We start from the raw sequence: 61175 nt of genomic DNA, 5'->3' as shown, positions 1-61175 counted from the left end.
AGTTTTAACATTGGAAGTCTCCTTGGAGAGAAGCATCAGCTAAATGAAAACATTGCAGTTCTAGTGTTTGAAGTACCGACCACATGTTCCTGGAACTAAACATTCTATCACAAAATACAATGCAGGAAACATAATATAGAGGCAGGATTTAGTGTAGCGGTTACCAAGTTATAAGGACTCAGGAGTCACCTTAAAATGCAGGTTGGAATCCAACTGTTCCTTCTTTATTACCCTTGATTTTGAAGTTATTTACCCCTTAATTCATACATTCGAATATCTTGCTGTATAAAAAATAAAATGGGTAAGGCTGATTTGCAAAAATTTCCTATCGACGGTGTTTTGGACAAAAAGGTGTCATCTAAGTGAAAATTAAAAAAAATAGTATTTAAATAAACTAAATATGAATTATTGTAAAATGCCTTAATCTTGCTCGTGTTCTGATGAGGAAAAAAAACTGCACTCCAAGAGCGAGAGCTGAAATGGGGACACAAGTCGGGGGTCTTTGTCGTACAGTGTCTTTTCCCCGGAGCCCTGACTACTACCGACCGGAGCGCTGCGGCCCGAGTCTGACGGAGTTCCTCACGGCCGGGGCGTCCGCGTACACGGCTCTGAGCACCGGCATAAAATGTTACCTTTATCTATCAAAGATGACGAATACAAGCCTCCCAAATTTAACCTCCTCGTCAAGATCTCGGGGTGGTTTCGGTAAGCCGCGCGTACTGTTTTTCCTTACTTTATTTATTAGTCCTCTTTCTTTCGGAGCGGGCGCGCTGTCGGCGTTGCTGCGCAGCCGGGCACAGCGAGCCGGTGCGGGGCAGCGGGGGCGCGCAGGCGCCGAGGCCGTAGCGGACAGCGCGCGGACCGCAGCTGAGGCGGGCGAGCGCGCGCTCTCGGATGTGCGCTGAGGAGCCGGGGAGCAGCGGTGTGTCCGCGCGCGCGCGCGCGCCTGTGTGTGTGAGGGAAGCGGAGAACAGCGAACGCACGGACGGAGGGGAGGGAGGAGGAAGGGGCTCCGTGCCGTGCGTGGGGTCCATTTGTCAATTGAAGAGCTGCGTGGGCTTATGGATGCCTGAGCGAGCGGTGCGGGTTAAAAAAAAGTGTCACCGGTGCGCTGTTCTTGAGGGGAAAAGTGTTTGTCACTTTGTTTGTGCGCTTTGTTCGGCGGAAGAGGCCTAGTAGTTTCTGAGGCCGCGGGGAGTCAGTCACCGACCCAAAACTGACTCGGCTTTTCACTCTTGTTTTGTGTGTTTCCTTCTCAGGTCCATTCTGTCGGACAAAACGTCCCGAAACCTGTTCTTCTTCCTCTGTCTGAACCTGTCCTTCGCCTTTGTGGAGCTCCTCTACGGCCTCTGGAGTAACAGGTAGACACTCACACTCACTCACGGGGGGAAGAGGAAGTGGCAAAAGACGGACAGGATGTGCCACGTAGTGTGACTGTGTGAACATGGGCTGTGTGTAGGTACTCTCTCTCTCTCTCTCTGTGTGTGTGTGTGTGTGTGTGTGTGTGTATACACAGCACGTGTTTCCCAGGGACACGGAGCGTGTGTGTACATATGCTATTGACACTGTGTTTAAAGGAGGCCGTGTGTGACAGAGATACTGTGTGTATGGTAACCGGGGGTGTATGAGAGAGAGACTCTGAACTCTGTGTGTGTGTGTGTGTGTGTGTGTGTGTGTGTGTGTGTGTGTGTAGGAGACTGGGAGAAATACTGAGGTATTGGACTGTTTGCAGGCTCTTAGAGTACTGATCACATTCCACACGAAGTTGTGCTGTGTGTTGCCGTGTGCCCAATGAGGTGGCTCCAGGTTTAAAGAAGTAGGTTTTTAGTCCGGCTTTAAGAACCGTGACGGATGGGAGTGTTCCACGGTTTTGGGGCCTGATGGACAAGTTGTCTCCCTGCCACGGTCCTCTTGTGGGTCTCGAGGACTAAGGGCAAACTGACAGTGTGAGAACGTGAGGCACGGCTTGGCTTGTGCTCTAACGTTGCCGAGACCGTAAGAAACCAGTGTCAGTTTCTTGAAATAGGGTAAAATTTAAATTTTAAATAAATGCGGAACCGTCCCAGATGGTAGGGGAACGTTAATTGTGCCGAGTGTTGGTTCGATGACTTATGCGATTTGAAAATTTGGCTGGCTTCACCGGTATGGAGTCCAGGGGGCTGCAGGTACCTTTGGATGGCAGGATCACAGTAGCCGGTTCCTGCTCACCAACATGTTCGAATGATGTAAGACACTACTTACCTTGTGATGCTTCACGAGACTGGAATTGTCCTCTTCATTCCAAAATCATGTTTTGTCAGGTCTTATTCTATCTGAAATAATCCAGGAAGTCAGTGCTCGTGAACCCAGGGGTGGCAGCGGCAGCAGAAGAGTCATTATTAGTTAGCCTGGATGTTTGAAACAAGAAGGGAGGATCGTTACTGTTACATAAATTAGTTTTGAGGAGTATGTCCACCGAACTGCAAAAAGTGTTCCTGTAACAGATGAGTCGGGTCGGACCACGCCTGCCGATACGCATATGATTCCTTAGATCACATCTTAACGCTCTAGTCTGCAGCATTCATGTTTTAAGCAAGTAGGTTGTTTTGTTAATCTCCTGGCAGCACTTTTTAACTGAAACCACTTTGGATTGCAGAAGGTGTCATTTCATGAAGAGTTTACCTCAACAGCATTCTGGTTGTTGCCGAGAACATGGCGGCACGGTGGCACAGCGAGTAGTGCTGCTGTCTCACAGCGCCTGAGTGGTGCGAGAGGACGTGAGTTTGATCCCCGCTCAGTCTGTGTGGAGTTTGGATGTTCTCCCCATGTCTTCGTGGGTTTCTTCCGGGTATGAATGAAACCATTGCATGAGAGGCATTGTGTAGAACTGACCACTTATATAAACCAAGCTATATTTTGGCTGTTTAAAGCAGGGTCATGATGGCCTTCTTGTGGTTAGGGTTAGCAGGAGTGGCGAATAGCTCCATCATCAGTGGAGGAGCTTCCTGATTGTACTGTGTTACTGCTCATAATGGACCTTTTCACAATATATACAAATCAGAAACATTTTTGCATGTTTAAATGCTGGTGCAGCATCTGTTGGGTTGTATTTTAAAGCTCTCTGAAAGTAATGCCTTTTCACTCTCTTAATAGCTTTCTAGAAAATGGTTATTGTGGTAAGATAATCAAAAGGCTTGGTCATTTAAGTATATAGGACTGTTGGACAAGTGATAATTGTATGGTGGCAGTGTGTTAATTGACGTGTCTCTTGCTTCTACTCTCATGTCAGTGCATGTACGTGAAATAACTGTGAGCAGATAGTCTTACACGCCGGGCGTACTGTTAAGTAACCCAAACAGCATTTGGTGTTCTGAAGACACCACAAGAACACATTTCCCGTTCTCTAGTCCCAGGTGCTTCTCTGTAGAAGTATGGCATTAACGGCCAGAACAGATGGACTGTTTTTAGTTTCTGCATCTTCCTGTGGTACTGAGAAGTGTGCTAAATTTGGATCGTACTTGGCTCTTTGCATTTTATGTTGGTTTTTTTTTTTTTTTTTTTTTTTTTTTTGTCATTTACCTCCAATTGCCATTAAAGAATATTGGTGTTTTTACCTTTGATCAGACATTTTTGGGTCACCATACAAATAGAAGGGTGTTACCTTGGTACAACGTGACCTGGATGGATTGAGAGAAGCCACTGGAAGAGCTTGAACTGGGTTCGTGGATGATGATGTCACTTCTGCCTGTTCTTCTGTCTGTGTCCCAGTTTAGGCCTTATATCGGACTCCTTCCACATGTTCTTCGATTGCACAGCGCTTCTGGCAGGCCTGGCAGCCTCAGTCATTTCCCGATGGAGATCCAATGACTCCTTCTCCTACGGGTAAGAGGAGGAATGAGGAATGTTTGTGTAACCTGTCTATCTTGTGTTTTATGCACCTACCTGATCGATGAACCTCGGTGTAGCAGGTGGTAGGTAACGAACTAGGTTTGCTTGAGACTTTCATGTCTGCAGCTATGTCTTCTTCTCTTAATGTAATGCATAAATTGTACTTTTGGTGAGATGTACGTTGCTTTGGACAAAAGCGTCTGCTGAATGAATAAATGTAACGTACACCAATGTAGGGTTTTGCACTTCAGTCGTTTGCATTGGAGCAATATGTATTCAAAGCTACTTGATTGCTCTTGAGTTTTTTTTTTTCCTTTTTTTTTTTAATAGACATTTTTTCATGTAACTTTAGCGTCCTAGATAAGTGCAAAATTTCAGATGGTTATGTATACAGTGGTAAAGACCTCAGCTAGCTACAGAGTCTGTGATCTGGGTAACCTTGTGTTACTGTGCAGTTGTGTGGACTCCTTGTAAGGCTGAATTCTAGCAGATATTTCCTATGTGAGATCATGTTACTGAGCCTTTGGTGTGACCCTGCACTAAGAATGAAAGCATAGTGCTCCTGTACTTGGAGGAGCACTTTGTTTCCAGCTTTATTGCCCCTCATCCTTTCCAGTGTTTTCAATAGATTGGATTCTCAAGTTATAAATGGCTGAGATATTACTTTTACTTGAACATGCACATTTTTTTGCTGTTTATTATTTTTTAATAGATTTTTCTTCACTTATTAATTCTTTTTCTGTGTAGCATACTTAATTTGACCCACGTTGACTCTCCAAGCCAATAAATAGCCATAAATCGCATCCAAATAGAGCGGGGGTGGGGCACTTCAATTCCACTGGCTTCTACAGGGTTTACATCTTGTGTCTGGTGTTGTTTTTTTGTGATGGTGACAAATAATGAGATAACAAACCTTGTCCATGGTTATCGGATGAATTTTTTTTTTTCCCCTCAACAGTCTGCATTAAATAAGAGTTTGTGGAGGGAATGTGTAAAGTTGTTTCGAAATAGTCATAGTTTTAATATAGCTCTTCCATCCATCCATCAGTTCCTTGTCAAGAACCACTTGTCCAGTGCAGAGTTGAGATTGTCTAAAGCCTGCCCTGGAAACATAATGTGTGGGACTGGGTAATCCTTGGACAGGATCCTGGTCCATCATAGAGCAACTGTGCACATACCCTTGGGGCAATTTAGAGTCACCAGTTCACTTGAAATGCATGCCTTTACATCTATGGAGGAATACTGTGAAAATATAGGGAAGATATGTACTCTCGTAATGTAACTCAAAGTTAATAGAAAGAAGCTATTATAAAGTGGTAAGTCACTTCCTGTAACCTTCATTACCATGAAAACCATAGAAATGATTGTCATGAGTTGAATTTAACTTTAGAGGACTTACCATTTGCCCCCCCCGAATTTTATTAAGCTTTAATGATTGTCACTTGGGGTAAAACTGATTTTGAAGTTGTCTTCTCTCTGTTATGTTCAGAACTTGAGGAGCCAGTGTACGCCCACAAATATAGGAAAACAGTTTTTTCATTAGAAAATGTGATTCATGGTCTGTCTTTTCACTTACATAGAATTCTGTCCCTGGCAACTTTACAGATGAAAAAGATGATTTTCCATAATTGTTTTTATTCCTGTTGCCTTTCTCAGCCTCAGTGTAGAAGCACCTGGCAGAGCCAGTTTACAGGTTGTCATTGAAATAGAGGATCTGAAGTTGGAGGCACTTAGAAATGGCATCTGTATCTCCTCACAAACCAGGAATCACATTTTTGACATGAGGTCCTTTTTTCCTTTTTATATTAGTTTACATTTATTCGTTTAGCTGACACTTTTCTCCAAAGTGACTAACAGTGTTAAGCTATCTACCACAATTTACCTGTTTATACAGCTCAGTAACTTTAATGGAGCAATTTAGGGTAAGTACCTTGTTCAAGGGCTTTACAGCAGCAGGTGAGATTTGGACTGAAAACATCTGGATCCAAAGGCAGCTGCTGTAACTGCTATGCTAGCAGCTACACCCTGTGCATTCCTCTGCTCTGCTCTGCTGTGAACATACTGGCAAATGGACCTTTGAAGAAGTCAGTCCAACAGTCCAGTGCAGGCCCTCTGAGAGCTTAACTTGGACCTGGTCCTTTACACATTGTGAGACCCCCTCATAAATTAGGAAGAGGGGTAATGTATATTATTATAGACTGTAGAGTATTATTTAGATAATGCATTTTATAAACATAGAAAAAATTATCATTTGACTTTAGGCACTCTGCCTTGACTATACTTCAATGTACCTTTGGCTGAGGTGAGGCTCCCCTGTTGGGTAAGGCCTGGGCCTTAATAGCACTGTTGGTCCCCTATGCAAGACCTGGACCAGGCTAGATCTTGCAGGTACTGAGGTGATCAAGGTGTAAATGAATGAGGAATTCAGGGCTACCTGTGGATATTCAGAAACTCGGGTGACAAAGCTGAAGGAGGTGAGGAAATGTTGTAGTTTAGAAATGGCTCTAAACAGTTTTGCAATTGTCATGGGTTCTCCAGTTCTCCTGTCTTTTCTTGCAGGTATGTGAGAGCAGAAGTTCTGGCTGGCTTTGTCAATGGCCTCTTCCTCATCTTCACTGCCTTTTTTATCTTCTCTGAGGGAGTAGAGGTAGGTTGGTTTAGTGTGCAGTCAAGACCTTTTTCATAGTTTCTTAAAGCATGTTGATGACATATGGGCCTTTACTTCTTACATTTGTTCATTTTGCAGATTCTTTTTTCCAGAGCGATGTGCAATGGTTATTAACTATTCTTGAGGCAGCGCCTTTGTCCAAAGCAACTTATAACGCAAGATAGACTATACTAGGCTCCCTACTTCACCCTTTTACACAGCAGAGCAGGGTTGAATATGCAGACTCCATATAGACTGAGCCAGGTTCAAACCCATATCCACTTGCATAGTCCAGGTGTTTTGGCATCAGTGCTTCCTCAGCCACCATGCTGTTGGGAAGATTTCTTGATTTACAACTGATACAACATTTAGTGCTGTGAGAAAGGTGTTAACAGTTGCAAGAAATGTTGCAAGGACTGAGGGAACAGTCCTTATTCTCTGTGGAGAATTCTGTTTCTATGTTAATTACCTTTGTTGTTTCTTCACTGTGGTCTTCCATTCCCTTCCCAGAGGGCCCTGGAGCCCCCAGACGTGCACCATGAGCGTCTGCTGCCTGTCTCCATTGGTGGGTTGCTGGTCAACCTTGTAGGCATCTTTGTCTTTCAACACGGGGGTCACGGGCACTCACATGGGGGTGATGACGGTAGGTCTACAGGCCTAACTATCGACCATGGTGCCTTGTATTTGCCATTCCTTCACAGTTCACCTGACAGGCACAGGCTTGATGCTAACATCTGAACTACATAGCATTTGTAAAAGGTAACATCAATAAAACAAGTAAATTCCATAGTTTTTCTGAACAGAGGTTTTAAATAGGAAAACAGTAGGCCTCGAAATGGGGTAAGGTAATTAGACCCAGGTCATTTCTGAGACTGTTCCCTTCCCTGTGTGCTGCTATGGTTTCTCATGCCACAGTTTTGTATAGAATGCATAGCTTACAGTCAAATAAATAGAAACAGAAATACAGTTTGCAATATGCATGTACTACTTTTATTACTTGCCTATGGAGTTAATTAGAATAGTCATATTACAGACTTCGAACCTTTCAGGCGGTACGGGCTCTGCATTGGAGTGCTGTATCTTCTTCTGCCCTGATGGTGTTTAAATGCACTGTCTCTCCTTTCAGGCCACGGTCACAGTCACTCCCTGTTCAATGGTTCTGTGAGTCATGGCCACAGCCATGGCCATGGAGGTTTTGGCCACAGCCATGACTCCAAACATGGGCATGGACATGGGCACGGACATGGACACAGCCATGGAGGGCATGGGGGACACAGCCATGGAGGGCATGAGGATCACAGCCATGGAGTGCATGAGGGTCACAGCCATGGACATGGGCACACACACGAAGAGCACTGTCACGGTAAGGCTAGCTCACTTTTACTGTCTGTTCATGAGTGACTGAACATCAGATGCTTTTTTTCTTACATTTTGTACACTCACTGGCTGCTTCATTAGATATAAATCTGTCTACTTAGACGTAGACTGTGTCCCCCATAGGTACCTGACTGTGATACTGTAGAAAGCATGCAGACAGGGTCATGAGGTTAAATGACTGTTTGACTAGATGTTAGAAAAGACAAGATTGAGCTATGACTGGTTGCAAAATCTCAAATGGCCACCCTCCTCAGATGTTTGCGCACTGCAGTGTACAGAGAATGGTGTAACTGATCAGTAAAAAATCCTGTCAGTAGCAGTGCTGTGGGTGGAAAAAGTCTCAGAGATGAGAGATGCCAGAGGAAAATGGTAAGACACTTGTAAAGAAACAACACTAGTAAGCAAATAACAGCTCAATCCAAAAGTGATGTACAAGAACATGAGCATGAACAGGACTTGAATAAGAACATGAGCTTCCAGAGGAAATGCAGTCCCCAAAACTGGGTGACTGAACAGTGGAAAAATGTTTCCTGGTCTGTCCAATCCCAGTTTCTGTTGTGACATGCTGATGGCAAAGTCAGAAACCAATATGAAAACAATGAATTCAGCGTCAAAGTTGCACTCTGGAAGAGGTGGTGTAATGGTGTGGAGATTGGTTTATTAGCCCCCATTAAATTTTTTTTTTTTTTTTTTTTTTTTTTTTTAAAAAAGTACCAACTGAATTCAGCTTGAATGCCACACAGCAGCAAAATATTGTTATTGACCGGGTGCATCCCTTCATTTCCAGTCTAAATTTACATTTATTTATTTAGCAGATGCTTTTCTCTAAAGTGACTTCCAATGAACTCTATTTAGTGTTGTCAGCCCACACACCTTATTCACCCAGGTGATATAGACTGCTAGATACACTACTTACAGTGGGTCCATACATCAGTGGAACACACTCTAACCTTGCTCAAGTTGATACCTCCAGCAGGATAATGTGCCATGTCACAAAATGCACATCATCCGAGTATGGTTCCACAGACATAACAGTGCATTTACCTTAATCCAGTTGCCTGTACAGTCTGCACCTGTTAGGGCAGTAGAGCATCATTGGGAAGAGGTGGTTGGCAGAATGAATGTGCCAGAGTAAAATTTGCAGGAACTGTGTACAGCTGTCAAGTGAGCATGGACCTGTGAGAACCCAGTGGAATCTGTCTGGCAACTTCTTACTTAGCTCCTGCTATTTTGGAGCTAAAAGATGGTCTTGCTAGATTGTCATCTGAATGTGTGAAAGTAAGGGTGTATTAAGCAGGCCTCATCTCTTTAGGCTTTGTGCTCATAACCTCTTGTTTTATACAGTATGTTTTTACTGTGCTTTTGTACAAAGATCTCAATTCCTTTGGATGAGACCTGGTAGGGAGAAAATGTAAATGAAATGGAAAAATGTGTTGAAATTGCTAAAGCAGAGATCTTCAGTACTGTCTTACACTATGAATATTGACTGTAGAAGAGGAAATGCTGTTAAAAATAACTTATTTTTCAGATGATCACTCTCATACTCCAGGAAAAGGCTCCAGCAAACAGATACTACAAGGTATGTTTTGTGGTTATTTCAGTTCTATAGTTTTACTTCTGGCCACCAGATGGAACCAGAGGTCCTCTGCTTCACTTTAATGGTACAATTCTGTGATTCTTTTTGCGTGCGTGTCTGTCTCATGTGAATTTAAGTACATTAAGTTATTTTACATTTCATGTTCTAATTTAGGAAGAAAACACTTGTATATGTGTGATACCTGTAAAACAACTGATGGTTGCATATCCAGAAGAAACCTGTGAACTCAAATCAAACTATAAACGGTGTTTTTCAGCAGGAATTTGTACAGTTGCAGCTTTCAGTAAACATATCGTAAAGTACAACTGCAGACTGTTATCACTTGTTTTGTCTTGTCAGATTTTTTTTTCCTCGTTCTGTCAGCATAATTCAGTGACAGTGTCATCTGATTGTCAGTATCCATAGCTGGGTCCTACACTGGGATGTGTTAACAGTTGTGTAGGGCTTGGGCAGCCTGCACCCTCAGTGTTTTTGCCTGGGATGTGGGGGGCTGTACAGGTGAAAAGAGACTGGAATATGCACGCACACACGCACGCATGCGCGTACATGCACAGAGAAAAGGGACTCTGGGAGGCCTGCTCAGGGTACGCATTTTGGGGCAGAGTTTGCCGTGAGAAAAAATGTGTGCGTGAGGGGGGATGGTGTCAGTGAAAAGGCCACCACCCTTTTGTTACTGTGAAACTCACAGTGATGATTTCACTTTGTTACAACCTTGACAATTTGCAGAATATGCAGAATTTCAGTTTCTCCATCCTGAGTTGCCTGTTTTTACGGGAATAATTGGTATGGTCATAGCATTAAGTTCTCTTTTTATATCGATGGCTTTGTTGTTTTACAGCTAAATTCAAAGAATTGAACAAAATTTCAGTTTTGATTTAATTTGCTTGTTTTTGCTCTGGTGCCTCTCAGAATTCATTGTGTTTCACTGTGCTCGGTTAGCTTGTGTAACTGGAGTAACTGCGTTCATCCGAATTATCTGACAGTATTTGGAGAGGAGTAGAGCAGAAGACAGCTGGGTGATGAAGACGAGCCTTTATTGCCTCACTAGTAAATTGTCAGCGCCTAAAAACTTGCCTCTTACTAATTAATTTGTGCACTTCACGGGAACAGAACAGTGGAATAACGGTTAATGTGAACAGTGTATATTCAGTACGCTGCCTTACGGACTGTAAAGAATGCGATCCTTTACTCGCTGTCATTGGTTGTTGTCTGGCTTTGCCTACATTCAAGAAAACAAATAAACTGCTAAATTTTAACACATGCAATGTTGCTACCACTGCAGCACACCCTGCTGTGGTTATTTTATTGTCCTGTAGGATACTTAATGTCTGACTCCCTGCCAACTTAGAAGATGAGAATTTGAAGGCAAGCTTTGTGGTGGTGTGTCTGTCATTTGTGCCTTGACTGCTACTTGTGTATTTTACAGGTGTTTTCCTACACATCGTAGCAGACACGCTGGGTAGCATCGGTGTCATCATTTCTGCTATCCTGATGCAAAAGTATGACCTAATGATTGCCGATCCCATCTGCTCCATGTTGATCGCGCTTCTCATTGGTGTCAGGTGAGTAGACAACTGTCAGGGCGACATAACAGCTATAAGTTCACTTTTCTCATGAAAAATGCGGTCTGGTCTATAATGAATAAATCATACTACTACTGCACAGTAATTCATTGTATAGTAACTGGTTATACATTATGGTTTATCAGATTGTCGGCATCTGTGCGTTGCAATTGCAAGTTTAAGAAACACCACAGAATTTTGCTCCTTATGAAAATCTTTGATGTAAAATGGGAAGCATTTTGTAAACACGACACTCTGTGTTAAGTGTTTAAGACACAAACATTCTTTGAGCCTGTTTTTTTAATTCCTGCCTTAGATTGGCTGCTCTTAGCTGGTTTGAAAAGGCTGCCGTCACTCCAAAGCAAAGAATTACAGGATGTGTTGAACTGGGTGGAGTTTTGGGGTCTCCCGGAACATGTGGCGTCGCATTACTGCCCTCTCTTGTGGCATTTTTCAAAGTCTCTCAAGGGTGCAATTTTGTTTATACTGTAGGCCTGTATGTGTTTTTGCTTTGGAAGCAATTTGAAGCGAAATTTCCATGTTATCTATGCATCTGCAACGACCCACATTTGGATTGCATGTCGTTAAGCAGTTATAGTCTGTCTGTGCCGCTCACTTTATTCCAGCGTTGCTTGATGTCAGAATGACTTGTCTCTGTAGGGGACCTGAAATTACTTTCTCGAACCTTTTGCTGCGTTTACCTCCACGTTTCCTGCGGAGGCTCAGATGCGCTCGTCTGTCTCTGTACAACCATAGCAATTTTGACACAAAGTCCCAACGAGAGGTTTTTTTCTCGGGTCATATCGGTCTACGTCAGTGATGAAAAGCTGCTCTCAAAAGTTCATCGACTTCAGATGTTTAACTGATTGCACCCATCGCTTTAATGGCATCTCAAAGCCCTGGACAGTTACAGTCCGTACTGTTTATTGTAGTATAAAGTAAGTCAGAAAACGTCGGCAAAGTTTAAAGAAAAAAAAATTGCAGATTACTTTTTGACTCTCCTAGTTAGACCTGGTGAAATATGTCCCAAAAAAAATGTCTTTGACGTTCCCAGTTGGGGCTTGTACTGTGTCGGGCGGCTAAGCAGTGGGTCAGGTGAAGGCCAGTGCACATGACCCCCCAACAGAGAGGCCGAGGACCAGTGATGTAGTGCTACAGTAGAGAGACAGCACAAGGCGCCTGCATTCAAATCCATGAATTAATGGCGAGCCTCTCCTGTATTAATCTCCTTTCCCCCCCCCACCCCATTTCCACAGCTTTTTCCTTTATTTTTCCGGAATGTCCCCATGACCTGTGACTTCTTTTAAATATTTCCGAACAAAGGGATCTTTTAATATGGGGACCCCCCCCCAGCCCAACTCGATTTATACGCAAGAAGGGGGTTTTGTCTCCCTGGAGTTTGAGTTATGGCACTTTTACTCAAGTGTTTCTTCACAATGGCTGTGCTGGAGAGGCAGACAAGTGACCAGTTCACGGTTTGACAAAGAGGACAAAACGGCTATATGGCCACAAAGAGGCACCAAAAATGAAGTTCAGCCTTCAAGCGCAGGTCCTGTTTCAATGCAGGTGTCGCTTAGGGCATTTGCGAGGAGTGAGTTCTTGAATTGAGCGTGCTGGATTTCCACAGCACAAGCAAAACGGTCTCTGGACCAGAGCCTTAATAATTGATTCAAAGTATGGAAACCTTTTGACCTTCAGTAGAAGACATTGATTAAGATGTTTTTAGAGATAATTGCTGGTGAGGCTAAGTTTCCTTGCTGAGATTTCTCCATTTGGAGATGAAAAGAAAGCAGTAGAGTGGCAACCTCTCACAGAGGGATTTGAAAACATTTCCCGTCGCGGTTAATTTGTTGGTGCTCCACCCAGACGGTCTCGCAATTTCCATTTCCTTGATAATGCTCTACAACAGACGCTTGTTTATTTTTCTGTTGCGTTTGCCGTGCTGTGTCAGAACTTTCTTAAAGCTTTAATTTATCATGTTACCTTTGTTTTTTTTTTTTTTTTTAAACTTACCAAAAAGTTATGCAGAAAGAAAAAACTAAAAACTGAGTTGGGACCATTTCTTGTGTTCAGACACTTTATTTTTTCACCTGACTTTGCAGCTGATGGACAAGATTTCAGGGTTATGTAAAGACAGACCCATAACAAATAGGTTCAAATATAGACAGTCCTGTTTACTCTGGGCCCCTAGCACAGCGGGACATTTTAGATCTGCACTAAGAGTTGATCTATGCAAACCTAGCACTGTTTAGGTGGGACGATGGGTCCACTCTAAAACGGGGAGCTTCCTTAGCAGTAGATTGTACGGGCACATGGTTCCATAACAGAAAAATGTGTTGCTCTGTTTTATTTTGCATTCTTGATATTGATCATGTTGGATGATCATGATCATTTGAATGGTGAATGCCGAACACACACAATTGGAGAATTGCTCTAAGTCTAATGGCACCTATAAACACATGAGTATTTCCCTTGACCTTCCTTGAACTCCTTCTGTCTCAGTGCTGGCTGCCACAGAGGGGGTGGCCCTCAGCACATGGGCAAAGGGAGGAGTAGACGGTTGGGTTGTGGCCAGCTAACCAGCGTGATGGGGGACCGAGGTCCTTGTGATCTCATCAGGTCCATGGGTTCAAACCCCTGGTTTTTGGGAACCGTAGCAAAAGAAAAGCAGACCAAAGCACAGAGCTGGGAGCACAAACAAGACTGGCTGAGTTTTTAAGTTAAAAATGATTCAACTTAGATGGTGTGCTGACAAGTGCTTTCACCCTTTTGGGCAGTTAGGTTCCACCTCTAACCTTTACTTCAGGGTAGCTCAGTGAAATGCTTTGGTGTTTTTCTGAGTGCTCTTTAAATAGGTGTTGTTTCCATATCTTTCATAGACACAGGTGCTCACTATGAAAACTTACACTAAACAGAAGTGTCTCTTACATCTTTTTCTTTATTGTTCTCTGGGTTGAAAATAGGGCTTCTCAACCTGTTTAGTGTACCTTAAAACTCTACTAAACTTTTCCTACGCTGATATCAATAGTGTTCGGTTGAGTTTTTCCAAAGGTTTCACCATAATGTTTTTCAACTCTGAAACGGTGTGGTAAAACTATTTGAAATAAATGAAAATGAAATGAGACTGGAAGAGGTGTTGACCCCCTTGGTGCAGCATGGGTATGTCCTAATGTCTGGTATTTGACCTTGGCACAGGAAGCAGAGTTTAAGCTGGACATTTCACGTGGTTCTTATTACGCTTGGAAATTCTATTTTTGCTAATGACAAGTTGTGGAACTTGCTCCGAGAACCCTGTATTTAGCATCTCTGCTCTCATGGAGTCTGTAGTTCAGAGTCATGTTTGGGACAGCCTTACTGATGGATGACCTTCTTACGTTTTATTTTCTTCTTTCTGCCGTGACCACAAAACTGTCACATGTATTGACTGTGACCGCACCAGAAGAACATGAAACAGGAGCTGGAGGTGATATGGGGAAGCATTTTCAGGTGCAAGTGGTAAGGTTGGTAATGCGAGCTCTTGGGGCTTTCTGCTCTCAGAGCAGTCCAGAGTTCTAAGGGAAAGCGGGTCAGCGGGGTTCTGGAATGTGGGCCTCAGTTGCGTTTCCATTACCCAACTATGGCGTTTGCTGTGGCCTCAAAAATGGGGACACTGAGTGTCCACAGGCACGTCAGCAGCTCCTCACCAGAGGAGCTTTTGTGGTCGATGTCCCACTTCAAGTATTTTTCTGTGTAATATAGTGGGCTTGCAGTTAAGCTTTGCCTTGAAGTGGAGGTTAGAAGGAGTAAAGCTCCATTCGACCAGGCGGTTTTGAAGCGGTTTAGTCCGTGTCTTGAGTCATCCTCTTGCTGCGTGATGAATGATGTTGATGAGCTCTCATTCATGGAGTTGTAATTGAGGTTCAACTACGATTTGCTACTTAACTTGGGAGCCTTCCAAGTAGTGTTTTTACCATTAAGTATCAGTTTTAAAGTTTCCTGCGTTGATACTGATAGTTTTCAGTTGACCTTTTCAGGGCGGTCACCACTGTTTCTCACAACTCTGAAACATAGTGTGGTGTCAGATCCTTTGATATGAAAATGAGACTGGAAGAGGTGTTGACCCCCTCTGTGCAGCGTGGGTATATCCTAATGGCTCTTGGGCAGCAAGCTCCGCAGTGGCTGAGCTTTTCCAGACGAGACGCAGGAAAGTATTTGGAACAATGGAATGATGTCAGCTTGGCAGGGCCCCTCTGCTGCCCTTTCCTGTTTGCCTCTCGCTTTGGGAGATGGAGAGACACGAGGTGATGGATATGGAGTGCCACAGTGGGGGTACCCTTTTATGTACCTTGGGCCTTCTGGTAGCTGTATCTCTTTGATTACTTTGGTATAAAGTAAATTGCTTATTCTGTTAACAAATGAACTTCATTAATACGTGAATGTATTTTTTTTTGTGCACTTCTTGGTGCTGCTGTAAGAAATGTCAGTTCCCTTGTTGTGTAGTTACCACCCTCTGATGTAGCCTCACCCAGATTAATAAGGGAAAATACAAAGCGCCATGTCTTCTGTGGCTACAGGAAAGGCCAATGGCTTCTTCCTCAGTAGCAAACAGGGTCTGTTGTAGCACCACTTTTGATGGAGGGGGTATTAAAGCGTACGCTTGGCCTCGGCTCCATTGCAACATGTTTACTAACAGCAGCAGACCACGGCACTTGCTGGCGCAAATTGTTGAGCTGTGCAGAAGCCTGCAGGCTGTCGTTTGTCGTCAGTGTCCTGCTTGCACTGCGCACAGATGTCTTCATACCTCAGCAGCTGTGGCTGTGCTCCACATGGGGACACTGGTGACGTGGCTGGAGTCTTGAGAAGATCAGTCATGTTTCTGCCCTCACTGTGACTGAAGGGTTGTAACGGGAGTTTTTTTTTTTGCCCGCTCTTTGGGTTCACTTGTGTTTTGTGGCATACCCTAGGGATTGGCACCACTCTGTGTGACAGTACAGCACAGCACTGTACATATTGTTTGCTTTTAAATGTTTCATTACTTTTCTTGTGACAGAAAGAAGTATCTTGTTAGATGGATGTGATTACAGCATCATATGTTATACAGTTTAATAGAATTTGCACTGTCCTTTCTAACAGACATGGATGCATAGATTCTATGAAGGAAAAGTGAGCTGTTGTCATTAAACCATCAAATGCTTATAGTGTAGTACAACTTTAGCTGAAAGTATTTGGTTGCTGTGCTGCTGTTCAGTTTTTTAGGTAACATATTTTGTAATAGGTGTCTGTTTAGGCCAAGGCTGAATCTGGTAACTTTATTATAGTTTGGCCACAGAAAAAGTTGAAGAAATTTGAAATCAGGATGTTGAGTGCTTCGAAAGTAACATAGTGGCGAGAGCTGTTGCGTTTGTACCTCTTCCAAGAGTACCCTTGAGTAAGGTACTTACCCTAAATTGCCCCAGTAAAAATCATCCACCTGTATAAATGGGTAAATAATTGTGGGTAACATAATATTGTAAGTCGCTTTTGAGAAAACCATCAGCCTAAATGAATACATGTGACGTATTTACACCAGTAATAGCAAATCCTACCAAGTGTATTTTAAATCGGGGACAGTAAATAAGCACATTTTTTTTGTTTTCTGAAGGTTGCTGGTTCAAGCTCCCATCCATGATACATAGTACCCTTGATAAAAGTACTGAACCAGAACTGACCCTGTGTATGTGTGGTCCACATTCTATAAGCTATAAGTGCCTCGCAAGCAATGAATTGATAAGTGTAATAATTATTCAGGCTACATAACTTTCATATTCTGCATTTAGTTAAGTGTGATGAGAATGGCACTGCTGTGTGCTAATTGATTCTGCATTTTCAATTTTACCTTCCGTTGCCATGCAAACCAATGTAGAGTTTTAGTATGTTGACAGTGCAGTAATTGGGGGGCATAGGGGAGGAGTGGGGTTGTGTGGGGTGGAGGGGGGGGGGGTCAGACGCCAAGCCAAGCAATCACCTAATGGGTCGCATATGTGCCGGTGGTCGGCCCTGTGGGTTTGGAAGCTGACAGAGGACATGGTTACGGTCTGGCAAAAGATGCAGTGGCAGAGCTGCCTTCTCCGCACAAGCAGCTCAGATGATTTCATGATGAGGAGACGGGGGCCAGGGGGCTCTGGGCTGGTGCTGCAACACAGACTTTTCGCCTGTGGCAGCCTCTGCAACCCCTGCAGCAGGGTGCAGCGGTGTGGTTTTGGCTGGAGAACCGGCATCCCTCTGTCCTCGGCTGAGTGTTTATGCAAGGCTCAAGTGCTCCGCAGGGTTTAGGGATCACGAGAGAGTTTCAAAAGACTGCAGAAAGCCGATGCCCATCAAGGCTGCTTTCAAAAAACATTGCAGAGAATGCTGAGGTCAGTTTTACTTCAGTTACCACAGTATGGAAAGTAGAAAGCCATAATGATTCTCTTTCCAGACTGTACTTTGAATTCATTCTGTAAGAATGGTGGCACAGCAAGTAGCACTGCCACCTCACAGTGCCTGGGTGGTGTGAGAGGACATGGGTTCGATCTCTGCTCCTGCTCTGTCTGTGTGGGGTTTCTTCCCACAGTCCAGAGACATGGAGCTTAGCTGGAGTCTAAATTGCCCTTAGTGTGTGAATGAGCGATGGCCTGGCATCCCATCCAGGGTGGATGTATGGATTCTCTAAGAAATATGGAGAAATGTTAGAAGTTCACATTCATCTTTTTTTCCCATTTTGTTCATCTGGAGTGGCTGTAGGCAAAACTGGCACTTATTTGTCCTTATCACTATACCTTGTAAAAACAGTTTTACCATGTTCATCTTTTGGTGGTGAAAAAACTATCCATGTTACCACAATATAATGAACAATATAAATTACATTGTTCTTTTTATAAAGTATCACTTTGTAGAAACAAACGTAGTAAATTCAGAAACGACAGTATAGTCACTGTGTTGCTGGGCTACAGGGGAAATTCGCTGTAGGACCTGTGGGTGCAGCAAATTCAGGAGTTACTGTGCATGTCCCTCATCAACACACAGATATTGAACCCACATTAGGACCTTAAAGTGGAGACCAAGCTGGTCCTTGAGAGCCACAGGGTATCATGGAGAGTGCTGGTTTTCAGTTGCATTGTTGGAGATGCTGCTTTAACTAAGGTGATTTTAATGGGACTGTGCTTCTTGAGGACCAGGGCTGACCACTTTACCAAAGGACCTCTCTACCACAGGCTGCTATAGACAATTAATGCAGGACTAGTGGAGTCCTGACCATTGACCATGTGTTCTCTGCAGTGTGGTCCCCTTGCTGAAGGAGTCTATTGGGATTCTCATGCAGCGCACCCCTCCATCTCTAGATCACGTCCTCCCAGAGTGCTACCAGCGGGTACGTAGGTCTCATCTATTGTCCAATGACCTGATGAAGGCAGGTTGCTTTAATGATGTTGGTTCCCTTTAACTGTGTTTTTGATTTACAGGTCCAGCAGCTGCAAGGTGTGTATAATCTTCAGGAACCTCACTTCTGGACTCTGTGCACAGATGTCTACGTTGGCACCATCAAATTGCTGGTGGCCCCCGATGCTGATGGCCGCTGGATTCTAAGCCAAACGCACAACATCTTCACACAGGTGAGGAAGGAAACAGCATCTTCACACAGTTGTGTCATCTCACCACTAGGGCTTATAAGGTCTTATTAAACAGCTCTCAGTATTATTATGTGAAGAACCCTGGAATTCATATTGTGAAGGCATGCATTATTATAGTACTTGTGCTGTCTGTGTAGTGCAATTAACCGTCCATATCATGAATCAACCGGGCAGCATGGTGGCGCAGGACTGATATTTCACAACTTCTGGGACTTTAAATATTTACAAATAGGATTTTTCATCAGCAGTTATCCCTTCAGATATAGCTAAAGTGCGAAAGAGCCGATTGATGGAAACCTCCAAAATGACAGCTGTATAGTTGCTCTTTCAAGTAGTGTAACTTTTCACTGACAGACTTTACTGAGAAGTAATTATTTATTTTTTTTTAGAAAGCAAAAACAAGCATACCAATTCAAATCATATGGCAAAGTATTGCCCCCTGCACAGGCAGATAGTGCTTGTCGTTTGGGACCACAACCTTAATAGTAGACCCTGTTTTTGAGAGTGGAGAAGCAAAAAAAGGTGAACAAACTAGATGATCCTGCTTTTTACATCTAACTTAGATTCATCAATGAAGTCCTGCCTCTCTGTCATCTGCTCACTGAGAGACCATTAGTCTGTTCCTGTCTGAAAAGTTTATGGTCATAAGTATGAGTACCGTGTACAAAGTACTATGAAATTCTTGTTTGAGTCTGTCTTCCCTCCATTTACATTTACCTAGCAGATGCTTTTCTCCAAATATACATACAACTCAGAGTAAATACAGATAGACATGCAATTCCTGAAGTAGTCAGTCAGTCCAATAACATTGTTACTAGTGTATATTACCCAGGTAACATCATACAGAAATGACGACGAGCCCATCCCCCACTCGTCACATTAGACTTACCAACTTTGAGTAAGAAACCAACTCTTTTCCAGTTAAGTCTCAAAGTAGGGGACCAACTCTATATATTACAATAATAGCAAAGTATTAGGCAGACGTACTGTATTATCAGTGTTTGTGTTCTTTTCTCCCCCAGGCCGGAGTCAGGCAGCTGTATGTTCAGATCGACGTTGCGGCCATGTAGTGTCAAGAGTGTTCTTCCCCGCCCTGTCTCTCTATCCCTTCCTCTCACTCTCTCTTTCGGGACTCCTGGGACCAAAGCCGTTTGTGCTGCTGTGAAGAGCATCTCCATCTTAAACCGCGTTCTGGATTTTTGAAGTCTCCATCCAATAACCAGGGACCAAGATGGAACCATGTACACCCAGCTCTTTCCAGGAAATTTATAAAAGGAAGAAAAAACTGAAAACTGGGGAAAAATTACTTGCCAACAATTATGTGAAGTCTTAAGAAAAACATGACCTTTGTCATCAACTGATGAAACCCTCCCTTAAATATGCTTTTTTTTTTTTTTTTTTTCTGTCCCACCCTTTTAAGTAACTTCATTTCCTCCTTTCTACACATTAGTTTGTAACAGTAATCTGGGCTGAGCGTACTAGCGCTTAGATGGACAAGGAACGTGTTGTAGAACGCGTCATCTTAAGCTCAGACTCTTTCATGAAGAATCATTGAAAAGGAAAAAAATATTTGGCCATTTTTAGTTGCACTTTGCAGATGTCTTGAGCCAAACCACACTTCTTGGTTTCCAAAGTGCCTTTTTAATTGCATTAAGGACATTCAACATTATGCACATCGTCAGGTTATCGCGTTGTCTTTTAACTCCGCATCAACCACTCCAAACCCCGAAGACCTTCCCAATCTACATTTTTTGGCATTCCAGTGCTGGGTTCCATCTGAGCCTTGCCTTTCCCTCCACGTTCTGGAATGCTGTGAACTCCACTTGACCATTTTTAAACACTAGCCTACTCCTTGGACAGTACACCAGCTTGACTGAACCCAAGCAACATCTGTCTCTGCCTCACTTTAAAGGGGCAGAAGAGGAAAACAGATGTGGAAATGAAGTACACCCTTATTTCATTGCCCCAGTTTAACAGGCAAGTTTTATTTTTTGCAATGTAATAAAATGATTTTCCTGCATGTTTAAGTTCTTTTTGTGGATAGGTACGTGTGTGTGACTGGAATGCTGAAAGGGTCTAAGAAATCCTTTTGAAAGCCCTGGTAAAGCTCAGCCCTTAGGAAGGAAACTTCTGATTTTCTGAAGCCTTGTTTCAGTTTTTTCATAACTTTTTTCCCTTTAAATCAAGTCTCACATGAATCACAGATGTATTATTTAGTATGTTTTTCTCATGTGGCTTAATACTCAGTTGCTAAGCACAAACTAGACTGGTTATAACTGCTGTGCAGTTCAACTGTTCATAGTATGCAGTTTTTTTGAGGGGGGGGGGGGTATCCCATACCTAACTGTTGTAAATGCATATTTGTCCACCTCAGCTGTTTTCTCAGTTTTTCTCATTTTCATTAACAATCTGACAGCGTAAAACTAAGTTTAGCATAAGCCTCAGGCACAGACACCCATAAAGTTGTCCCACATGTTGTAAAAGAACAAGAAACCATCTGTAATCAAGCATCTTCTTTATAACCAAAGCAAAATTGTCTTTCCCTCTGAAACAAGGAAACTATGGTATGACAGGATAATCCACCTCCAGATGTTTTCACTTTACTATTACGCTCTCATCGGTACAACATATAAGAGGTATTAAGCAGAAATGAAAGATTTTCGCTTTCCCAAGAAGTTATGTCAAATATTGAGTTGTACAATTCCCCCCAACACACTTTACTGATGCAGGTGATGCCATGAACCCTGCTACCCTGCTGAGATTCTCAGGTATTTCATGAAAATATGTAAAGTGATGGCTTCATCTCATGTCAGTCCTTGTTCCTTGATTACATGGTAATATATTATTTCCAAAGTGGGATGTACCACATGAGACCTGGGACACTTTCCGTCTGGTGGATCTCCCATTTTCAGGACGTGTACGTAGAGCTGTCCGTCGTCGTCAGACTCTGTAGGGAGTCGGGTTGGGTGGCGAACAGGCGGAGCATGTCTACCTCCAGTGGGTGGAGATGTCCCGTGATGATGAGGGAGTGCAGAGGTCCTCCAAGGTCACAGCAGGCCAAATGCTGCAGTGTCCCTGCTATGATGGCTTGGTCTTCGGCGCCGATTCTGGCCAGCCCCACGCACACCGTGTCCTCACTAATGGCTGAGGGAAGAGCAAAGTCCTGACACAGCCCCTGACACAGGAACGCAAGCTATGCTTCTTAAAAAAATGTTTAAAAAAAAAAAAGTGGTTAGAGCTGCTGCCTTTGGACCTTAAGGTTGTGGGTTCAAATACCAGCTCCAGCTGTAATACTCTTCAGCAAGGTAATTACCCTAAATTGCTCCAGTAAAATTATCCAGCTGTATAAATGGGTAAATAACACCAAGTTGCTTTGGATAAACCTACAAAAACAGAATAAAATCATCCAGGGTGTCAATGAAGGTCTGCTCCACATACACCACCCATCTGTGACTTGCTTATATGTGTACTTCTACACAAGGGTATGTTAAGTATGTGGTTTTACACCACAGTGACCTTACTGGGTTCCCTTGGGTTTGGTGCTTTAACTATTGAACAAAGTTGTACCTTGTATGTACAATCTGTCAAGTTTCCTTCTGATTTCACTTGTAATTTTAAGAAACTGGGACCAATATTCCTACCACTGGAAAGGAAGAAATCCTGACAAAGCTCATGAAACTTGTTCTTCAAAATATCAAACAGATGAGCCAAAGTCTTACTATGTATACAGAAACACATTCATGAGCTACCTAAGGTCTCACCGAAGCCACTTGGACTGTATAAACATTTCTGGAGTAATAGGTATAAGGTTGGAAAAATTATTCACATTTAGCTAACACTTTTCTCCAAAGCAACTTACAGTGTTACGGTTACAATTACCATTTATACAGCTGGGTAATTTTACTGGCGCAATTTAGGGCAAGTACCTTGTTCAAGGGTACTACAGCCAGAGGGGGATCAAACCTGTGACCATTGGATCCAAAGGCAGTAGCTCTAACCACTACACTACTGACTGCCCCCAGTATAAATAACATTAAAACTCCAGATCTGTGATGAAACAACTACACTATGTGGAGGATAAGCCCCAGGAACCTTAAGTACATTTAGATCATTCATTTAGCTGTCACTTCCCTCAGAAGGGATTTACAAGATACTTACAATGATTTACCATTTATACAGCTGGGTAATTTTACTGTTATTTCAGGGACAGTAGTGTGCCTAAGGTTACCATATCAGGAAATGGGATTTGAGCCTGGATCCTCCAAGAGCAAGTGGCCAGTGTTAAAACAATATGCAGATGCCCCTTGATTAACGATGGGGTTACGTTGCAATAAACCCATCATAAGTCGAAAAAGAATACAGTACCACACCTACCCAACATCATAGCCTAGCCTATGTTGCTTTAAATGTTCTCAGAACACTTACCATAGCCTACAGTTGGGCAAATTTAAGCAGGACACACACACACACACACACACAGTCTGAAACTGCTTGTCCCGAGGAGGGTCGCGGCAAACCGGGGCCTAACATGGCGCAAGGCTGAATGGGCAGAGGACACACCCAAGACGGGACGCCAGTTCGTCACAAGGCACCCCAAGCGGGACTCGAACACCAGACCCACCAGAGTGCAGGCACAGGCCAAACCTGCTGCACCACTACACCCCCCTGTTCTTCTACCTAATACCTTTGACTACACCCCCCTGTTCCTCTACCTAATACCTTTGAAGTAACTGAAAAAAAAATGCTTTCAGCACAGTATTGATTGTTTACACATGTGGTTGCTTACAATCGTTCGGATAATCGCTACAGAGACTGGGAGTGTGGTTGAGCGGATGCTGCGGCTTGCTGCCATTGCCCAGCATCAGGTGCGAGTAGCACACTGCGTATTGCAATCGTACCATCGAACAATCGTAAGTCAAACCATTCTAAGTAGAGGAGCATCTGTAAAGTACTATTTTATATGCTCATGTTCGGTTATGTTTAACTGCTTTCCTGGACCTCGAACGACCGGTCAAGGTTTGTCACTCACCGAGCTCCTCCTCTCGCTCCCGCCGGTTCTTCACGATTTCCAGCAGCTGCTCTGCTGCCTGGTTCACACTCATATACCTGGGCGGCTCGTAGATCTTGCGGCCCCTTTGGAAAAAATAAGATGTGTCTTTTTGTAGGTGTAGGTATCAGTGTGGTCAAAGACCACTTTCGTAGCCATGTGATGATACAACCGAGTTCCTCTAATGTGTTCATGGATTTTTCTGCTGTTGTTCCCGCTGATGTTCCAACCCCTCGCTCCATGACATTCAGTTTGGCCGAAGGTCTTACCATGTTTACAAGTAATAAAAAAAAAAAATGAGTTCTTCCTACTGAACACTGGAAAAACTTCCACAGTCATCAAATCCATGCCATGGGACATATCCAGTAAAGAAGTACAACTTTAAAGAAGCCTGAATGACTGTATTGTAATATTAGCTACATAGTGACATACTGAATGTAATGAAACTGGTGTGGAATCGCATCAAATATAATTTAGTTTTAGTGCTAAGCCAGTCAGAGGTTTTTCTTTCTTTTTTTTTTTTTTTTTTTGTTAAACTCTCCAGGAACTCAGAAACCTGTCATATTAAATACGCTGTACACTAAATAAATTCAGCTTGGGTGTGTGCAAAAATGCCAGTCTGCTCCACACGCACCACCCATCTGTGCAGGCTTGTAATGTGCACTTTTGCACAGGGTATTTTATGAGCACATGGTTTTGCACCTTGTGACCTTTTCCTTGTGTCACAGAGATTTATTATAAAGCAGGACTGTAATGTAAAACCTCCAGTTTTCTTCTGCTATTACATGTGAAATTAAAAAACTATGCCATATTTTTTATTACTGCACTAGAAGGCAACTCAACACAAGAACTAAACTGTACTTTGTTTTCTGGGGTGACATTTGATCTTTTTCACTCTTAGAGCAGAGAAATCACTGGAAGTTTTAGTTTTAACAGCACATGGTTATTCCATTTCCTTTTAATAATGAAAACGTGCCCAAGAATCTGGGAGAAATTAAGGTTTTTCTTTTCCCTTTCCCCTTGCTCTTCGAGAAACATGCTGTGGTTAACTTTCCCGGACTCTTCCGAGGTACATAACAGCATACTGAACTTCATTACTGTTTTTTTATGGGTTGAGTTATAAAATGAGTGATTTTGGCCCTGTGAAGAAAATAATTACACCCAATAACCTAAGAGTTTCTCTTAAATGGTCAATGATAGCCATTATCATCAATAAAAATTAATAATCCCCTTCTCTATAAACTGTCAGGTGAGTTCAAAGCAACAGTATAAGATCAAGAGGGCATGTTTTTTAAAAAAAAAAAAAAAAAAAACTGTAAATCTTTCCACGAAGAACTTCTGGGCAGTAGAATTACAGAACGGTTTCCCTGGATGCTACCCACGGGCAGGCAATAATGACAGGGGTTTGGTCCAAACCAAACAAGTTCCCTCCTGCATCTCCCAACTCGCTGCCCTGGACCCCACCCAGCTATGCATTCAAAATGCATGTTAAACTCACGTCTGAAATAAACCTCAAGCTGCATTCCTCTCGGTGCAGAAGAAAATCCTGCTGCCCGAGGAGGATATAATTCAGCAGCTCTGGTGCACGTGTGGGCAAAGCAAGACGTACCTCATTAAATTCTCCATCGACTGCTCTTTGACTTTGATATCTGGAAAGCAGAACAGGTATGACAGTTTGATCAGCAACACTTCTCTTTTTACCACCTTTTCCACATCCCCGAGACAGTGTGTGAGTGCAGTGGACTGACTGACACTCACTATGGAGCACTTTAACACAGTAAGTAACCAGATCTGTGCAGTTTACACAAGTACCATTCCGTTACCCCCTAAGGCCCTGCAAAACCCTGAGCACTTCATTTCAGTACACAGATTTGAAGAAACGAAAAATGACCTTCTAAACAAAGACACAATTGGGGGTTTAATTGGAGCTGTGCGAAACATTTCCCATTTGAGGACAGTCTCCATCAGTCTCATTACCGGACAGTCGTCGCATTTGTCATGTAGATTGATGCTCCCTACTGAAGCAGCGACAATAAAACCCCACATCTGTGATGAAACAATTACACTCAGTGGAGCCCATAGCGTCTGGGGAGCCGTGTATGTGTGTGCGCTCGCTCGCGTTTGTCTTTCATGTGCACTTGCCCTTATAGAGCTTCAAGGCAGTGCTGCTAATACTGTGATTTTACCACTCCCCGCTGAATCATGAGGACAGCGGTGTGGCCGTCACACACGCGTGCTCTCTCCTCTGCAGCTGGGGCTGCACCTGGAGACACACCGGTGCTCGAGTGCCCACCCCCCGTCCCTGAGCCCCCTGAGCGAGACCGCCGTGTCGCACTTGAGTCTTGCCTTGAATTAGTGTCACTCGAGGGGCCGCCGTTACCAATTCACAGGGGACATCCAAGTCCGGCTGTCAGGAACAAAACCCCAACAACACACACTAATAAGAGTAAATTACAGGCGTTGGGCCATCTGCCTCGCCTATGTGCCATGAGGGTCACCTCCCGAGTGAAGAAATACATTTGCAAAAGCCTCTACTAATGATTCAAACAAGTCTTTTAATATGCTGCTTTGGGATCTTGCGGCTCAAAAGGCCTCTGTGCAATTTAGAACAGTCGTAACACGGCACTCGGCCGGTCCCCAGAGCGGCCCCATGTCGACCGACAGCGCTGGCCGGTTTGCCCATCTGTCGTGCACACAAAGCGGAGGGAGCCGGCTCCCCAGGAGCTCGCCGCCCGCCTCCTACCTGGACTGGCTGCATACAACAGGCAGAGAGGTCGCGGGGCGCGCGGTGAGGAATGGGACAACTGGGAGTGGGGAGCTATAAAATGCCATTCACAGGAGATGCAAACAATCGGAGCGAACCTCTGCGGCCCTTTCATTGGGGACACTGCCGTCTGGCTGCTTACAGCTCCTTGGGGGGGAAGAGTCAGACATCACTCACCTAGCAAACACAGAGTGTGCATCCCCATTTCTCGATTCCTCTTGATTTTGTCATAAAAGCTCTCCGGTCTCCAGGTGTCGGTCCAGAACACTATGGACACAGTCTCTCCAAAGTTGTACAGCTGCCAAAGAAGGGCTCCTGTTAGAAAGGCTGTAGGGCATGTAGGATCTATTCAGCTGCAGAATGGCTCTTGGTCCTTTGTTAAGGCTTCTGAAACCTTTTTTTATACAATTTTTTACTTGACAAAAGCAGAGGGAGTGAGAGATTGGCGCTTGGAATAGGAGAGCAGATGAACCGCCATGGGGAAATCGGTTGATATGTAATCGCAAACTCCAAATTGCAAAAAAGAGCTTACAGCATAAATGTGTGTGTGCATTTACTACACCGAGCTGTGATACTCTTTAGGGTGTGTTTCATGTTGCTCGCCTTAAAGCTTTGTGCTATTGTAACCCCCGTTCTTTTTACAGCTGTGTTTCTGTGTAGAATACCATACACAGGCTTGAGTAAAACTGTGTGGAACCTGAGTACCTGCATACATGTGTGACAATGTACGTGAGTGTGTGTGTGTGTGATCAGCAGCCACAGACCAGCATGCAGCACAAAGGGCTCGAGACAAGGTGCTTCCTGTTATTCATAGGGAGTGAGGTCATGCAGCGCTGCGGCACCCTTGCTCCGTGTCACCAAACATTCGCTGGAACACAAGCCCAGCTGGGCTGAGAGTAGGAGCGCAACAGCCACAGAGTGAGGTGGAGGTGAAACCCAACACACTGCTTCACTTTTTCTGCCCTTCTCACCTTTCTTGGTTCGAGCACCGAGCTGAGCTTGTTAGCGTTACGGGGCCTCGTTTGCACTCACACCCCCCTTCGTAGTGCTGCTCATTTTTTTAAATAAGCAATGAAACTAAAGCAGCACCATTTAACAGAAATGACGGGAAAATATGATGTAAAGGACCATGCCGCAGGACATGTCAGATGAACTCATAAAAGACACCAGTCGGGTGATGAATGAATGTTAGTACAGACCTTTATCAAGGAAACCTGGAGGACATGTTTAATTTAAATGAGAACAATAGAAAGACACGGAACACACACTTGCTCCAGCACAGACACACACTCGTACACAGAGCATCTGATGTGGGCCAGGTCTTCCGCATGGCAGATTCTTAATTAGAGCACCCGAGCCGCGCTCCCTTGTCACTGCTGACTGGTAGCCTTTTGTGCGAGAGCCCGAGCAGCTGATCGCACCCAATTAGCATGTCGGCCGTGCACCAGAGGAACGGCCGCAACGATAAAACCCTCCCCCGCTGCAACCCACGCAAAGGAAGACGCCAGCTGCGCATTCGCATCAGACGCGGGCACCTCGCTGAGACAGCACACTAGGTTGAGGAGCCCACAAACCCACAACGAGGGGCTGCACCACGGGTGGCTGTGACGGTTACTGTTATCGCCTGGGGTGGCGTCGCACTGAGAAACTCACACACAACTGTTGTCTCTCCTCTTTACACCCAACACAAATGACAAGACTATGTGATGTTTTGTTTGCGCAACAGAATGTGAAAAAGTTAAGCTGCTACCAATAACAACTTGTGCAGAGTTGCAGAGGTCTGGAGCCTATCCTGGAAATGTAGGGTGTGGGGGCGGGATATACCCTCAAGAGTCCTCACAGGGCGGTCCATACACTCATTCACACACACACACACAGTACAGGCAATTTCGAGACGCTTGTTCACCTGAAAGACACCTTTGGACTACGGAAGGAAACAAGAGCACCAGCAAACCTGAGCTGGGTTCGAACTAATATCTCAACCCACAGCCCACAAGCTGTTACACACCAGCACTGCCTGGCACACCAACGTCCTGTCCGAATGCGAAAGAGACCCAGACAAAGGTATGTCAGCAAACAAGACTCCGCATTGTCTCCTTAGCTAAAGAAACGTGCGGAAGAAGTTGTACCTGAAGCCCACAGCATCCGACTGCATTCATGACGGAGGCGTTGTGGATGACCCTGTATTGAATCCCAGCATTCACTGCTCTCAGGACCAGGTCACTGTGGGTGGTGGCCCTAAAAAAAAGCCACGAGGTCACACACACACACACAAAATACACAGACTTCCAAAATTGCCTGTTAGAGAAAAATGTACCGCTTCAAGCAACTGTAACTTCTACAATCTGATGACTTGCTTATTGTGTACAGCTGAACAGTGCTATCAGAAATAAAAAATTGCATTATCCTCGGTCTCACAGTATATCATTAACTTCATTAAAACCAAACCATTTTCCAAGAGGGCCGTGACCACGGTGGAAAACGTGCGATGGAGCAGACGGCTCATTCATATGGGTTTTAGTGGTTGTGGATGGAAAAATCTGCTGAGTTCAACATTCTGGTGATCCTCACTCTGATTCAAGTGGTTCTAGCAGATGGGGAGTACAGCAACCAGTGGACCTTTCCAGAAAGTTTTCAGCGTTTAGAAATGCTGAAGTCCGAGCTGCCTGGTTTTTGTGACCAATAACAGCAGGACTGGATGCGAAGCGGACCTGAACCAAATGTCAACAGCTGTCAAAATACTGCAGGTTCACCAGGTTAAGACGGGTCCTTCCGTTTGCTGACACTAAACCTTAGTTTATTCACTTCAGCTGTGATCTGTAAGACAATAATGTGTAAAACGTTGATGCAACGTGTAAGGAAATATAGATTATAGATGTGTCCTAATAGAACCAGGAAGATTGGTGTATTATCCATTATTTCTTGGTCACTATCATGGAATAAATGGTGAACAGTCAGAAAAATACTGGCACCTAATTATTAAGGTTTCAGATTAATAAAAAAAGTAAAAAATGCACAAGAATGACTTATTGACATACATTAAGGAGTAAATATAACTGTATATTTGATTAGAAGACATACTGCAGCTATTCTTTTTCCCATTATTATCATTAGTAATACCAGAAGAATTCTCAGGTTTTTAGATGTTGTCAGTATCAATGAAATCACGAGATGTGTTAAAACCTAGTGAAATTTATTTTCACATCCATCAGCTCTATGTAGTATTAGCTAATCTTATTTATCATTAGAATAAAACTAAGCAAAAATATAGTGGTATCACGTGAACGTCTGGTGTGTGCTCGAGGAAGAAAACTATGAGTGCCTTGACCTTCTTACCCAAATGGGTCCCCGACCACCAGGAACGCCACGTCAGTGATATCTGCCCCTCTCAGGATCTCATCAGCTTCCTGTTCTACCATTTCTCTGTCCGCAAGTATCAGTTCCCGTCCATAGTACTCCTCCTGCGGTTACAAGACACAAAGCAACGAAAATTCAAACAGCCACTCATCAGTCTGTGTCACTTCAGTATGTGCCCAGTGGTAATCTAAAGTATGCAGCAGATACAACAAAAAAAGGCCCTGAAGCATTGCTTTCACATCGAGTATTACATATGCGGGAAGTCATCAGCAGTACATCCAACCACTGCAGATTCCATGAGCTTGTTTATAACACGTACTGTGTTTGACTAGGGAGCAGCTCACGCATGCTTTGCCATAAATCCTTCCCGTCACTGAACCACACTTCTCTAGAATGAAGGCAACATTAAATTTATTGTGCGGTTGAAATACACTGCAGTCTTACTAGAGGCCAAATATGTCGAAATGGAAAACAAATCTTAAGCCACAAAAACGGTAATGGATTAGCTAGATAACTGGGAGCTGTTGAAGACTAAACCTCTATAAATATAACACGAAAGCAACAACGTGATGACTCACACACACACACACACACACACTGGCTGAAGCCACTTGTCCCAAGGGGGACACACCCAGGATGGGACGCCAGTCCATCACAAGGCACCCCAAGTGGGACTCGAACCCCACACCCATCACAGAACAGGACCCGGCCAAACCTGCTGCGCCACCGCGCCCCCGCGTGATGACTCTATTGAGTCAATTATAAAGCTGAGTAAAAAGGTACCACTATCATAGCTGGAAAGTTACTGTTTTTGGGGACATTTTTTCTCTAAAAAACATTTAAAGAAGCAGTTCCAATCATGGGACTCAAGACTGCAACTCGGTCATCATACATCTGTGTTTCTCAACTCCAAACACACACTTATTAGTTATTTCATTCAATCTGAAATAACTAATACACAAAACAGACACTTAAAGACCACTGTACAGGACATTGTTTGACACAGTTAAGTGACCCAAAGCAACTACATTTACATTTATTCATTTAGCTGATGCTTTTCTCCAAAGCAACTTACAATGTTAAGGTCACAATTATTAGAAGCTTACAATCATTTACCCAACTGGATAATTTTTTTTTTACTAGAGCAATTTAGGGTAAGTACCTTGCTCAACAGGACTACAGCAGGAGGCGGGGATCAAACCTGCAATCTTTGGGTCCAAAGGCAGTAGCTCTAACCACGACGCTACCAGCCATCCCACTTAAAGTACCTTGCTCAAGGTCACTACAGCAGTAGCAGGGACAGGGCTTGAAATGGTAACCTTCCTATTACAAGAACATGTTGTTAACCAGTACACCAGATGGGGGCCAAAAAGATCTATGAACAGGCACCACCATCACTAAGCTAGAATAAAATTATTATAAATATACCAAAAGAACACTCAAAGCATTGCCAAATTCACACACATTACCTATTTGTCTGTACTTCAGTTGGTCTTTTTAATAAAGGGGTTGCAGAGATGATTTTTAATTTCATTATTGGTTCTGCAGCTGTGTAGCCCCCTATAAGAACGCCTGTGGGGAGCGTAGACTTGTCTGCGCTGCGTCCTCTCGGGTATGAGGAAGCTGCACGCAGCAACCTACACTGGGATATAAACAAACTGAGGTGAAAAATGTGGGGATATTCGCATTACTACTATGTTTGATTTGTACATTAAGGGCAAAGGGAGAAATATGAGTTCTTCACAACACTGTAATCATCATTCTGAAGGGAGACCATCCCATTGTGCATCACTGCCTCTTCAACTGATTTTTAAGTCATTTCACTTACATTTGTTAGTTCATATAGCAGACGCTTTTCTCCGAAGCATCTTCCAATGAACTCTGTGTAGTGTTATGAGCCCACACACCTTATTCACCAAGGTGACTTACACTGCTAGATACACTACTTACAATAGGCTCCTCATCCATACATCAGTGGAACACACTCTCGTTGTCAGTCACACACTATAGGGGAACCTGAACGTGTCTTTGCACTGTGGGAGGAAACCAGAGCACCCAGAAGAAACCCATGCAGACAAGGGGAGAACATGCAAACTCCATACAGACTGAGCAGGGATCAAACCCCCGTCCTCTTGCACCACTCAGGTGCTGAGCCAGCAGCGCTGCTCAAAGTGCCACCGCTTGTAAACCAAATGGTCAGGCAGAGCAAAGCTGTCAACCACTATCTATTAGTAGGGATTGTAGCATTTGCCAACAAGGTCTGCAGGATTTATTCCTCCTTAAAAGTGATTATTAGAACTAATCATGTGCAGCAATAGGTATAAATTACTTGCAAAGAGAAAGGTGACCAAACCCCTTTATTGGGTGTCTACACTTACACCCATCTCACAATTCATCAAGCTCCCTTCATATAGTATCTTTGTGGATAAATTATATTCCATTTGCTCAATTTACACATTTTCAGTACCTTTCAAGTAATACAACCCCAATTCCAAAAAAGTTGGGATGCTGTGTAAAATGTAAATAAAAACAGAATGCAATGATTTGCAAATCTCATAAAACCATGTTATTCACAACAGAAAACATCAAATGTTTAAACTGAGGAAATGTACCATTTTAAGAAAAAAATACGATAAATTTGAATTTGATGGTCGCAACATGTCTCAAAAAAGTTGGGATGGGGCAACAAAAGGCTGGAAAAGTAAGTGTTACTAAAAAGAAACAGCTGGAGAAACATTTTGCAACTAATTAGGTTAATTGGCAACAGGTCAGTAACATGACTGGGTATAAAAAGTGTATTTTAGAGAGGCAGAGTCTCTCAGAAGTAAAGATAGGCAGAGGTCCACCAATCTGCATCTACAAATTGTGGAACAATTTCAGAATAATGCTCAATGGAAAATTGTGAAGACTTTGAATATCTCATCATCTACAGTACATAATATCACCAAAAGATTCTGAGAATCTGGAGGAGTGTCTGTGCGCAAGGGACAAGGGCGAAAATCAATACTGGATGCCAGTGAACTTCGGGCCCTCGGACAGCACAGCATTAAAAACAGGCATGATTCTGTAATGAAAATCATTCCATAGACTCAAAAACACCTCCAGAAATGTCTGTGAACACAGTTCGCCGTGCCATCAACAAATGCGGGTTAAAGCTCTATCGCGTGAAGTCGTCGTCATATGTGAACATGATTCAGAAACGCCGCCGTCTTCTCTGGGCCTAAGCTCATTTAAAATGAACTGAGGCAAAGTGGAAAACTTCTGTGGTCAGGCGAATCAAAATTTGAAATTCTTTTTGGAAACCATGGACGCCGCGTCCTCCGGACTAAAGAGGAGAGGGACCATCCGGCTTCTTATCAGCGCTCAGTTCAAAAGCCTGCATCTCTGATGGTATGGGGATGCATTAGTGCCTATGGAATGGGCAGCTTTCACATCTGGAAAGGCACCATCATGCTGAAAGGTATATACAGGTTTTAGGGCAACATGCTTCCTTCCAGATGACATCTTCTTCAGGGAAGGCCTTGAATATTTCAGCAAGACAATGCTAAATGGCATACTGCATCTATTACAACAGCATAGCTTTGTAGTAGAAGAATCCGAGTACTGAACTGACCTGCCTGCAGTCCAGATCTTTCACCAACTGAAAAAATCTGGCGCATCATGAAGCAAAAAATACAACAAAGAAGACCCAGGACTGTTGAGCAGCTAGAATCCTGTATCAGCCACGAAGGGGACAACAATCCTCTCCGAAAATTCCAGTAACTGGTCTCCTCAGTTCCCCGATGTATATAGCCTGTTGTTAAAAGAAGGGATGCTACACAGTGGTAAACTTGGCCCCGTCCCAACTTTTTTTGAGACGTGTTGCTACCATCAAATTCAAAATTACCTTATTTTTTCCTTAAAATAGTACATTTCCCCGGTTTAAACACTTGATGTGTTTTCTATGTTCTATTGTGAATAAAATATGGGTTTGAGATTTGCAAATCATTGCATTCTGTTTATTTACATTTTACACAGCATCCTAACTTTTTTTGAATTGGGGTTGTATAGAGAAGCCCCTCTGATCCTGCTGTAGACCAAACAAGTGCTACTTAGAGTGAAACAAGGTAGTGTGGACATCTCTCCCATTAGAAGTAAGGGGAAATATAAATGTGGACCTCGTGAAGCAAGTAAAGCAGTGGGAAAAAAAAAAAAAAAAAGTGGACAGTTATTCATCTTTTTAACGCTGCAGTAAACGGACCAGACTAAAGCACCTAGATATACACTTTACGCCTAATGATATACATACACCATGTGTGTTTTTAACTACTCCTAGTTGTCCAACTCATCTTCACTGTGGTACACGGGCACAAAGAGAGCTCAACAAGTCTGTGACACGGTGTGTATGGCGACAGTAGGGAGAGAAAACAGCTACTAGTTAGTACCACCCAGTACAGACAAGTTAGTTAGTACCGCTACACCTATTAGTTTGTATCACCGAGTACAGGCAACACTTAGTACCACAGCACTTAGTTAGTACCAGTACAGACAACACCAATTAGTACCACCCAGTACAGACCACATGCATCAGTTAGACCCACCCAGTAGACAACACACATCAGTTAGACCCACCCAGTACAGACATATCACCCACCCAGTACAGACAACATGCATCAGTTAGACCACTCAGTACAACACAGTCAGTTAGTACCGCTACACCTATTAGTTTGTATCACCGAGTACAGGCAACACTTAGTTAGTACCAGTACAGACAACACCAATTAGTACCACCCAGTACAGACAACACGCATCAGCTAGACCCACCCAGTAGAGAACACACATCAGTTAGACCCACCCAGTACAGACAACACGCATCAGCTAGACCCACCCAGTACAGACAACACGCATCAGTTAGACCCACCCAGTACAGACAACACGCATCAGCTAGACCACCCAATACAGACATATCACCCACCCAGTACAGACAACATGCATCAGTTAGACCACTCAGTACAACACAGTCAGTTAGAACCACCAGACAAAACTAGTGAGTTAGAACCACCCAGTACAGACAACACTTAGTACCACTACCTGTTGGTACCACCAGTACAGACAACACAGTACGGACACGCAACACACAAAAACATTGGACTGTATGGTTATAGTAAGTGTGGTCGTACTTCGTTACTCTCAACGAACCGCATGTCGTGACGTGTTCATACACGCGCCGCGGTTTTGACTGTAAAAAGGACGTACCAAAGCCTGCTTTCCGACAGTCAGGATGGACGTGTACGCTTCCAGGTAGACACGAGTGCATTTTTTAACAACTTCCAGTCCCTTTACAGTGATGTCTTTAACGTCCCCCAGACCGAGACCGATCAAATACAGCATGGCTGTGTGACACTGTCAGGGCCACAACTAGTCTGTTATAATTTTAGGAGTAAGTCGGCGAGCAGCCTTGGTCAGTCCAATCATTTGGGCTGTATTAGATCTATGAAAGCAAATTTTTTTTTGCTTCAGTTCTAAAGAAATACTGAGACAGCTGAAGTTTCACACACAACCGCGTGCCGGAATCACAAAACGCGCCGCCTCAGCGAAGTGAAACACGTACTGCCGTCAAACAGAGGGCTCTTTACGACAGTGTCGCGCTGCAGCGGCTGCGCTCGAAGCCCGAAGGTGAGACGAGTGGGAGGAGCTAATGTCACGTGTGTCGCGTTGACGAAAACAGGTCACTTTTGTGACGGTAATACGAGGTGGATGTCAGGGGTGATGTTATGTATTTTTAGTGAGTGTGGTGCAACACTTACTTATTTGTGTTCCTATTTTATTAATGTACCTCGCTTCTTTTGTGCTTATTTACCTCATGTTTGCATTTCTGTACGTGTGTTATACTATATTACATCATGCAGGTGTAAACAAAGTAACAGTGACAGTGAGCATTTTGACCACCGTCATCACCATCTGGTTGCTTCTGCCTCCACCGAGGGTGCAGCGAGTGGTCCGCACCCCTGAGAAGATCAGTGGCTGTCAGCTGCCATCAATAAGAGGCCTGTTCACCATCAGGGTAAAGAAGAGAGCTCCAGATTGCTGTGGAACCCGCACATCTCAGCAGTGATCTCTTCACCAGACTGCCATCTCAGAGAAGGATCAAGCCCATCACCGCTCATACTTCACATCATCTCCGTTGCTCCTCTCTTGAAGCCGTCTGTCTCCTCAATGAAATCAACTAGTCGCGTTCCCCAAACCACTTCTGATCACGTCCTAAATCTGTCTATATTTGCACTACATCTCTTAACTGCACTCCACTTTGCACACTGCAGTCAGTTGTGCGTTTGTGTAGTATTTGCACCACTTCTTGAGTCTGCAGTCCGCTTGTTTACTACTTGCACGTGGTAATTGGTTTGTGTATTGTTATTATATTGTCCTTCACTCTCTGCATATTGATATACAGGTATGCGCCGCTTTACGATGTTTCGGGCAGCGATGGACCGCATATACGACGGTGGTCCCCTAAAAATATAGTGGACTGAAAAATTCCTATCAAAGAGCGACGTCGTGGCTGTCGTAAGGCGATGCATCGCTCACATGTTTTAAGTGTGTTTTGTAAACAAACCAACTGTGCTGCCAGACATGAAAGTATATATGATTTATGTATCATACATAATACACACATACACCATCTGAAACAACTTGTCCCAGGCAAGGTCGCGGGGAGCCGGAGCCCAACCCGGCAGCACAGGACGTAAGGCTGGAGGGGGAGGGGACACACCCAGGATGGGATGCCAGTCCGTCGCAAGGCACCCCAAGCGGGACTTGAACCCCAGACCCACCCAAGCGCAGGACCCGGTCAAACCCACTGCACCACTGCGCCCCCCTACATAGCACGTGATAATGATAATAACTCTGTTACTGGCTTATGTATTTACTGTACAGTAGTTTTTATAGTTATTTTAGAGTGTACTCTTTCTACTTAAAAAAGTTCCGTAATGTAAGACAGTACTGTACACTCCATGGTGTTCGCTCAGTGACGAAGTCGAACTACGACTGGTTTCACAGAATGTAACCCCGTCGTTAAGTGGCGCATACCTGTATTTTGTTTCGCATTTGATGCCGAACCACAACCAATTCCAGTATGCTATATGCTGGCAATAGAGAGGTCTGAATTAAATAGAATTTCTCTCTGGGATTGATAGTTTCATTAATTTCTTCATTCGTTGTGTTCAATTTGCAAGCATTCAACAAACACGTATAAAAACACAACACACAAAGTACAGGTTATTTACTAGAGGAAATGAACAGAAAGAAATAGTTTTCCAATATGCAGAAAAAATGGAGGAAAATCTTTAACCTCTCACTGGGAGATGGTTAAAAATGTTTTCCAGGAAGGACTCATTTATGTTCATGTACAAGGTATGACCAGTAGGACACACAAATCTCCCCTTGCCCCCCTTGGCCATTCCAGCTGTAAAACTTCACCCTACATTACAGGCCTGACCCCTCAGTGCTGTTCGTACAGATCTTATAAATGACTGCTGGCATAAAAGTGGGATCTGGAATTCATAGGCCTGATAACTCACTGCATCATGTGAACTAATGTCTGTGGATGTGTATTTTTCCTGTAGACAACAACACGATCCTGTTAAATGGCTGCTTAAAACATCCAAAGTCGTAAAATGGTATCGGTTCTTACCAGATTACAGAACTGAATCCAGCGACAAAAAAACATTGAGTTATCTCCACACAGCCGAAAAGTTGACTTCCTTTCTGTTACACGTTTTGAAACTCAAATCCCTCAACAGAGGTCTTTAATTAACTGTGTAATGAATTGCACTATAATATTCTTGGATTTGAAAGAAAGGATGTAGATTTGTGAGAAAGCTCTTCTGTATATTAAGTAAAACTCAGACCCATCTGTTACTTCTTGAAAAACCAGAGATATAAAATGTCAAATAATCAAATCAAATGTTAAATTAATCTTTTAATAGTTTTAGAACAGAAAACAATGATAAAGAAACATGAACAGCCTTCTCATACATTTAAAATGGATAAAAACTGTAGAAGCAGAACCTATACACGCTGTCTGAAACTGCTTGTCCGAAGCAGGGTTGCAGCAAGCCTCAGCTTAACCAGGGTGCAAGGCTGGAGGGAGAGGGGACACACCCTGGACGAGACACCAGTCTGTCACAAGGCATCCTAAGCAGGACTTGAACCCCAGACCCACCAGAGAGCAGGGACAGGTCAAACCTGCTGTGCTGCCACACCCCCCTGGAAGCAGAACCATAAATGTGAAAGAAGGGAAACCACCATGCCTTATTTTTACATCTCCAGTGGGAGTAATATGCTAGATATTACTGGTCAAGTTCAGTTATGTGAAATACACACACACACACACACGCTGTCTGAACCGCTCGTCCCATACAGGGTCGCGGGGAACCGGAGCCTACCCGGTAACACAGGGCATAAGGCCGGAGGGGGAGGGGACACACCCAGGACGGGACGCCAGTCCGTCACAAGGCACCCCAAGCGGGATTTGAACCCCAGACCCACCGGAGAGCAGGACCCGGTCCAACCCACCGCACCACTGCACCACTGCACCCCCCTGTGAAATAATCCCTCTTTTTAATTTTCCCATTTCAGTCTTTTTGTTATTTATGAGACCACGTTTTATTTAGACTGTCCTTTTAGGTAAGAATGTTGTTATCATCATTACAGGGGGCAAGTACAGTCAAAGCTCAGGGGCTGAAGAACACTGGTTTGGAGTTTGGATTTTCACTCCCACTTCATTGAGCCCATATATTGGCAACATGGTGGCACACCGAGTAGCGCTGCTGTCTCATGGTGCCTGAGGGGTGCACGAGGGCATGGGTTCAATCCCTGTTCGGTCTGTGTGGAGTTTGTGTGTTCTCCCTGTATCTGTGTGGGTTTCCTCTGGGTGCTCTGGTTTCCTCCAACAGTCCAAAGACATGCTGTTCAGGTTCTTCCATAGTGTGTAAGTGACAGAGAGTGTGTTCCAGTGATGTATGGATGAATGACCCAGTGTAAGTAGTGTATCTAGCAGTGTCAGTCACCTTGGTGAATAAGGTGTGTGGGCTGATAACACCACACAGAGTTCATTGGAAGTTGCTTTGGAGAAAAGCACCTGCTATGTAAACATGTCAGGTGTTGCATAACTTGGAGCTCGAATAAGCATCTTGTGTATTAGATAAGCTGCTCACTGTGCCTAATTGTGTTGTTAGCAAAAATATTATGTTAGTTTCTGTTACTATAAATGCTAGATCAACAGTGTGTGTCTTCGGGATTTCCATAACGTCACTGCTGTGTATGTGTTTTTAGGAGCACAGCCTCAGAGTGATGGACAGTAACTGGTTCAATAAATGGTCCCCTGCAATGTGTATTTTAAAGGACTGACTTCCCCATTTTTTCTGAAAACAGGACAATTAAACACAAGGGTGAGAATAAAATACTTTCCGGGAGAAGAGTGAGATTGTGTGTATGCTGTAAGTGTAAACTACTTTTGAATTTGTATTTTTACATGTATTTTATTTGTAGTCCTTTAATCCACTTAAAATTTATGGACGGTTGGATAGCCAAGCAAGTGCGAAATATAAGCTTACAAAGTGAACACGATGAAACATCTGATGGATTAAGAGAACCTACTAAACTCCGTTCTGCTTATAATCAGATAAATGGGTTTCTCTGTGAAACTGTGTTAATTACAGAGATGCCTAAAATGAAATTACATTTTGCAGAATCGCTTATATTTAACTGGTAATTTGTAACAATGTGATATTTACAACATTCTTGCGCTGGTCGCACAAATTACTATGAAAGCAAGCATGCAAAGAGGATTAGGGGTGTGACTGTGGCTCTAAGGGAGTGTTATGTTGTAGTCCTGTGACTGTGGCTTTTCACAGTCTGTCCTTTACTGGCCTGACTCTGGACCAGCCAGTGCTGTCCAAAAATAGCTTGCAACACTCAGCAGAAAAGACACAAACATATACACACAGAAACTGAAGTGGAAATGCCATCAATCGAGAGCTCTTGCTTTTGACCCTCAGTCAGATGAAGGTCAGTGAAGGTCAGGCCTGAGCAATTCTTCTAAGCTCTTCAGCGGGAAACCAAGCTATCTGATGGGGTTGTTTCTGGAGTTAGGTTTTGTCGAGACATCTGTCGATGTGTCATTGTCAGTTTAACACCAATTTAACAGTTCTCCCGAGTCACATAAGGTCATGCAGTTTTAGTTGTTCCAGATAGAAGCAGAAGTTGGTAAGAACTTCACTGATACACTGCTACTGCACTAAATATGTACAGTGCAATATGCTAGGTCATCTCAGATATAAATAGATTAAAGATTTCTGTCAACTGCATAATTTTATTATATCACAGGAAAATTGAATTTCATTTTGCGTAGCCTCAGGTATGCTGATACAGAGAGGTGGAAAGTTTACAGTCTTCCTATGCAACATGAACTAACTTGTTTGCTTTAATATGAACATTGTAATTGCATTGAATAAAGCTGACAGATGAATCATGATATAATAACGCTGATAATAAAAAATGTAAAAAAAAAAAAAAAACTGAGTCAATTCAAGAGCCCAGCCCATAGAAAAGTATAAAATGTTCCTTTGCTTTCTCATAATGAGGAATAGGAGCATATAAAGGCTTTTGGAACTTGTGTGGTGCAGTGTTTGTCCCTGCATAGCCTTTTGAAAAACCTGCTTTCAAATACTGGCACACACTATTGTACTGGGGCCTGTGTGGGGGGCTGGGAGTACCCAGCATTGAACCCCATAACCCTTTCAATTTCCCTCCACCCACAAAACCCCAGAAAAACAACACACCGTTCCGCCTCCCCCTCACCTTGGTTGAGCCCCAAGCATCCCTGGCCTTTGTGGAGCAATCGCTATTCCTCTGAAGAACAATCCACCGCTTTTGGGTTATTCACGAGCAAGCCCCATGTCTGTGTGAAGTTTGCTCACATTACATTTGTGTTCAAAGCCACCTTTGTCTGTGCAGAGATTGCATGTTCGTGGATGGACTGACATCTTGTCCAGGATGAACCCCCATGCTCTATGCCTCTGAGACAGGCTCAGGACCACCATGAGCCTGCAAATGATTATTGATAATGGATAGATGGAAAAAAATAATAACATGTTTGAAAATATCGCTCTGTCAACTTTTTACAGTGACAAATTTAGGTGATGCCTTTCTCTAAAGCAACTTACAATGTTAAGCTACCTAAAATGAGCCATCTATCAGTTTTCAACAAATTCTTGTCCTGGTCAAGGTCGCAGGGGTTTTGAAGCTCGATGGGCAAAGCAATACTAGTGGTCAGGGATAGGCATGGATCCAGAATTGAGGCGCGAAGGTTGTTCTGGGGACAATCCAAGGTCGTGGTCGATGAGACCAGGTGAAGGTCGAAGCCATGGGAAGCTGGGCTTGGGGACAAGGAGGTGGGCAAAGGAGCAAGGAAGGGAGACGTAATGCAAAGGTCAAGCAAGGTGAAGGTTGAGAACGCAGGAGGAACGGTTGTCTCTAGGAGATTCTGCAACCTGGGAGCAGTGGAGTGGCACCCTTTCTACCCTGCCCTGCTGATTACAACCAGATGCTTGGTTTGGGGTGTGGTCATGGGTGTGACAATCACACACTAGCCACACATGCACACTCACTCACCCTACAACACACACTACAGGTAATGTGCACTCACCAATCCACCTGAACTGCATGTCTTTGGACTGTGGGAGGAAACCAGAGCACCCAAAGGAAACCCACTCGGACACAGGGAGAACATGCAAACACCCCACATTCAGAGCCAGACTGAAACTTATGGCTGAACAGCTCGAGTACTGTAGTGCCAGTGCTTCTCGCTGCGCCATTGTACTGTCGTACCTACAATTATTTACCCATTCATACAGCTGAGTAATTTCTACTGGAGCAATTTAGTGTTAGTACCTTGCTCAAGGCTGCTACTGTAGGAAGTGGGATTTGAACCAACAACCTCTGAGTCAAGAGGCAGTGGCTCTAACCTTTCATTACATATTACCCTTTTAGAAGAGTTTCGGTGCATAGCATGAATTAAATATTTTTCTTTTTCATATTTCCTGGGTTTTTTTGTATGATGAAACTTTGAAACTGGTGAAGTTATTGTGCCACAGATTTCAGAATACATGGCGTCTGTGTGAACTAGTTGTGCAAGTTGTGAGTGTAAATCATCTGAACAAAAGGGAAAGAAATAATGCTCACACAAATTCAAATGTGAATTAAGACTGAAAGTATGCACCTTGAACGCCAGAAAGAAAGACTTTTAATCTAGATTGACTCGCTAATTGTCCAGCTGTACAAATAACAAAATTTAAAAAAACCTTTTGCTATCTTAATGGTTTTGGTCAAGGGTGTCTGCTTAACACATTACATATATCATTACGTACATCTTAGACTGGGTAGGTGGTTTAGTGTGGTCCATTTACTACCAGAATAGAAACTTAAAGTGGTATAATATGGACCTTTAATGGGTCCATGTAACTGAACACTAAATGTTTCCTGCCAAGATTTACTTCTGAGCATATTTTTTTGTTGTTCCTTCCTTCCAGTTTATTTATATTGGAGGAATACATTGCAAAATATATGTCAGACAAAATAATACACTGAAAATGGGACATTACATTTGCTTCAAGTTCTTTGAAGAGGCAAGTTTTACACAGGTATGACACGTTGCTCCTATAGGCTGGGTGTCAAATTTTGTGCAGTCTAGGCCAGTTTCACTGCTGCTAAGTAATTCAAGGCTCAAAATCAAGAATGGGACAAGGTTAATAACCAATCGGGAAACAGTCACGAGGTCAGGGCCCCAGAGAATATCAGTTTCCTCCCTTGTGAATGGGTATCCTCCCACATACAGAGAAACCTGTAGGTGTGACATAGTTTTAGAAAGTTCCAGAAAGAGCTAGAGCTGACAGATGGATTTCTGTAAAATGAACACTGACACTGTATTAATGAAAATTATTATGAGGTTCGGGGGGGGGGGCAGTGGGTTGGACCTGGTCCTGCTCTCTGGTGGGTCTGGGGTTCGAGTTCCGCTTGGGGTGTCTTGTGACAGACTGGCGTCCCGTCCTGGGTGTGTCCCCTCCCCCTCCGGCCTTACGCCCTGTGTTGCCGGGTAGGCTCCGGCTCCCCGCGACCCCGTATGGGACAAGCGGTTCAGAAAATGTGTGTGTGTGTGTGTGTGTGTGTGTGTGTGTGTGTGTATTATGAGGTAATTGAACTCAGAAGAAAAAATCCAATTATCAATGACAAAATTCTGTCAATAGGCTGAAATTTACCAGTGTAGTCTCTATGCATTTCAAACATTTGTTTTATGATGCATTTTATTAAGAGGTGCAGTGATTTGAAGTGAAGGATGTAAATATAGCACTTGACCTCCATAAGGAGCACAAACAGAATACAGAAATGTTGAAAGAACTAATGTTGAATGCTAATTTTACATCTTGTTTTAGCTGGAAGATAGTGGTCTAGGCATTAGTTGAGAACTACTATACTTGAATGCAAAAGTGAGAGTTGAAATGAATTATGAGTCAGCAGAAACAAGGGAAGTGTATCACACCACAGATAAGGGTCAAAGTACTGGTGCCTAAATGATGCACCAGTCCCTCAGGGGTTTTGGTTTCTTTTTCACTACAGGTCTATATAACTCTGCAGGTCCATAAAAATATTGGATCTTTAGGAAGGATAGCGGTTCACAGGTGTCGGGGCCTTCTGGTTTCCTTATTAACACAGGTCCTAAACACTTTGTTGGACTAAATATCTGGGCCGAAAGCCAAATGCCTTGTTTTTCACCTGCCATTGATCAGTTGCTAATTAAATCATGTTTTTCCTGAAAGGAGCTTGAAGGAATGGAGCTTGAAGTAGCTACAAAAAACATTTATTGACATCTAAAGAGCAGGGGATTGCAGATTGCAAATGAAGCACAAAAAATGTTATGGATAAAGACTGTTTTTGGGATATTTCAGGAAAGGACTGGCTGGCCAGGCTCCTGTCGAGTGGCGCTTCCTTGCTGTCACTTGTAAAAAGCAGAAAAGTGCCCTTGAGCAGACATTGTGCTGCGCAAAATGGGTTTAGTGAACCTTGGCAATGGGATTTGCAGGGTGCCCGGATCTCTTGCTGCTGTTTCACTTGGGAGACGCCAGGCTGTTCCCTGTGTCCAAGGCGTTTCTACGGAAACCCTCCCCCCTTCTCATCCAGCATCTGAAAACAATTTGGTTGTTAATGAGAATTTATCTTGCAAAAACGGTGGGAAAATGTGGTGGAAAAAAAAGAAAAAAGTGGGAGGCTGAGAAAGAGAAATGCAGGAAGGAAGGCATGAGGTCCTGTTCCTTGCATACTTGTCGCACTCTGTGTGGGTGTGCTGGCTGGGCTCAAGGGGGCATTCCATAACTCTTATATCATGCTGTTATTACTCGGAAATTTCTTTTGGCATTTTAGATATGCCGTGGCAAATATTTACAGGTCAAGTTCTTTTGCATGTAAAAAATTTTACGCTTTTAAAATGAGTTTTGAAATGTTTGCTTCGCCACAACCATTACAAGAATGAATTTTATTCTCCAAGCCAATAAATCACAACGCCATTACAAGAATGAATTTTATTCTCCAAGCTGTTTTTTTTTGTGTAAAGTACCATGGTCATTACCTGAACACACTAAATTCTTGCAGTAATAGAGTTTATAATGTTTGGAAGACTTACAATCTACTGTACAATATGCCCACAATCTTCTCCACTTCTGTTCTCTCCCAGTGAACTTTTACATGGACACCATGCTGCTCCCCAGTAATGCATCCCAACACATTCTGTTTTGTATTCATAGTTTAAGTGGTAAATTGCCTTCATCTACAAGACACGTGACTGCCAAAGCTTAAATAGTTTTCCAATTAATGGAGTTGATTGTTGTTTGTGTAATGGATTATGTAACTGGGGTCTTTCGTCGACTGTGAGAGCATTAAATTCGCAACAGGGGAGAGAAAGAGGAAGCCGGCTTCAGCAGAGCACTTGCTTTTGTTTGCTGGGTCCTTCCCCCCAGTTTTGTTCAAATCCAGTGAGCCAGTGGCTAATTCTGCTTGCACCAAAGGAGAATCTCACTTGGCTGTATGCAAGGTGTCCCATCATCAGAGTTAACCCTTTTTATGCCGGGACTGCCCCCCCGTTTCTCTGTTGCTCACTGCCGGCTGTAGCCATGGGGACCTGGAGAAGGACAGAGACACAGAGAGAACTTGGGGGCTGCGGAGAGAGAAGATAGAACAAGACAAGAAGAGACAGAGGGAGGGACTCAGAGTGTGAGAGAAAAGAGAAGCAAAAGAGCAGGGGATAAGGGCGGGGAATGCATGATGGAGAACTTGGAGTTGAATAGGCAGAGTGAGAGAAAAGAAGAGAGTGATGAAAAGAGAGACCAAACTGGGAAACAATGGGGCCGTGTTTTTTAAAAATCCCATTCATTTCTGTTTTAGGGGAATAATGTGGTTCTTTCTTAATTATAAAAACTGAAACACAGCTCATTACAGAGCCATCCGCATAAATCCAGTTTTCAAGTACTGGAGAATGTTGGTAACAATGTAGTAATTTACAGCAAAAAGATAATTTCTTCAATAGACTCTAAAATAAAACATAAACCTAACATGAAGCCTCTTATCATATTCAGCAGTTTTTTGCTTTAACATTTATGAATATTGTTAAATTTTAAAATTGCTCATTTAATCAAATAATTATTGCAGTACAGTATTACAGTATAACAACAAGAAAAGTATTTCTGAATAATGAACTTAGTGAAATAATTATAAGAAACATTACCATTAGAATTTAGTTGCAGTAACTGTTTCTACAATGGTAAGTGGTGAGGTGTGTTCAGTTTTGAGTTTTGAATGAAGTTTTTCTGTAAAGGGGGTGATGGATGGGTTTCTTTGGCTTATAAAATAATAATTTTTTGATTGACATGAAAATTGGTCTGACGTACATTCAGGTGAGTGTTACAAAATCCCTGATACAAAATCATAACCACACTCCAAAATGAAATTTGTGAGGTTCAGTTCAACAACAATAGCCTGAATAACAATAAATTAAACAACAAACGCATATAGAGGAAATAGTTTGGTTCTGAAAGCAGAACTTCACAATTCTTGGTTCAACCACTGTGGAAAAAAATGAGGAAAAAAGGAAGTGAAATGAATCTGAATTCCATGTAATGTAAGTGGGAATAAACAGGACTATGAAGACAAACTTCCGCCCTAAACACAAACAGTAGCAGTAACAACAAACTCTACAGGATAATTGAATTAATGAAATGAGCTAATAGCAGGAAGGCTCTCCTTATTTCTCTATCCTCCAATCTGGGCATGTAATGAATGTTTTCCTCCGCCTGTCGTGCACCTCTCCCACGACTTGCAGAGGGAGGAAGTCCCTATTCCCTCGCTACAGGCTGTTGCTACTGTGAATCAGACTGCATTGAGAAATGTCCAAGGATTTCTTTTTGTGGGGAAGGGAGTCTAGTTTGTTTTTCTCAGTCCCTGGTTTCACCTCCAACCTCCTAGACCTTTAAACTACGGACACATCTGATCTTGAATGTAGTAAAAGTAGGAAAATAGAAAGAAGTCATGATTCTGCTTTGTGTTCTGCGAGGACCTGGTACTAGTGCTTTTTATTCATTTAGCTCATACTTTTCTCCAGAGCAACTTAGAGTGTTAGGCTTATATACTATTTTATAGTGTATGAAATAGTCCAGTAGCTCTGTTGTGGACCTGAGCTCTGCACTGGAAGACTAATGACCTCCTGTACACCAACTGGTTTCTAGTCTCTAGTGGACAAATTTAACCCTCAAATCCAGCGTCATCATGTGGAGTCTGCATGTTTTCCCCGTATTTGCATGGGTTTCCTCAGGGTGTCCCGGTGTACAAGACATGTGTTTTAGGTGAATTGGTGACTCTCTGTTGCCTGTAATGTGTGTGTGTGTGTGTGAATGTGTTGTATCACTTTGCAGTATGAATGAATGAATGCTTAGAAGGAGTTTAGTTTAATGTATCTAGAATTCCAAGTCAGCTAAATACTAGTTAATATACTTTTTGCAATAAATTCTAAGAAATGTGGCAAGACTGTTTTCATTATATAAACAGGGACATACTGTAAACATTGGTTCATGAATATGACTGCATATGGTTATTCTGAAAGGTTTATTAAATTACCTATTTATGTTTTTCATGGTATTAAAATGGAATTAAAAAATATGTGTGGTATGAAAAGGAATCTGTTCAAAGAATATGTGAGTTATATTTTTAAAATACTGGAAAAAGTAGGAAAACTATAAACACTACATTAAACTTACTAATGGATATTTAAGATCACGGAAGAATATTAAGTTCATTGCCTATAAGAACACTATCCGCGGCATACATACTGACCTTCTCCAATCAGTTTTAATTCAAAGCCTGAAAAATACAAAGATGGTGACGGAATGTGTGCAATTCTCTAATGACAAATTTGCCAGTCATTATCAAATGTTTAGACAAACGGTCACCACATTAGGAAGCTCTTTGCCAATCATAAACACTACTAAGTGCACTTTACTTTTACCTGGGGTTGGTGGTTAAATGTATACAGACAGGGTGTATTCCGGGTATTAACATATTTCACAGGCAGATTGTATTAGTACAATGAGAGAAAGTGGACTGCTTAGAGTGAATCAAAATGTTTCTGGATCCATACGCAAGAATGAGCTATAGGGCAGGAAAGAGTGAAACACAGTATAACTCAAAGGAAAGCACTGACGCACATGTTTGTCCTTAAAGATTCATAAACAATGGGAGGTCAGCAGACAGGTGGACATCTCTCTCTTTCATGCCGGAGCTGACTAAGTCAGCCAGGAGGCACAAGGGAAATACTTAGGTGGATGAATTTTTAAAGGAATTCGGTGCTTTTTCTGAAACTGGAAACACAGGTGACAGTCATTCATTTCCTGTGTCATCCCAAACTCCCAGATATGTTGTGTGTTATCCTTTTTCCTCCAGTTTTCATGCCAGCTTTCTATTCAGATTCATACACTTCCTCAGACTGCTCTAGAGGCAAACTAAATGGTACTGTTTTGAGCTCAAAGGATTGAAAAATATGTGTGGATTTGAGGTTACTAGTATTTAGAGAAAGGATCACAAAATTTGAAGTAACATTTGTTGGAAAAATATATTTCAATAAATGTCAGAGCACATGCCAGATATATTAGAAAACATTCGTATCTGTATTTCTTATTGTTTAAATCTCTTATTATTTGTTTAAATCTATTCAGGTGTAATCTGTACATATAAATGTATATATGTGTGTATGTAGTTTTATATATGTACAGTATAGGTACATGCTAATACCATCAGTATATAGATAACATCAATCACAAAGCCTTGCAAAGACACACAAAGAGGTACAACAATGTTTAGTCAGTGTTAAGGTGTCCCTCCGGCGCGGCTGCGTCGGATTCAAGTGCAGAGCATGGGAAGTGGAGTCAAGGGGCAATCCAGTAGGCATGGTCAGGAAAAACAGGCAAAAGGATCACCGATCCATGAACAGAATCCAAAGGGCAAATCCAAGAGTCGTGGTCCAAGAAAACAGGTGAGAAGTCGTGGTAAACCAGGAAGTCGTAACCGAGGAGCAGGAGGAGGAGCAGGAAGGTCAGGAGATCAAGAACAAGGAGCGCGAGTGAGAAGCCAGGCTAAACGAGGTTCCGCAACTTCCTGTGGTCCGGGCTGTCCTTTTATGTGCCCAGACCCTGTTCAGCTGCAGATGTTGCTTGTTACTGTGGTGGAGGGCGTGACAGTACCCCCCCCACCCCTCCACGAGCGGCCCGTGCCGCTCTGCGACGACCTGGTGGGTGCCCCTAGGGCCGAGGTGCAGGACGACCGGAATGGTTCCGGTGGAACTCTGCGATCAGCTCAGGGTCCAGGACATCCCGAGCTGCCACCCAGCACTGTTCCTCTGGCCCATAGCCCTCCCAGTCGACTAAGTACTGCAAGGTGCCACCTTGCCGACGGGAATCCAGTAGGGCCCGCACCCTATAGGTGGGGCCGTCCTCGTCCGACAATGGCAGCGGAGGCGGTGAGTCCAGAGGCAACTGATGTAAGGAAGTGGCACAGGGTCGAAGGAAGGACACATGGAATGTTGGGTGGATCCTAAGGTGTGGTGGCAACTGTAGACGATGAGAGACCAGGGTCACTCGGCGGAGGACCTTGTAGGGCCCGATGTACTGAGGACTTAACTTCTTAGAGAAGTAAGGTCCCCGGAGACCCCTTATGGACAGCCAGACCCTCTGTCCGGGCACGAAGGAGAGTGGACGTCGACGGCGATCGGCCTGTCGCTTGGTCAGGGTCTGACTGTGCTGGAGGTGTAGCTGAACGGTCCACCAGATGGTGGCACTGTTCTGATACCAGGCGTCCACTGTTGGCATGTCACTGGAGGCAGGATGCCATGGAAATCAGGGGGGCTGATAGCCTGGAACGCACTGGAAGGGAGAGCAGCCAGTGGATCCATGCGGCAGGGTGTTATGTGCGTATTCGGCCCAGGGCAAATATCTCACCCACTGCCGGGGTTGCTCCATGCAGTAGCTGCGCAGGAAACAGCTGATGTCTCTCTACTTGTCCATTTGCCTGCGGATGGTACCCTGATGTTAAGCTGACGGACACTCCGAGCTTCTGCCAGAAGGCCTTCCACAGACACGCGGTGAACTGGGGTCCTCTGTCTGACACTATCTCTTCTGGTAATCTGAAAAGTTGAAAAACATGGTGAAACAAAAGCTCAGCAGTTTCAAGAGCAGTCAGGAGCTTGGGTAGGGGAACCAAACGGCAGGCTTTAGAGAAACAATCCACAACGGTCATGAAAACGGTCTTACCATCGGATACCGGAAGGTCCACCAGGAAGTCCAAGGAGATATGGGACCAAAGGCGATTGGGTATGGGTAGGGGCTCTAGGAGCCCTGCTGGCTTCTGGGTTGATGACTTCACCTGTGCACAGACCCTACAGGCTCGGACGTAGTCCCGAGTGTCCTCAATCAGCGACGGCCATCAGAACTGCTTCTGAAGGAGAGCCTGGGTCTTTGTAAACCCTGGGTGACCGGAGGTGGGATGATCATGGGCCCACTGCAAGATCATGGCCCACAGCCCCGGGGGAACATATTGTTTCCTTGCAGGTTTGCCCGCTGGTTTGGGCTCAGTGGTCTGGGCATGCGTGAGAGCCTGGTAGAAATCCTATTGAACGGGAGCCACGAAGCAGGTCTGGGGCAGGATGTAGGCTGGGTCTTGCTTGAGGAATTCCCGTTCGTGCATGCGGGAGAGGGCATCTGCCTTGGTGTTCTTACTTCCTGAACGATAGGTGACCGTAAAATTAAAACGAGTAAAAAAAAGGCCCATCTGGCTTGTTGGGAGTTAAGGCGCCTTGCTATCTGCAGATATTCCAAGTTCTTATGATCCGTGAGGATGACGAAAGGGTGCTTGGCCCCCTCTAGCCGGTGCCTCCACTCCTCCAAGGCCTGTTTCACGGCGAGTAGTTCATAATTCCTGATGTCGTAGTTTCTTTCCGCCGGCGACAACTTCCTTGAGAAGAAGACACAAGGGTACAGTTTAGGCGGGTCCCCCGGCATTGGGACAAGACAGCCCCTACCCCCGTTTCGGAGGCATCTACCTCCACCATGAACGGGGCCTTGGGGTCTGGGTGGTGGAATATGGGTGCAGTGGTGAACCTCTCCTTTAGGGCATCAAAGGCACGTTGCACCTCCTCTGTCCAAGGCAATCAGTTTCTCTGGGAGGAGGTTAGAACCGTCATCGGAGCAGCGAGAGTACTAAAACCCCGGATAAACCAGTGGTAAAAGTTCGCAAAGCCAAGGAAATGCTGAAGTGCCTTTATTGTGGTAGGTCGTTGCCATTGGAGGATCGCCCTTACCTTGTTAGGGTCCATAACCAGTCTCTCTCTACTTAGGATGAAGCCCAGGAATGAAATCTGCTTCTGGTGGAACTGGCACTTTCCCCTTTCACGAAGAGAGGATTCTGCAATAAGCGCCGTAGGACCCGTTGGACTAAGGCCACATATTCTTTCAGCAATGAAGAGTAGATCAGGATGTCATCCAGGTAGACTAGAATGCCATGATTGATGAGGTCCCCTAGGACGTGGTTAACAAAAGCCTGGAAAACACTAGGTGCGTTAGCAAGACCAAACGGCATGACCAGATATTCATAATGGCTGAGGGAGGTGCTGAAGGCGGTCTTCCACTCATCCCCCTTGCGGATCCGTATCAGATTATACGGGCTTCGCAGGTCCAATTTGGTGTACCATTGAGCACGGTATACCTGTTCTAGAGCTGCGGTGATGAGAGGCAAGGGATTGAGGGTACCTTACGGTGACACAGTTCAGGCCACGATAGTCTATGCAGGGGCGGAGGCCCCCGTCCTTTTTTCTACGAAGAAGAACCCTGCGGCAGCGGGTGAGGTGGACGGGCGGATGATCCCCGCTGCAAGGGCCTTCGTGATGTACTGTTGCAAAGCCTGTTGTTCCGGTATGGAGAGCGGATAGACTCTACCCTGAGGAGGTGTTGCTCCCAGGAGGAGGTCTATGGAGCAACCCCAAGGTCGGTGTGGTGGGAGCATGGCTGCCTGTTTCTTGCTAAAGACTTCGGCCAGATCTTGATATTTGGAGGGTATTTCCACTGGAGGAGGACTAACCGCACTCTCAGAGGAGCTGCAGATATGACCTCTCACAATGGGGTCCCCACGAAACCAAGTCACCTGTGCTCCACAAAAAGACCGGGTCATGTTGGGACAACCATGGAAAACCAAGGATTACAGGGGTCTCAGGAGCAGTGATCAGAGCAGACTTGTAACCTCGGAGATTCGGTTTGGGACTCCACCATCCCTGAACCCAGTGGTTGCCCATCTAGCGCACTGACCACCTGATTCTCTCACCGGTACAACACTATGGGTACTGACAACTTGTTCACCAGCCAGCGCAGGTCACTCATCTTTGGTGCCTGATGGAGATCTCTTGAGGTGGTCAGATAGGGCAGGTGGCACAGAAATGTCTGGGATCGCTGCAGAACAGGCACAACCATCCTTGGAACTGGTGTTCCCTCTCCTCGGTGGTCAAGCACCCCTGCAGAATCTGCATTGTCTCTGGAGCCTCTAGGTGGGGACTGGACACAGACGGAGCCAGCCAGGGACGTTTTATACATTCCCTGGCCAGGTTGTCAACCATAATGGCATTCTCAATGAATCAATCAAAAGTCCAATCCTCCCCTGGTAGGCTATCTCGGCCTGGATCCAAGGGTTCAGGTCATTTCTGAAGCTTGCCAAAAGCGCCATGGGGTTCCAGGTGCTCTCCTCTGCCAGCGTCCGGAATTCCAGGGAATACGTTACTACTGACTGATTGCCCTGCTGGATGTTCATGAGGAGGTTGCTGGCGGTGTAACCCGCGGTGGGGTGGGCAAACACTGCCTGAAACTGCTTCTTGAAGCTCTTATAAGTGGTCGATGTGCGTTTCTTCCAACAGCTGTGGCCCATTCAAGCGCGGGTCCAGTCAGCAGAAAAATCAAATAGGTGATCTTGCTGTCATCCGTGTGATACACATCTGGCAGGCTGGAGAAAATAAGCTCACATTGGAGAAGAAACCCCTGGCATTTTTCAGGGAGCCGACATACTTTTGGGGTGAGTCCATTGGGGGGACAATCGGGGCGGCAGTGGATGAAATCGGGACTGGGTCGGGGGCGGTGGCTGCTTCGTCTGATATGGCGGTTCGTCTTCTCTGGATCATCTGCACCAGACCCTGCAGGGTCTCCGAAATCTGCTGCAGGGTCTGGTCGTGGGAATCGAGTAGTACCCCTTGTGCAGACACCACATTCTGAAGATGCTCAATCTCTGCTGGGTCCATCGTGCGGGTGCAATCTTCTGTCAATGACGAGGGCAGGAGACCGAGGAATCTGAGTGGAGCCAAGTGCGGGATTTTTATTACTGGTACAGAGGAACAGGCAAGAGTCGTGGTCAGGGACAGGCATTTGTCGGTCAATGTGCAGACACGGTTCTTGGAGGAAAATCTAGAGTCGAGGCCAAGGCAGCGATGCTGGAGTCGAGAGCTGTGGATGTTGAAAACAGGGGATGAGGGATAGAGAATATCGTGGGTCGGGGAAGGACAGGTAAGTAAACTATGTTTCATGCTGGGGCCTGCTCTATGTTGGGTCTGGGGTTTGAGTCCTGCTTGGGTTGCCATGTGGTGGACTGGTGTCCCATCCCCAGTGTGTCCCCTCCCCCTCCAGTCCTGCACCCTGTGTTGCTGAGCTAGGCTCCAGCTCACCGTGACCCTGCTCAGGACAAGCGGTTGTAGACATTGTGTGTGTGGATCTTATACCATGTTGTGGTGTACACCAATCAGCTAAAACATTAAAACCACTGACAGGTGAAGCAAATAAAATCGATAATCTTGTTAAAATGGCACCTGTTATGGGGTTGGATATATTAGGCAGCAAGTGAACAGTCCGTTCTTGAATTTGATGTGTTGGAAGCAGGAATAATGAGCAAGTGCAAGGATCTAAGTGACTTTGACAAGGGCCAATTGTGATGGCTAGACAACTGGGTCAGGGTCTACCAAAAGTGGGCCAAGGAAGGACAACCAGTGAACTGGTGACAGCGTCATGGGCGCCCAAGGCTCACTGATGCGCATCGGAAGCAAAGGCTAGCCCATCTGGTCCGATCCCACAGAAGAGCTACTGTAGGACAAATTGCTGAAAACCTTAATGCTTGCCATGATACAAAGGTGTCAGAAAACACAGTGCATCACAACTTCCTGCGTATGGGGTTGTGTATTTGCAGACCGGTCAGGGTGCCCATGCTAATCCCTGTCCACTGCCAAAAGCGCCTACAATGAACGCCAGAACTGGACCATGGAGCAATGAAAGAAGGTGGCCTGGTCTGATGAACCATGTTTTCTTTCAGATCATGTGGACAGCCTGGTGCGAGTGCGTCATTTACCTGGGGAAGAGATGGCAGCAGGATGCAGTGTGTGAAGAAAGCAAGCCGGTGGAGGCAGTGTGATGCTCTGGTCAATGTTTTGCTGGAAAACTTTGGGTCCTGGCATTCGTGTGGTTGTTACTTTGACACATTGTTGCAGACCACTTACACCCCTTCATGGTAACGGTATTCTCTGATAGCAGTGGCCTCTTACAGAAGGATAATGCACCCTGCCACACTGCAAAAATTGTTAAAAAGTTCAAGGTGTTGACTTGGTCTCCAAATTCTCCAGATCTCAATCCAATCAAGCATCTGTGGAATGTGCTGGACAAACAAGTCCAATCCATGGAGGCCCCACCTCACAACTTACAGCAACAAATAAAATAAGATAAAATTTTGATAAATTATAGTTTTCTCTTGAACTGATGGACTTTTTGGTAATAAAAATTATCAATGTAAAGGATCTGCTGCTAACATCTTGTTGCCAGATACCACAGGACACCTCTGAAGTATACATACTATACTGTATTCACAGTATATATGCTGATCTTTCTTTTCTATATATATACATATATATATCTATATATATAGATTGACATATGTGTGTGTATGCAGAGACAGAATATGTTATGCTACAAAAAAATTTATCAAAATACCTTTTTAAAATTGCCTTTCACATGTCACTATTTCTGATGTCCATGCCAAGTAATAACTGACTGCAATTTCCACAGAAATCAAACTTGCAGAGCTTCCACTCAACCGTCCCTAAGTTTGGACACAAACTGCTGAATTGGGCATGAGTATAAGTGAAGAACTCGTAAGTTTTCCATGTTTCATGACAGTTCATAGTTCTTCAGTGAACACCAGTACCCTTTTCCCATCTTTCACTGGGGCTTTCTTAGCATTCAGGGGCAGCGCTCATTACACATGCAAAGCCCTAGTGTTCGGACCCATGGTTGCTGAATGAGGTCCCTTTGTGCAGTAATTGGAGATCACTCCATGCTCTACACAAAGACATATCGGGCCTCTCTTTGCTCTAGATTGCCTTTTTCTCCTGTTTGCCTCTCTCCCTCTCTCCTCTCTTTTCTCCGTCGCCTCTCTCACCCTTTTCATTACAGGCCATGATCTCTTCCAGAGCTATTGCGTAACTTCTTGAAACGGGTAGGCTTGCTGTTTTTTTGGAGCTATTTAAAAAAATCTAGTTTCTTAATTGCTGGTTTCAAGTTTTATTTTGTTTTAGTGCCAAGTATAAGTATTGTTTTAAAAGTCCTCACCTGTCCATATCCATTTACCTTCTTGTTTGTCAATCTCTTCCCTAATTACCTTTCTGCCCTGATTGGTGAGCTTCTGCACTGTTGATTGGAAATTCTCAAGTAGTACATTATTACAGCTGCCAAAACATGGCTCAAATACATATAATCCTGTTCCGATGTGGGTTGCCGTTTTTCCTCTGCTTCCAATAGTGTGTCAACAGACGGTGGAAAGTAATACTCCAGGTTTTCTCAGCTGGATCCATTTGTCTTCTTGGGTTTAATCGGAACTCAGAATTTCCAATGTCCAGGATGTCATCTGAGCCTATCGAAGCAGATCAGGTGAAATGTGAATACTTCCTGTGGTTTGGCACTTCCTGTAATCTTATGGAAATGTTCTGTTCAATAACCATAATTTCTAACAGTGGCCTTTTTGTGGTGTACCAACACACTCTTCATGGACAGAGATTTTTACAAGAAATGATACTGGCCCTGCTAATGGATTACTGAGAACTTTCTCAGGCATCTCTTTTCACAGTGAACAAATACATTTCTCCCGGAGCTGTTGAGCACCTTACTAAGAATCCTTAATGACAATTAAATTAATTCAGCTGAGTCAGGATATGGCGAGGCTAGTTCCAATATGAAGACAAGCATCACAACAGACTTAGCCCAATATGTTCGGACCTAAGAAGTCTGTGAATTCGTGTGTTGAGCCCAGCATGCAAAAACCTACATCAACAGCAAGCTTGAAAACAGCAGCACTCAGAACTAAACTAAACAGCTGAGGATGAACATGAGAACCTTGGTCCCTCATCATCACTTTGTTCCACCCTTGACTCTTGCTCTCTTTTCTGCTCCTTAGGGTTCAGGTTAGCTATGGTGCATGATGACAGATCTGCTCACTGCTGCAGCTGGAGAACCTGACACACAGCATCATGTTACAGCCTGAGTGTGTAGAGGATCAGGGTGGAGGCCCAGGGCCTGCGGCTGACCGCCAAGCTGCACTCCAGGTGTCCAGTCTCCATTGATGCTGAACTGGGGTTGGACGGAGAACACCCAGCCAAAAAAGAAGTGCACCTACTAATCGAAAAAACCAGTGGCCCACAGCCATCTGTGTCTGGCTAGTCCTGTGTCAGAGTTGTTGCACATCATGGCACAAGCTGTAAAAACAAGAAGCATCTCACTGCGGATGAATGCCAAAATATTTTCACTTTCATTGCTTAGGTGAAGCTGGAAAACAGAGTTTAAAAAATTGTTTATGTAATGATGCTTTTTAAAATTTTTAAACAGATAATTTTACATACTGTCTCACGGTAGGCGTCCCAGGGGGGTTCGGTGGCACAGCAGGCTTGGCCAGGTCCTGCTCTCTGGCAGGTCTGGGATTTGAGTCCTGTTTGGGGTGCCTTGTAACGGACTGGCATCCCGCCCTGGGTGTGTCCCCTCCCCCTCCAGCCCTGCGCCCTGTGCTGCTGGATTAGGCTCTGGCTCGCCATGACCCCCCTTGGGTCAAGTGGCTTCAGTCAGTGTGTGTGTGGGTTGGTGTCCCCTACATCCCTTCCACTACAATCAAAGATGTATCTGTTTATGTATTTATGTCGCACCTGCAAGCACTCAAAGCACCCGAGTATAAAGGGTGCAACCAGACCAGGGCTGATTGCGGAACCTCATACAAGCCACCGCTCCCGCTGCCTCGCGCTCGGTACTTACCTCGCTGTGCTTTTTCCCTGCTTCCTTATCCCGGTTCCCTGTTGACGTCTCCCTCTGCTCCCTGACCGTTTTCTGTCCTCAACCTCGCTTCTTGCGTGCCCCTCCTGTACGACGATTGCAGATCAAACGAACCCTGACTGTCCCGGACTATTCTTGTGGATCTCCCTACTAATAAAGCACCTGCAACTGAGTCCATCGCGTCCGTCTCCTGTGTCCACCGTGGCAATTCGTCTGACAACTTTGTCAAAAGCAACTTACTTCATGTCATTCAAGCCATCAATATCTATCATCCAGTTTTCTCACACATCTGTATTTCTGTGGTATTCCTGAGTCTGTGAACAAAGCTTGTATGGAAGGTGCAGTCCCTTTGAAATAAACTTTTTGCACCAAAACTTGATTTAAATGCTTTTAAATGCTGTTGTTTTCCAGTGGGAAAAAAAAAAAAAAAATGAAAGTCCCCCCATGTAACCATAGTAACATGACACAAGCAGGAAGTGACACCAATGTGAAAAGGAAACAAGTCTGCAGATAGTGATGCCACTTCTTTATGTTACTCACACAAAAGGTAAAAGAGTAGTTGTGAGAACAGTCGCTGTAAAAAATTTGATAAACACACAAGCAATTCTTCTTATCATGTTGAGAAGTTTTGGGATTGTTTATTTTTGTCAGCCTCAGCAGCTTAGTGCCCAAGGCATTGTTCTAAACAAAGTTGGGAACAGAGCTCAGAGAATGCAAGCAACTCTTCCTGGGGTGTAATGCCTGTCTGAGGCAAGGAAACAAATACGACCGACAAACACACAATGGAATCAGAAAATAGAACCCCAAATAAAACACTTTAACACACAGCTATTATTCCACTATTACTGCAGTAAGTAGTGTTCTTTGCAAAAATGAACACAACTATATAGCCTTTTTGAAGAGCTAACCTGTGTCTTAAAGGTTATGGCTATATGTGATGAAGCAGCTCAGGAAAGTCAGGAGACAGCTGTGATGTGCAGATAAACATTGTCACCTTTCCTAGTATCCTGCTTCAGGTCCCTGTATTGTATACATATGCACACATGGACCAACTGAGCTTTGTATGGAGGGCGGGACATGAGGGGTTCGTTGAAACACACCAGTTAGTCTACAGGATGATGTAACCATTCAGGTGAGAAAGGAACCAAAAATATTATATATTATATATTATATATTATATGGGGGGGCACGGTGGCGCAGTGGGTTGGACCGGGCCCTGCTCTCTGGTGGGTCTGGGGTTCAAGTCCCGCTTGGGGTGCCTTGCGACGGACTGGCGTCTCATCCTGGGTGTGTCCACTCCCCCTCCAGCCCCTTGCCCTGTGCTGCCGGGTTAGGCTCCGGCTCCCTGCGACCCCGTATGGGACAAGCAGTTCGGACAATATGTTATATGTTAAGAAGTCAATCGAGGACATGCTTGAATATTGGGAGAACAGATCGCTGTTCTGCCCATGATTATCTCACTTTTGACAGCTTGACCTGTGCTTTGCTTCTTATAAATGTGAAATTGTAAACTCATAACTATTCACGTATTTCTTATATGTCTGTTGGTCTTTCTATATCTATACATAACTTTAGGTCTATTCTTATGAGCTTATTTCTTGTGTCTGGTAGCGTGTCCTAGAGACAAGCCCCTCTCTACCCAAAAAGTATGCATCCACGCTGAGAAAGAGCTTTATCTAAATAGGAATGTGTACTGAGATTAAAGGAACAATGGTTGTGAAAAAGGAGAATGATTGCTGATCACTCATTAACATTCCCCGCATCCAAACCAGAGCTTTTTTGTTGAGGGGACACTGTGTTGTCTGGCTGTGTCCTGTGTGCAAAGACTGCGGCGATGAGAACCGTGTATTTTACTGAGTGAAGCACAGTTTTTTTTTTTTTTTTTTTTTTTTTCCAGGAATGAGCCATTACATAACTGCAGGTGCGAACAATGAAATGTTTGTCGTTCAAACTTAAGATTAGGCGCTATGACATCTGAGGGACCTGCATGAGGCTGTGACATGCAGATCCCTCAGATCTTGCACTGTATGTCTAAAGCTTGACCATGAAGTTTCTGTTCCAGACCACTCTGCATGGTGAACGTCCCACAGTCCTGCCCTCAGGATACCTTCACTGTGCCTCATAAACATGCAGCTTCGGTATTTCCCTCCCAAAGCAGTAACGGTTTAGCCCTTTTTCATGCCCATATCTGCTGCTTTGTTTTGTGGTGATAAATCAATGACAGAAGTAGCAATACGATGCACCTGACATGTATGAGAAGAGACGGTTTACCCGTTTCCTCAAGGTCACCAGACTCACCCTGGTCTTTTGCAGAGGGCAGATAAAGCACTTGAAGAACAGCAGCAGCAGTGTCTCCACACGTCTTCGGAGGTCAGAGCGACTGCCTTGCCCAAGATTAAGCCTTTCTCTGTTTATTTTGAAAATTCAAACGCTTTCAACACTCTGTTCTAAGCTCTGCTGCTCGCTTTATAATCTCTCATCAGACACATTCAATATGTATGCTTAAACAAAGCAGAAAAGCTTCAGTGTTTCGTGAAACGCATCAGGATACACCGTGCAAGCAGAAGAGTTACTGTACGTAACATTAATTTCAACCTCTGTTTTACGTTTATTCATCCCGCAAAATGCTTTTCTCTAAAACAACTCTAGGGTTGTGTATCACCAGTATAATTGCATTCTCAGAATTCAAGGAGTTTATGTTTAATGAACTAGCTTTGCATTTAAGTCGTTGCATGTAAGGATTTTGTAGAATCTTGCTATCATGTCAATGTGACTTCAGTCAGAAGGATATTAATGGTGGTTCCTGAATCCACCCAGAAGACATCAAGTGACAGTTTTGGGCAAGAGGGCAAAGGAGGCGCTCAGCGTGATTGGCGTAGTCATGCCGAACCAAGAGGTCTCCGATCGACAGGCAGTCAGATGGAGGACAGAAGGGGCAATGGTCAGCGCAGGATGACGTCTCAGACAACCAGATGGAGACCAGGAACGCTGCTGGACGGAACTGGATGGCGTCACAGATAGGAAGCAAACCTTGTGTGTTTACAGCCACGTACTTAAGCAGATTAAGAGTGTTGCCATAAACACAGTGAGTGGGGGGAGTTATAGAAGTTAATAGACTCCCAGACGGTACTGGCTGTACTGTGGAGAAACAATGGCTAAGTACGCTGAGGGCATATGCTGCGCCTTGTGGCTCTGACAGCAGAAAGTACAGCAGACAACACTATCTTAAGGGAAGAATGTGAGACGGGCTGTACGTCAACATCCCCCTCCCTTCGCTCCTCTGTCCTGAAGGAATTAAAGACGTAAGGAATTTTGCAGCAGGAAAGGACAGAGCTCTGAACTCTGCTCCCCGAACTGTGACCCCTCCGTTATCTGATCTCGAGTTCTCTGCTTGCAGCCCGGACCGTGACACAGCGAGCTGCGGACCCAGCAAACTGTTCTCAGGACCCCTGTCCAGCCTCCCTAGTGACCATACCACACATGCAGCCTCTGTTGTGTCTTGTTTATTCCTCTATTCGTGCGCTTATTTTTCCTGCAGAGGCAGGAACGAGGGCTCAGCTTCTACAAGAGACAACTTGTGAGCTGTCCAGCCAGCCAAACTAATGCCAAAGCAGAACATGTCTCTGAGCTCTTCCTTTCTTTTATTCAGTCTGGACTCAAGCCGTTAGGGAACACGAACACAAAGGAGTCTAAAACAAGTGTTTAGGGATTGTTTAAAACAGCAAGTATTGGCTCTCATTAATATAAATTTAGTTTTTGAGGAGTGGGTGCGGTGGTGCAGTGGGTTGGACCGGGTCCTGCTCTCCGGTGGGTCTGGGGTTCAAGTCCTGCTTAGGGTGCCTTGCGATGGACTGGCGTCCTGTCCTGGGTGTGTCCCTTATGCCCTGTGTTGCTGGGTTAGGCTTGGGCTCCCTGTATGGGACAAGTGATTTCAGATAGTGTGTGTGCATTTTTTGAGCAAACATGGCCCTTGAAGTTTGAATTAAGAAGTGGCCTTTTCTGCCATTTTTATGAAGAGTTAGGAAAGAGAGTTTTATGCACCTCGGAACGAAGAAGTACGTGAATAGCTAGATTCCTCTCCACCCATTATGTGGGGTTTATCCAAATTCCAGTTTACGTGTTTTCCATGTTTCAGCCATTTTACTGAAAATTTTAAACCATTATGATTTATAATGTTACAGATGCGCAATGGTGTTGGAGTAAAAGTACATCGTCGTGTAAATTCACCTGCCACAAGATGTCAAATCTGTACACAGACCACAAAGGCCTCCTCTTCCCTGGGCTTGTTGTACCTTGTCCATACCTCAGTTAATGTGTGGTGTCAAATGTTGCTTGGGGTATTTTGAATTTTTCCACTGAACTCCCTGTAATTAATGAA

The 61175-nt window shown here is 44.2% G+C and overlaps 2 protein-coding genes across 2 annotated transcripts; one reads left to right on the top strand and one right to left on the bottom strand.

The window, feature by feature from the left end:
• The first annotated feature begins 502 nt into the window (after positions 1-502).
• Positions 503-19944, top strand: slc30a7 (solute carrier family 30 member 7). Its single transcript, XM_018726798.2, has 11 exons — positions 503-705; positions 1260-1361; positions 3748-3861; positions 6427-6514; positions 7025-7157; positions 7641-7877; positions 9420-9470; positions 10915-11050; positions 18326-18416; positions 18508-18657; positions 19698-19944. The coding sequence occupies exons 1-11, from the start codon at positions 626-628 to the stop codon at positions 19743-19745; spliced, it is 1230 nt and encodes a 409-aa protein (XP_018582314.2). The 5' UTR covers positions 503-625; the 3' UTR covers positions 19746-19944.
• A 114-nt stretch (positions 19945-20058) lies between these two features.
• On the bottom strand, positions 20059-35442 carry dph5 (diphthamide biosynthesis 5). Its single transcript, XM_018726799.2, has 7 exons — positions 35079-35442; positions 29823-29947; positions 28616-28724; positions 26664-26784; positions 25332-25371; positions 23705-23808; positions 20059-21819 (listed from the first exon to the last, which is right to left on the bottom strand). The coding sequence occupies exons 1-7, from the start codon at positions 35211-35213 to the stop codon at positions 21584-21586; spliced, it is 870 nt and encodes a 289-aa protein (XP_018582315.2). The 5' UTR covers positions 35214-35442; the 3' UTR covers positions 20059-21583.
• Positions 35443-61175: the final 25733 nt, after the last annotated feature.

This window comes from Scleropages formosus, chromosome 9 (assembly GCF_900964775.1).
Source record: "Scleropages formosus chromosome 9, fSclFor1.1, whole genome shotgun sequence".
Classification (NCBI taxonomy): Eukaryota; Metazoa; Chordata; class Actinopteri; order Osteoglossiformes; family Osteoglossidae; genus Scleropages; species Scleropages formosus.
The sequence above is the reverse complement of the archived record's forward strand: the minus strand, read 5'-3'. Positions and strand labels throughout refer to the sequence as shown.

Coding starts and splice junctions, on each gene's coding strand:
- slc30a7 (XM_018726798.2), top strand. CDS start 626: ATGTTACCTTTATCTATCAAAGATGACGAATACAAGCCTCCCAAATTT. Junction 706..1,259: donor AAGATCTCGGGGTGGTTTCG/GTAAGCCGCGCG, acceptor TTTCCTTCTCAG/GTCCATTCTGTCGGACAAAA. Junction 7,158..7,640: donor CTCACATGGGGGTGATGACG/GTAGGTCTACAG, acceptor CTCTCCTTTCAG/GCCACGGTCACAGTCACTCC.
- dph5 (XM_018726799.2), bottom strand. CDS start 35,213: ATGCTGTATTTGATCGGTCTCGGTCTGGGGGACGTTAAAGACATCACT. Junction 23,809..25,331: donor TCGATGGAGAATTTAATGAG/GTACGTCTTGCT, acceptor TTTTTTCCAAAG/GGGCCGCAAGATCTACGAGC. Junction 21,820..23,704: donor GGAGCGAGAGGAGGAGCTCG/GTGAGTGACAAA, acceptor CTCTTCCCTCAG/CCATTAGTGAGGACACGGTG.